The sequence below is a fragment of the Thermobia domestica genome, chromosome 1, assembly GCF_964235325.1.
Source record: "Thermobia domestica chromosome 1, izTheDome1.hap1.1, whole genome shotgun sequence".
In the NCBI taxonomy this organism is placed as follows: Eukaryota; Metazoa; Arthropoda; class Insecta; order Zygentoma; family Lepismatidae; genus Thermobia; species Thermobia domestica.
This window is the reverse complement of record NC_137454.1, coordinates 45253938-45326026: the sequence shown is the minus strand read 5'-3', so window position 1 is coordinate 45326026 and position 72089 is coordinate 45253938. Positions and strand designations below refer to the sequence as shown.

General features: G+C 36.5%; 1 long non-coding RNA gene across 1 annotated transcript; it reads right to left on the bottom strand.

Annotated features, from left to right (window-relative positions):
* Positions 1 to 42171: 42171 nt before the first annotated feature.
* LOC145666027 (uncharacterized) lies at positions 42172 to 69169 on the bottom strand. Its single transcript, XR_014127683.1, has 3 exons — positions 69068 to 69169; positions 65682 to 66035; positions 42172 to 42407 (listed from the first exon to the last, which is right to left on the bottom strand). It is a non-coding gene; the product is annotated as an uncharacterized LOC145666027 (long non-coding RNA).
* Between the last annotated feature and the right edge of the window lie 2920 nt (positions 69170 to 72089).

Sequence of the window (72089 nt, the reverse complement as noted above, 5' to 3'; positions counted from 1 at the left end):
TGCGTCCCCCTCCCCTCCCATTCCCCTAGGATCTACCGTGAAAGTGAAATTACAAAAATGTTTCCAGATCCGAACTTCATGTATCTTGAAAATTTGATTGAGGTCGGTCGGATAGTTCAAGAATTATTAAGTTACAAAAATAGTCACTTATGTAAATTGATATTTATACAGGGTTATTATAAGTGATGGACCCATTTTTAAAGATGTGTATTTATTAAAGTACAAATCCAAAATGAACAATCTTTATATCAATGGAAAGTGGAAGTTTTAAAGTTTTTTTTCGCAATACATTGTAAATGTTCAATGTGTCCATCTTCTGCTGCACGGCAAACATCTATTTGGTAGTTGAACTCGTCTCACACACGAGCAAGTGTATCTACTGTTACTGAGTGCACGGCAGCTGTGATACGGTTCCGCAGATCGTCCAGAGTTATTGGTAGAGGTGGGACGTAAACAGCTTCCTTAACATAACCGGATTTTGTACGAAATGCCCGCTGCACTACAATTTGTGACTCACTTCTTGCGAACTCAAGAACGCAGAAAACCTTGTGCTCCACGGTAGCCATCTCACTCACAACTGAGAGGGAAACGAATGGCGACCTATTACCGCGCGAACTCTACCGGCCGCTTCGGGAACCATCATTGCCCACCGAAACTTTCAACCTTCCTCTTTCGATTGGTAAAAAGATTGTTCATTTTGGATTTGTACTTTAATTACTACGAATTTTTAAAAATGGATCCATCATTTATAATAACCCTGTATATCTTCCTCTCCTTCTCCTCCTCTACGTTGCTCTGTCAAATTTAAATCATAAAAACGATCCCAGGCCTGAATCTCATTTATGTTGAAAATTTGATCAAGATCGGTCGAGTGGTTCAGGAGTTATTAAGTTCTATGTATTTTTATACCCCCTCCCCCAACCCTCAGTTCTACCATCAAAGTGAATAGCCTAAAATTAGCCCAGTTTCGAACCTCATCAATGTTACAAATTTGATCGAAGTCGGTCTGGCGGTTCAGGAGAGTTAGAGTAGTGCTCTCAAACGGGTCGGGTCAGGTCAACTCGGGTCGGGTTATCGGGTCGGGTCAGTCGGGTCAGCTCGGATCGGGTTGTCGGGTCAGGCTAATCGGGTCGGGTTGTCGGGTCGGGTCAGTCGGGTCAGTTCGGGTCCGGTTGTCGGGTCGGGTCAATCGGGTCAGCTCGGGTTGGGTTATCAGGTCGGGTTGTCGGATCGGGTCAGTCGGGTCAGTTCACTTTGGTCAACTGAGTTTAGGTTGAGTTTAAACTCGGCTGGAGTCGAAAGCTGTTGTTTTTCACTAGCTGCCTAATTAAAAATAGCAATTTTCAATTGATCTATTTTGAACACTTGCAGCTAGTGTTTTTATGATAAATGCTTATTTTTCTACTTGTGTGTACTTTAATTTTTAAATGTGGAAGATTGATTTTACCAATCGACTATAACATTAATATCTACGCCAATATGGTGTCTGGATTTAGAACAAAACTAGAAGTTGTTTAAGCAACGCCAAAAGAGATGTGCTTTGCTCGAATAATTTTTTTCTATCATTTGTGTGCGCCTTACAGGTACATATATACAGAAAGGGAAAGTAAAAGATGCCACCAAAAAATACAGAAAGTGCTTAAGTTCAAAAAGTAAACATAACAATACAGTGATGACGCCAGAGGGAGGCAAGGGGGCTAGCGCCCCCCTAGTAGCTACTTCTGCCCCCCTGAGTGCCACCTAGACTGCCCCCCCCCCAGACTCGTACAATTTTTAAACATTCTTCATGTAGTACTATATATCAGTATCATAACCAATCTCATTGACAAATTGTAGTCTACTTTCCATGAATTTACTATGTGGCAGATTAATCCTCAAGCTTTCTTCTTTGAGCGTCTGGGTCTGCACGCATATTTTTGTTTTCTAATTTAGCCCCTTTTGAGGTAAATTTTAGTTATACTTCTTTCTTATGATTTTTAATAATTGTGCCTATCGAACAATAGTAGATTTGGTCGACTTGTTTTCTTCTCATTGGATCAACTTCGATTGGAAACAAACGAAAGGTAAAACCAGTTACGTAACTTGTTTGTATTTGTCCAGGTTTGAAGTTTTCAGTTTCATATTTTGTTTTATATAAAACTTCTTTTTTCTGAAACATTATTCTCGGCTTCCAGTATTCAGAGGGTGTGCTTATAACAGCTTAGTTTGCAACTACCAGGGCTTAATTTTTTTAAGGAGATAAAAAGAGTTGTGTTTTCCCTTCCTGCAAATGATAATAATAAAATTATGGAATGAAATTGATTCCCAATAAAATGTATTATCAGAGTGCTGATCTTTAGTTAGTAATTGGTTTATACTAGTGCTCCTTTACTTATTTTGTTTCAAAGTACTGACGTGACGTCTAGGCCTACCATATTGACTAGGAACTGCTGAAAAATTCGTAGCCCAACCCAGAAGGAGTGCACGTGGATTGGTGAAGTTTTACTTCTTCTTCTCTTCCCCCGAGAGTCAATATACTACCTTGTACAGTGCTCCAGCTTTTGCAGAAAAGTTTAAAAAATCTAGATTTCCTCGCACCACTGTTCGTAGCACTACCCCTATCAGATCTAAAATGGCGTCTTTCAAGTGTTATTTAAGTTTGGGAAATAAGTACACGTAATAGTTAGACAGAGCTAAATCTGCGGAATAAGAATGATGATCTAGACATTGAAATCGTAGATTATGCAATGTCAGTTATGTTCGCAGGGGCTTGATGGACAGGTGTATTCTCCTGAAGGAACAGAATTCCTTTCTTTTCATTTTCCGCAGCGTTGAACTTTGAATTTTTCTTTCAGTTTTGTAAGTAATGTAGAGATTCTGGATTAAATATCTGACCATTGAGGAGGTAGTCTACCACTCCATACTTATACCAGAAGAATGTTCCAAACAGTTTCTCAACCTACTTCTGTGTCTTGAACTTCTTGGGACGATGGAGAAATGAGTGCTACTACTCCATTGACTGTTGTTCCGATTCAGGATCATAGTAGCACAACCATATTTCATCTATGGTTACTATTCGTCAGCGAAATTGATCAGCATTACGGTCAAATTGGAAGAATACTTCTCTTAATGCCGTTACCCTTTTATTCTCCTGACATATATTTTGGGAACCCATTATGCCGAGAACTTGCGCATACCCAAGCCATTCTGAATTATGCTACCGACGAGTTCCAAAGAAATGCCCAGAATCCCTGACACAAGTTTTGCTGAGAAGGTAAAAACTGATAAAGCGGGGTGCAGATCTCAGACTATAATTAATGTAAATAGCTTAAATTATTTTTGTCACACAAAAACTGGGGTGTCCTAGGCCCTCCGGCCCCGGGCTATATCCACCACTGGCTGAAATGCTGCAATTTTCAAGAATAATGTCACAAATTGCATCCATGATTCCAGGAAGAGTCATTGCTTTTAATCATCCTGGATGTAAAGCATAATTTGTTGAGAAATTGCTACGTTTATACTAAGCCACTTACTTCTTCACCACTATATATAACGGAGGAGAGTCCCGTGGTGTTTCACTGATTTCCTAATTAATTTACTTCGGTAACTTTCCTTGGTGGAACAAAAATGTTATAACAGTAAGGATCTGGATGTTCGTGAAATTATCTGTTTGGGCACACATAATCACTTCAGAGGCCTGAGAAACAATAAGAATTTCATTATTAATATGAAAATTTATATTTGTACATACAGAGATATGTTTTTCTAAACTATGGTTTCATTTTTCTACCTAGTACCTACACTCCTTCTGGATTGGACTACGACATTTTCAGCAGCTTCTCGTAAATTCTCTCTCTGGCTCTCTCTCTCTACATATATATATATATATATATATATATATATATATATATATATATATATATATATATATATATATATATATATATAGAGAGAGAGAGAGAGAGAGAGAGAGAGAGAGAGAGAGCGAGAGCGAGAGATACGTAGCATATAGACGAATGTGTTACTTGTAGCATACGTGAAAGTAATTCAATTTAATGTTTAGGCTTCAAAAGTTTCATTGAAAAATACTTCATGTGCAGACGTTACTTATTTGTTAGTTACAAATTTTATTTGAAATAAGTTTAATTTATAATCATATAGATCTAACATAAAAACAGCAACGAAATACACAATGTAATGTAAAATAAGTCAAACGTAATAAATATGTCATTTTTGGTATGGCAAATAGCCGCCCCCCGGAAATGTATCTGCCCCTCCTTTGCCCCCCTAAGAACTTAAAGCTGGCGTCGTCACTGTAACAATATAGTATGGAGTTCTTGCATACTATTCATTGTTGGCGGAAAAATTTCTTCTTTTACTTTCTTTTCTCCACATCAAAGGATTACACCGAAAAGTTTACAGAAATGAAAATAAGCTTTTCATTGTTGCATTGTTATGTTCTCAATGATTTTGCATTGTAAATATTAGCTTTAAAAAATATTAACACAGTATGTTAAACTTTCAGTTAAAGAGAATTTTCCAAGAATTGTGCTATATATTTTAAATTATGCTTTATGCTTTATTTTCTAAAATTATGCTTTTAAAACTAGCTTCCCAATGTGAGTGCATTTTGGCGTTCACCCAGTGTCGTGACCATAGTGCTCTCAAACTGGTCGGGTTGACCCTACCCGACCCGTGACCCGACCCGACCCGACTCGGATCGGGTCAGTTCGGGTCGGGTTACGGGTCGGGTCAACTGGGGTGGGGTAAGTCGGGTCAGCTCGGGTCGGGTTGTCGGGTCGGGTCAATCAGATCGGATCACGGTTTGGGTCAGTAGGGTCGGGTCGGGTCATCGGGTCAGGTCAGTCAATTCGGGTCACGGGTCGGGTCAGTCAATTCGGGTCACGGGTCGGGTCGGGTCGGTCTTCAACCCGACCCGACCCGTTGAGAGCACTAATTTAGAGTCACAAACAGTGATTTTCAATTTCATATATATAGGTTAATAAAGCAGTATATGTTTTCTAAAAAGTGTCTCATTTTTCCATTCCAAGGTTCTTTTGGTTAGATTTAATACACGTAATTTAATAGCATGATTAATTATACTTGTGTTAATGAAAAATATTATAAAACATGTTAGTTTTCAATAGTATTTTAAGTATTACAGTAAACAATTGTGCGATAACCTAAAAAAAGATGGTTTTTAGGTAAGAAATTTCAAAATATTTATTCTGTGTTTAGGCACCGTATCTTTGATGGGTAGTCATCTTAAAGCTTGTCCGTATTTTGAATCAAAAACTATGGCAACCCTACCCTTAAGTGGATCTACATATCGCAAAGACACTTACTTCTGTGCCCTACTGTACAAGGAAGACCTTTGAAACAAATGTATAATTCAACAGTACTTTGATTGTATTAGAGTACCTATTTTCTCAAACGAATGGGGTCACTAGAAAGGACTCTAAATTATTACTATCAGTGTGTATAATCATTTACCGGGCATTGGGCCAGATTGTTTGATCGTGTTTGATCGATAACAATTATCGTTTGATTGCCACGCGTATTGACGGACTACAAATAAATTTATGTAAGGGGGGGGCTACAGGTTAACCTGTTAGCTCCGGTGTGGAACCAAATTTGACCAAATTTGAACTAACGTACTATATTTAATTTTGCAAATTAAACTGTTAGCCCTCCCCTTGTGCAAACAATCTTGATCGCAATTGGCATAGATCGTTTGATTATTGTTTCATCGCCTGCATGGGAGTTCTCCTTCCATCTCATTGACGTCATACACATATTTTTGTAATGCAGCTCGCCTGTTTACATCCTATACCCTGAACAGAAACGCAATTATGGTCGGTCATTTGATTGTCACGTGCAGTATATCGTAAACTTAATTTTGTAAATGCTAATTTCTAACTTGGTTGTCGTCTCCACATCAATCTATTATATACCTCAATTGAGTAAGGTCATTTTATCTGATCACGCAGGGTGGCTGGGATTAACACTTTAATATAAACATTTAAAGTTAGATTGTTGTAAGTTACGTTAAGAGAAATAAAAAGATTTAAACACAGAAAACAGATCTATATAAATCAATCTATTAAAAGAAAATTTGAAGTAAATCACAGCTTCATTAAATATCGTCTAAATAATTGACTTTGGTCATATACATGGTTTTAATCCAATTCAATTTAATTCTTTACATTAAATTTGGATCCAAGTTACATCATTAAAATGGTACAATTACATTTTTATTCCAGAATTTATTGCAGTACATTTTTCTTTATATTATGGAAAACCGTTATAACTTTAATCCGTTCATAAATCAACCACTTCCTTAAAGTATTTTTCTTGCATTTTGTTAAGGGACAGTAAATTTTTTTTAGTTGTTGTTTTGATCTTCTTTATGAACTGTTATGTACGAAGAACTGTTTGGAAATAAATGCTGCAAAAGGTACCTACACATGTCAGAGTGAAAATATGTTAAAGTGTTGTTATCGTCACTTTTATCAAACATTTTACTACGTCAGTTTATACTACATCGGAGAGCCCAGATTATAGGTTAACTGTCTCAGCAATCAACAGTGTCTTGACTGACTTTTAACTTCTTTCAGTCGTAGTAAGATTCCACCTAACACTGATACAACCAAATACGCATACGAATCGTTACTTCCTTTGTGATTTTTACTTTCATATTCCACTGTGGAGATTTGATAATAGCGTTAAAATATTCCAAAGAAGGCAAGAATTTCAGGAACAATAAGATGTCACCTGGTAATGTTGATAGCAATTAAGTGCATCAGGATAAATCGCATCAACTGAAGTTGTAGCGAAGTATTTAGTAGCACGCCTTATTAATCAAGGTGCATTTAAATTTTAGTCTGAAAGGAATAACCAAAAAAATAATACACTAGACTCTCGCTAGTCCGGCCCCCAGTAGTCCGGGCTCTCAGTCATTCGGCGCACATCCAACCAAAAACACTTGCACAATGAATTATCGTGCGCATGCGCAACAATGCTTAGTTAAACAGTGCTTTATATACTGTACGCATTCGAAATTCATAAATCAAATATATACTCAATAATCCGGTACTTCCTCTAATCCGGCACCCATATGTGCCATGAATGGCCGGATTAGCGAGAGTCTAGTGTATTGCTTCGAAAAACGAAAACAAAAATTAATATTGCTTACAAGTAATCAAAATAAAACGAAAACGAAATACTTTTTGTAAAATAAAAAAAAATATCCAAAACAACAAATTTCGAAAAACAGAGAACGAAAAATTATCGAGAAACGAAAAATGAAAAATGTTTCTAAAAGCGGATTTTAAAAAAGAAAGAAAAGCGATGTTTCTGAAAATCGAGAAACATGTGTTTTGGAAAAGGCTATCACTTACTGCAAGTCCTAGGGACAGTTCTGTCCGCTCATTGAAAGAACATATCTTCATACTAGACTGCTATAAAAACGTAATTTACTGTTCTTGTTTTGTAATTTGAAAAGATCACTAAGAAAAGTACATATTGCAATTGCATTATATAAAGGGGAAGCAACATAGACAATGTGTCGCCGTGCGGCAAAATAAAATAAGCGCATGATATAAGCTGAAAACACGTAAACAAACAAACCGCAGAGCAGTGGAGAGATAATGTGTCAAATAAAACAGTTTCCATCCGCATTAGCACATTAAAAGTTTGTGTTTGGAAATCATACAATACCAACACTAATATGACGAAAGAATGCGTGTGCGCTTGTGAACACACATATATATAACACACCTTTAAAGCGTTTTTAAAATATGTTTTTAATTCTCCAAATTCTCCTCCGGCAATGTGCAATTAGTTCATTCAACAAGTACTTTGAAGTACACAGTATATTTGATTGTGACAAGTACATGTCAAATCCATGTGGGATAGTCTGTTAATAAGGGAACTGGGCTATGCTTCAGATATCAAAATGCGTGGTCACGACCAGCAAAAGGTTTTAAAATTAAACTCGGTGACTGGAAATTGTGTGGTTCAAGGTCACTCTGCACTACTACAACGTTGCCACAAAGGATAGCCATTTCCCATTGCGTTTGTAGGAGCAGACAGAGAAGAAACCTAGATACGTGGAAAAGCATGGGCGGCAAAATTATCCGAACTTAGAGAAGAGGCAAACAAAAAGGAACTGAGCTTATTGCGTGATCCTGAACCACATTTTAGTGAGAGAGTGTTGCTAACTTAGCTATTTAGTGCATAAATCTAGTCATTTTAACAGAGAAATTCTCTAATAAAAATATACCTTAGCAAGTTTTGTCAATTCTGCACTCATAGTTGCCAGTTTCTACCTATTTATGCTTGGTAGTAATTAAATATATTTCCCAATAAAAACTTCTCTGTAATCCTAAATTTAAAAGGCATTTCGTAATTTGAAAAATAGAAGAAAATATTGGGAGTTAGAAGAGAAAGCTGAAGATCGAGAAACTTCGAAAAAACATTTCCAGGCTCAAACATAAAATTAAAAAAAACTCATTAGTCCCAGGACCTTCCAAAAGGCAGAATCAATAATAATAATAATAATAATAATAATAATAATAATAATAATAATAATAATAATAATAATAATAATGTGTTTTTTAACGCGTGCTTTACGCAAATTGTTAATAGTGGTAGGGCATAATATTCTTGCTCACCTCAACCATAGGTTGGTGGGCAACATGGAAATTTTAAAACTTTTTCTCTCGCTTAGGAGAGCTGTTTTTTTTTTTTTTTTTTACTTTGATAAGGTATATTCTTCGTAACTGCATCTAGATATTCTATCCTTGGTCTTCCTCTTCCTCCTTTTCCTGGTTTTCCTTCTGTTTTTCAATCTATCATCACAATGATCGAATCGGAGTGCCGTATAAGATGGCCAAGCATGCTGTTTCTGCTTTTTCCTATTATCTTCATGATCCTTCATTAGCTTCCTTTAGTAGGTCTTCATTCAGTTTCCTTTCGATCCATAATATGTGCGGCATATTGCGCCAACACCACATTTCAAATGGTTTCGGCTTGAATATTTCAGCTTTTCTCAATGTCCATCTCTCTGGTCTGTAAAGAGGCACGCTCCAAACCAAAGTCCTAATATATCGTTTTCGAACGTCCAACGACAAATTTCCTGATGTTAGCAGTCCTCTTTTCCTATTAAATGCATGTTTAGCCTGCGCTATTCTGGAATTTGCGTCTTTTTCACTTCCTCCGTCCGAGGATATTAGACTTCCTAAATAGGGGAATGTCTTAACGTCTTCGATTTTCTCTCCATCTAGCCATACGTTTGCCCCCTTCTGTCCTGCTCTTGTGCACTTTATCATTTTGGTTCTCTTCTTATCTTCATTTTGCATGTTTTTCCAGTTGGTTGTTCAATTTCATTCTTCGCTATGGGTGCTATGTTATCAGTAAAACTTACTTGCCATTTACTTTTACGTCTTTCTCGTTTTATCAAAGAATTCTTTCATAGCCTCTTCTATATAGATGTTGAACAGGAGAGGTGAAAGTCCACATCCTTGCCTCACTCCTTTACTTATTCTTGGTGTCTTCTGATCTCTTCCTATAACAGCTGCCTGGTTCCTATAAAGTTGGTGTATTATTCTGCTGTCTCTGTAATCCATTTTAAGATTCTTCAACACTCTTTACATGATATTCCAATCTACGTTGTCAAAAGCTTTTTCTATATCTACAAATGCTGTCACAATTGGTTTGTTTATTCTGATGTGCTGTTCCATGATCAACCGTAGAATCAGCGTTGCTTACTTTGTTCCCCTTTTTCTCCTGAATCAAAACTGGTCCTTCGATAGTCGTTCTTCGATTTTCCCTTCTATTCGTTGTGTGATAATTTTGCACAGTATTTTGATTCATAGAAAATGAAACTTAACGTTCTGTGTGCTTCGCATTTCCGCGAGCCTTTTCTCTTCGGAATAGGGACCAATATCTTTTTCTCGAGATGTGCATTTCATTAATAAGATTAAATAGTTTATTCTTCGTTGCTATTCCGAGATTCTTAAACACTTCTGTTGGTATTTGATCTATTCCTGGGGCTTTACCATGTTCCGTTTTCTCCAAAGCATTCTCAAATTTGCACTGTAAAATTGATGGTCCTAATTCATTTTCATCGACGTCTTTTTCTTTCTCTATCTTTCCCTTGCTCACTGCTTCCTTTGTAGAGTTCTTCAATGTATTCCTTCCATCTTCTTGTTATCTGCTCCTCTTCTATTAGCGTTATCCCGTCCTTGTCTATGATCATGTCTGTGTGTTTCTTTTTCTCACCGAACTGTTTTCTAACGTTTCTATATGTCGTGTCTGTATTGCCTTTGACAAAATTTTCCTAAATTTCTTTGCACAAGTTGTTTTTCCAGTTTTCTCTAGCTTTCTTTACTTCTCTGTTATGTTATTTCTGCACCTTCTATATTCCTCTTATTTGTTTGTTATCTTGAACTGTATTCTTTGCTCCATCATTTCCAATATTTCTGCTGTAATCCAGGGTTTATATTGGATTCTTGTTTCTCTTCTTATGTACTTGTCGGCTGCTTTTGTTAATTCCTGCTTTCATGGCTTCCTATCATCAAAAATGTCTTTGTCTGTCACAGTTGCATATTCCCTTTTCCTATTTTCGTCTCTCCTTAGCTTGATTTTTCTCAATTTTTTGTTTAGTGCTACCACTCTTTTTCTTCTTTAGTCTGAGTTCGCTCTTCATCAAAACTAAATTTTGGTCTGAGTCAACGTCTGCACCTGGGTAACACTTCCTGTTCTTCACTTGATTTCTAAATGCTTGTCGGACCAGTGTATAGTCCATTTAGTATCTTTCTTCGTCTGGTCGCTACGTGCGGTGTATGTCTTCCTGACACCAATAGATGTCACTAGTGTGCAGACAATTTGCCGATTTAAAATTATCATGACGATTTGATTACAGCTTTAAAACTCATTTTTTAGTTTAATTGTTTAATAATTAGAGAAAGCGGTTTTTCAAAAATATCTTTACTAACTTCATACACGCAAGACACATCTTTAAAACGTTATTTAAAAAAGAGAGAGAGAGGGAGACAATCCAAAACTTTTAGAACAAAGAAACGCGATTTTCTGAAAGCTAAAATTAAGGAACTTGAAGATAATAGTAAAAATAAAAACATCCGGGACATGTATAAGGGGATCAACGAATTTAAGAAAGGCTATCAACCTCGTGCTTATATATTAAAGAAATCTGACGGTATAGTTCTCACTGATACGGATAGCATCTTAAATAGATGGAAAGATTTCTTTGACGATTTGCTTAACATGCAACCAAAAACTAGTGTGAGTGGAGAAAAGGCGATACCCACACGTCTGTGAAGTTGCCCCTCCCACCTAACGAATTTTTCTTTTTTTTATCTACATCGTTAGTTTATGTTAGTTTTGCTAAAATTATCGTTAGTTTTGCAAAAATAACGATTTTATTCGAGAAATAAATGGGCAGGCCAACTTCACGGTTCCCCGCCCACAAATAAATTTCAAAACTTTTTCCTATCATATCGTTAGTTTATCGTTAGTTTACGTTAGTTTTGCTAAAACCATCGTTAGTTTCGCAAAAATAATGATTTTATTCGAGAAATAAAGTTTCCCGCCAACTGTGAATTAGCCAATCCATATTGAATTCCCTTAAACTTCCTACTCATATCGTTAGTTTAACGTTAGTTTACATTAGTTTTGCTAAAATTAACGTTTGTTTTGGAAAAATAACGATTTTATTCGACAAATAAAAGTTCCCGCCAAATGTAAAACCTAACAGCACATGTACATAACAGGCATATGTAAGAAGTATATAAGGCAGATACTGGACACATTCTCATGTATTGTACCTGAAGGAGCATGATAGGCGTATGCCTGCTATGTAATTATGTTTACATTTGGCGGGAACTTTTATTTCTCGAATAAAATCGTTATTTTTGCAAAAACGTTAATTTTAAAAAACCTAACGTAAACTAACGATAAACTAACGATATGAGTTGGAAGTTTATGAGAATTCAATATGAGCGGGATAATTCACAGTTGGCGGGAAACTTTATTTCTCGAATAAAATCGTTATTTTTGCGAAACTAACGATAGTTTTAGCAAAACTAAGGTAAACTAACGATAAACTAACGATGTGATATGAAAAACTTTTGAAATTCGTTTGTAGGCGGGGAACCGTGAAGTTGGCCTGCCCATTTATTTCTCGAATAAAATCGTTATTTTTTTGCAAAACTAACGATAGTTTTAGTAAAACTAACATAAACTAACGATAAACTAACGATGTGAGTTGGAATTTTATGAGAATTCAATATGGGCGGGCTAATTCACAGTTGGCGGGAAACATTATTTCTTGAATAAAATCGTTGTTTTTGCGAAACTTACGATAGTTTTAGTAAAACTAACGTAAACTAACGATAAACTAACGATGTGATATGAAAAACTTTTGAAATTCGTTTGTGGGCGAGAACCGTGAAGTTGTCCTGCCCATTTATTTCTCGAATAAAATCGTTATTTTTGCAAAACTAACGATAATTTTAGCAAAACTAACGTAAACTAACGATAAACTAACGATGTAGATAAGAAAAAGAAAAATTAATTAGGTGGGCGGGACAACTTCACAGACGTGATACCCACTGAAGAACCGTATATTCCAGAACCCAACCGAATAGAAGTAGAAACCGCTATAAAGAAATTAAAGAAACACAAATCTCCAGGTGTAGATGAAATTCCGGCTGAGTTAATTTTAGCTGGAGACGAAAAATTGTGGAACAAGATACACAAATTCATTCTCCTTATCTGGACCAAGGAAGAATTGCCACAAGAGTGTAAATAATATATCATTGTTCCAATACACATATGCAGATGAAATTATTGGAGATTTATCAGTGCGGATTTAGACGAAATCGATCAACTATCGACCAAATATTTACCATTCGTCAAATACGCGGAAAAAAAAGTGGGAATACAATACCCAGGTACATCAACTATTTATTGATTTTAGAAAGGCGTACAACTCGGTTAGGAGAGAAACATTATACAACGTTCTTAAAGAACTTGGAATACCGAAAAAGCTAATTAGATTAATTAAGATATGTTTAAATGAATATCAAAGTACAGTCCAGGTAGGAAAATTTTTGTCCAGGAGCTTTCACGTTTAAAATGGCCTGAAACAAGGAGATGCATTGTCTCCATTATTATTTAACTTCATTCTGGAATACGCTATAAGAAAAATCAAAGATAGCAATCAGGGCCTACAGTTGAACGGTATTCACCAGGGTATGACATATGCTGATGATATAAATTTAATAGGGGATGGTAGGAGAACATTAGAAAGAAATGCAGAGATCTTATTAAACGCTTGCAGGGTCATGGGTTTAGAAGTAAATGCAGAGAAAACTAAATACATGGAAGTGCGTCGGAACCGGAATACAGCAAATTATGGATGCATTAAAATATTAAATAGTACTTTTGATAAAGTGGATAGTTTCAAATATTTAGGATCAATATTAACAGAGGAAAATCATATTCACGAAGAAATTAAATGTCGAATAAAAGCAGGGAATTCGTGTTACTATTCGGTTCAAAATCTCTTGGCGTCAGGGGCCGCGGTGGCCCAGTGGTAGAGCGTTCACCTCTGGTGCTTGAGGTCCCGGGTTCGATCCCAGCCTCCGCCAAGTGAACTTTGTGGTGGACACACACTGTGTGCGTGGGTTTTCTCGGGATTCTCCCGTTTCCTCCAACTTCCTTCATTCCACCATTTTCATTCATTATTCATCATCACCGTCTCCTTTAGCCTAACCGGCATATTCATAGGACGTAAAACTCAAAGATTTCATTTCATTTTTTCTCTTGTCGTCGCGAATTCTGTCAAGGAATTTGAATCTTAAAATATACAAAACGATAATCATGCCTGTTGTTCTGTATGGTTGCGAAACTTGGTCACTTACTCGGAGGGAAGAACATAGACTGACAGTATTTGAGAACAAGATCCTGAGAGGAATATTCGGACCCAAGAGGAACGGGAATGGAGAATGGCGGAAACTTCATAACGAGGAACTACATAATTTATACGGTTTATCCAACATTGTTAGGGTCGTCAAGTCTAGGAGGCTTAGGTGGGCGGGTCATGTAGCTAGAATGGAAGAATGTAGAAACGCTTTCAAAGTCTTAATTGGAAGACCAATCGGAATACGACCATTAGGAAGACCTACGCGCAGATGGAAGGACAATATTAAGATGGATCTCGCAGAGATTGGCATACAAAGTAGAAACTGGATGCAGTTAGCTAAGGATAGAAGTCAGTGGAGAACTTTTGTGAACGTGGCATTGAACCTCCGGGTTCCATAGGCCATAGAGTTAGTTAGTTAGTTTTTAGTATTGTAAAACATTGATGTACAACCCCTGTGCTGTTATGCAACCATAACCGCAATAAAGAATGTATGGTTGCCTACAAGCATGTTTCTTGTCCGTAAATAACGCAGCATCAGTTGAGGTGTTTCACAGTCTAGCTCCAAAGATTGGCATCAGATTCTAAGGAAATTTATACCGGACTACGGGGAAGGGACAGTCTTTCAAGAAAAGACAAGAAGAAGAATCAAAATCGGTGCACCTATTGCGAAGTTGGTGCACCTATGCACCTACGTGAACATATCCATGTATGCATATAAATATAAACGTGTTGAATTGAAAACCTTGTCCTGTTTTAAAGTCGGTTAAAAACAGGACAAGAGCACTCACCATATTTAGATATTAATATTTGTATGTTTAATTGCAACTTAATTGTGATTTAATTGTACTGTTTCAACTACAATAATATATTTTGACGATTTAATTGCAACTTGATTGTGATTTAATTGTATTGTTTTAACTACAGTGACATATTGTGATGATTTACGTGCACCGTAAAATATTTTTTCAACTTTATAATTTCGAGATGTGCAGTGATGATACTGAACATGATTGAGCTTTGCTGTTTATTAGGACCCCATATTAATTGGTAGACAAGCTTTAAAAAATCTTAAATATAAATAATTAAATCTTCTAATAAAGACCTCTAACCTATAGTGTACGGCTGAAGGTTTAAGTGGAAAATCTAGTTTTAAACAAACAAAATAAATTGCTATTTTGCACATCTCTCTTCTTGCACTATAATACTCGCGCCGAGTCGTGAAGCTTGGGCTCTAAACCAATCATAGAAATATTTTGCTTGAGCTCCAACACATCGGAAAACTTCGGTACAATCCGTGGAGCAGCTTCCCGAGCGCACACTTGGGGAAACGTCAAACAGCTGAAATTCATCAACAATGTTGCCAAACTTTGAAGACATAGTAAACGAGTATATAAAAAAGCATTTAAAAATTACCACTAATAACACTGCACAACAATAACTACTGTAACAACTATTCTAAAATGGTAACAATAGCACAAATAGTAACAACGAAAAACGCAACAAAAAACAACTAACAAAACGGAACTTGACGCCAATCGGACAACAGTGTACTCTCGGGAGATGTTTTCCGTGCAGCGCGAGAGAAGACACTGACAAAATTTGATGGGTGGGGGTTGACTTCTGGAACACACCCTCGCGTTCTATTGGGTGGTGAAATCGGTAGATCTAGGTCAAGCTTCACGACTCGGCGCGACTACTATAGTACATGGCAGCGCTGAGCCGAATGACACATTTCAAAATTGAATATTGAGTAGACGCGATAGCTTAGACTGGGTTGCGTGTGAGGGACAGGAAGCGGATAGGATGCCATTTCATAAGAATACAGTAACAGTTACAATGAGCTTTCGAAGCAAAGTCAGCTAACAATGAAATGTTGTATCAACAATCGCTGCATTGAATAGCAAACTTCGTTTCATAATAAGTACGAACAGAAAACACGTTGTTCAACCCTCCAACGACGTCCATGATAAATATTATGTTATTCTTATGAAATGGCATTTGTCACTTGCAACTAAGTCCAAACTATCGCGTCTGCGCAATATTCAACTTTGAAGTGTGTCAGTCGGCTCCACGCCACTCTGTACGAACTGAGGTAACACTTTGTTCTATGCTCCAATGTTCCATTGCGACTGACCACATAACGTGGCGTTCCTTTCTCTTTCGGTTTCTATTCCGCCAACAAATATAAGCTATTATGCTTGCGCCAAGTTTGAAATGTGTCAGTCGGCTCCACGCTACCCTGTACGAACTGAGGTAACACTTTGTTCTATGCTCCAATGTTCCATTGCGACTGACCACATAACGTGGCGTTCCTTTCTCTTTCGGTTTCTATTCCACCAACAAATATAAGCTATTATGCTTGCGCCAAGTTTGAAATGTGTCAGTCGGCTCCACGCTACCCTGTACGAACTGAGGTAACACTTTGTTCTATGCTCCAATGTTCCATTGCGACTGACCACATAACGTGGCGTTCCTTTCTCTTTCGGTTTCTATTCCACCAACAAATATAAGCTATTATGCTTGCGCCAAGTTTGAAATGTGTCAGTCGGCTCCACGCTACCCTGTACGAACTGAGGTAACACTTTGTTCTATGCTCCAATGTTCCATTGCGACTGACCACATAACGTGGCGTTCCTTTCTCTTTCGGTTTCTATTCCACCAACAAATATAAGCTATTATGCTTGCGCCAAGTTTGAAATGTGTCAGTCGGCTCCACGCTACCCTGTACGAACTGAGGTAACACTTTGTTCTATGCTCCAATGTTCCATTGCGACTGACCACATAACGTGGCGTTCCTTTCTCTTTCGGTTTCTGTTCCACCAACAAATATAAGCTATTATGCTTGCGCCAAGTTTGAAATGTGTCAGTCGGCTCCACGCTACCCTGTACGAACTGAGGTAACATAATGTTCTATGCTCCAATGTTCCATTGCGACTGACCACATAACGCGGCGTTCCTTTCTCTTTCGGTTTCTATTCCACCAACAAATATAAGCTATTATGCTTGCGCCAAGTTTGAAATGTGTCAGTCGGCTCCACGCTACCCTGTACGAACTGAGGTAACATGATGTTCTATGCTCCAATGTTCCATTGCGACTGACCACATAACGTGGCGTTCCTTTCTCTTTTGGTTTCTATTCCACCAACAAATATAAGCTAATATGCTTGCGCCAAGTTTGAAATGTGTCAGTCGGCTCCACGCTACCCTGTACGAACTGAGGTAACATAATGTTCTATGCTCCAATGTTCCATTGCGACTGACCACATAACGTGGCGTTCCTTTCTCTTTTGGTTTCTATTCCGCCAACAAATATAAGCTAATATGCTTGCGCCAAGTTTGAAATGTGTCAGTCGGCTCCACGCTACCCTGTACGAACTGAGGTAACATAATGTTCTATGCTCCAATGTTCCATTGCGACTGACCACATAACGTGGCGTTCCTTTCTCTTTCGGTTTCTGTTCCACCAACAAATATAAGCTAATATGCTTGCGCCAAGTTTGAAATGTGTCAGTCGGCTCCACGCTACCCTGTACGAACTGAGGTAACATAATGTTCTATGCTCCAATGTTCCATTGCGACTGACCACATAACGCGGCGTTCCTTTCTCTTTCGGTTTCTATTCCACCAACAAATATAAGCTATTATGCTTGCGCCAAGTTTGAAATGTGTCAGTCGGCTCCACGCTACCCTGTACGAACTGAGGTAACATGATGTTCTATGCTCCAATGTTCCATTGCGACTGACCACATGACGTGGCGTTCCTTTCTCTTTCGGTTTCTATTCCGCCAACAAATATAAGCTAATATGCTTGCGCCAAGTTTGAAATATTTCAGTCGGCTCCACGCTACCCTGTACGAACTGAGGTAACATGATGTTCTATGCTCCAATGTTCCATTGCGACTGACCACATAACGTGGCGTTCCTTTCTCTTTCGGTTTCTATTCCGCCAACAAATATAAGCTATTATGCTTGCGCCAAGTTTGAAATGTGTCAGTCGGCTCCACGCTACCCTGTACGAACTGAGGTAACATGATGTTCTATGCTCCAATGTTCCATTGCGACTGACCACATAACGTGGCGTTCCTTTCTCTTTCGGTTTCTATTCCACCAACAAATATAAGCTATTATGCTTGCGCCAAGTTTGAAATGTGTCAGTCGGCTCCACGCTACCCTGTACGAACTGAGGTAACATGATGTTCTATGCTCCAATGTTCCATTGCGACTGACCACATAACGTGGCGTTCCTTTCTCTTTCGGTTTCTATTCCACCAACAAATATAAGCTATTATGCTTGCGCCAAGTTTGAAATGTGTCAGTCGGCTCCACGCTACCCTGTACGAACTGAGGTAACACTTTGTTCTATGCTCCAATGTTCCATTGCGACTGACCACATAACGTGGCGTTCCTTTCTCTTTCGGTTTCTATTCCACCAACAAATATAAGCTATTATGCTTGCGCCAAGTTTGAAATGTGTCAGTCGGCTCCACGCTACCCTGTACGAACTGAGGTAACACTTTGTTCTATGCTCCAATGTTCCATTGCGACTGACCACATAACGTGGCGTTCCTTTCTCTTTCGGTTTCTATTCCGCCAACAAATATAAGCTAATATGCTTGCGCCAAGTTTGAAATATTTTAGTCGGCTCCACGCTACCCTGTACGAACTGAGGTAACATGATGTTCTATGCTCCAATGTTCCATTGCGACTGACCACATAACGTGGCGTTCCTTTCTCTTTCGGTTTCTATTCCGCCAACAAATATAAGCTATTATGCTTGCGCCAAGTTTGAAATGTGTCAGTCGGCTCCACGCTACCCTGTACGAACTGAGGTAACACTTTGTTCTATGCTCCAATGTTCCATTGCGACTGACCACATAACGTGGCGTTCCTTTCTCTTTCGGTTTCTGTTCCACCAACAAATATAAGCTATTATGCTTGCGCCAAGTTTGAAATGTGTCAGTCGGCTCCACGCTACCCTGTACGAACTGAGGTAACATAATGTTCTATGCTCCAATGTTCCATTGCGACTGACCACATAACGTGGCGTTCCTTTCTCTTTCGGTTTCTGTTCCACCAACAAATATAAGCTATTATGCTTGCGCCAAGTTTGAAATGTGTCATTCGGCTCCACGCTACCCTGTACGAACTGAGGTAACATGATGTTCTATGCTCCAATGTTCCATTGCGACTGACCACATAACGTGGCGTTCCTTTCTCTTTTGGTTTCTATTCCGCCAACAAATATAAGCTATTATGCTTGCGCCAAGTTTGAAATGTGACAGTCGGTTCGGCTTTACCCTGTACTCCCATTGGCACATCAGGATCTATCTTACATTTTGTATTGTGTTATCCAAAACCAAATAAGCGCCATTTTCATAGTTTTTAAGAGAACAACTAAATGTAAAATTTCATGTCCAACTATATATTTAATCATCAACTGAAGTATAATTATGTCTTTTACGAATAGATATTGATATTTTCTGCTCATTATGTTTACGCATAACATTCTAATATGCATCAGGAACCTGAAGTCCCATTTATCTTCAGCTTCTAATTTTAGTGCTTATTTCGTTTTTGCATAATATAATATCTACATACTTTATGTTTTTCTCGTTTGTTAGCACTATGTCACGGCAAACCAGAAATATGGAAATTCCTTCTTCCCGTAATAATTTCAATCCGAATGAGGAAAAATCCTTTACCCTATGGCTATCGTATGTATAACTTTGATGCGGGAGACCGGATTTGATTCCCGGTGGGACCGCGGTGGCTCAGTGGTAGAGCGTTTCCCTCTGGTACCTGAGGTCCTTGGTTTGATCCCAGCTCGCGCCACTTGAACTTTGTGGTGGACAAACACCGTGTACGTGGGTTTTCTCGTAGTTCTCCCGTTTCCTCTCACTTTCTTCACTACATCATTTCATTCATTTATTTCATCATCACCGTCTCCTTTAGTCTAACCGGGATCACCGTGGTATTTCATTTCATTTTTCGATTCCCGGTGGGAGCTCATATGGTCTGAGCCTCGCATTAAGCAGAGCCAGATGCTGAACAGAAAGCTAAACCCCAAACCAAGCTATTCTAACTATACAGTATATTTGGCATAGATTAGGAACATCTACTGTTGCGTTAGATCAATAGTGCCATCAATACATATCCAACATTATCACAAAAATAGAGACAAAGAAAAAGAGTTGAACGGGTGAGTTAATCTATTTCCAATATTTGGCTTTTTATTTTCAAAAGTGTTTCTTCTATAAAAGAAATATTTATTTTTATTATTTCATGTTGAGCTCCCTCGTGGCTAAGCGGTTAGCGTACTCGCCTTTGGCGTGGGAGACGCGGGTTCGATTCCCGGCGCGAGCTCATGTGGTTCGGATTCCACGTTAATCAGTAGGTCCACTCTCATATAGCCTCGCTGCTGAACGGGACGCTAAACTAAAATCAATCAATCAAATATTATTTCATGTTCACATAAGCAGGGAAATAAACAATAATCTCCATTGCCTTTGCTGACAAAAATGCAACACAAAAAATGTTCCGCAAATTGTTATGCAAAATGTGAATTCTAATAAGAACGCTGGTATACATAAGGTGTCTGGTATTTAACCGGAGAAAGAACCACACGCTGAGAATTAGTGGAACATGTGTAGAACCAGACAGACCAGCTACGTAACGTTCTACTCGTACTCCCAGTAGTGTATACATGGAACTTCCTTTCCACCGTGAAACTAGCAGATTTCACTAATGATAGAAGGGCGGAAGGGAGGACCGACATACCTGGAAAGCACTCCAAATATCTCTTGGCCAAATATCTCTAACTTCATTTATCAAACATGACAGGACACAATAAGCCAAGGCTCTCATTCTCCAGAAGCCGACTTGTGTCTAGGCAAGACACTGTCCAGAATCACATGCAGGTATAGAGGGTGCTAAGAATTCCCGGAGTTATGGACTAGATTGCTATTTAAGACTGATGATGGCTAGATATAATGAAAGATCTCCCGCGTCAGAAACAAGATTCCAAAAGTTGGAAGAAAAGTTACAGAAGATCAGTTGGGACGTCGTCGGATTAAGTGAAGTAAGAAAGAAAAAAGAAGAATTAAAATAAATGAAAAATGGACACTTATTCTATTACAGAGGAGCAGAATGTGGAGAGCCTAGTAGTGCTGGAATTCTTATCAACGAAAAACCGAAAACCAGTGTCCTGGAGATAAATAGTACCTCTAGTAGAGTAGGAAAGCTTGTTATCAAACTCTCTCAGAGCAAACACTACAAGTGTTTGGAGCATATGTTCTCACAACAAGCCATTCAGAAGAGGTAATTAAAGAATTGTACGAAGAAATTAGAAAGTTTAATAACAGACGAAATAGTTACGTAAAAGATGCCATGATGGCACTGCTAAACAAAAAAGAACACAAATAAGATATACTCAATTATAGATCTGTTAATCGCAAGATGCAAGTTGCTAAATATTTACGAAAATATTCACCCTCAGAATATTGAAAAAAGTTAGACTTTGCCGAATGAATAGAACAGGCTGGATTTAGAAGTGCTTACCGCATAGTAAAACATATTCAAGTAGTGCTAATAGAAAAGTCATACGAATATGAACTACACTTACGTGCTTCGTTAATGGACTAGGAGAAAACTTTCGATTTGATGAAGATTTTGGCGGTTATTAATGGTCTTAAATTAATGGGTGTCGAAGACTTTTATATGAAAGTTATAGATAACACCTATAAACAAGCTATTTGCAGGAAATAACATTAAAGAGAGCGCATACCATAGCAGGCTGAAAATGTTAAGATATAGTCCGTGGAACTGCAATAAACATAAAGATGTTATAAAATAGAGGATCTGCCCATATGTATCTTCATCCTATTAACTCCATGAAGCCAAAAAAACAACCGAGCATCGGAATGTCTGATTGGCTACTCTCATTTCCGCCATGAATATTGTCTCAACACACTGAAATCTAACGGGTGTAGCGGACAGAGTGTGAGTGGCGAAACTTTGACGTATGGCTTCACGATTTTACTGTATAGGCAGAATCTCTACTTTATAACATCCTTGGATAAACATGACAGATTCCAGATATGAAGATTAACAAAAAGAGATCCAAGATTAAATGTATATGTCAGGGGACATACAGCATAAAGAATTCAGATTATATTAATTATATAGATTACCAAGATAATAATATTAAGGAGTAAGAATTAAGGGAAAAGTCAAAGTAAAAATAATAGTTTGTGATTTATAATGACATACGTTACCCTTACAAGTGGAGAAATATTCAATAAAAAGTTATTAAGATATAACCACAACTTTTCTGAAACCCTTACAAAATCTTATTTTATCTATAAGTAATACAAGCCGCAAATACTAGCTGTTTGTACGTACAAAGACCATAAAAATAAAGAAGAGCGTACTACAGGATGATACCATTTCTCTCAATCTTTAAAGGAATCAACAAACATGGAGTACACCTGACTCACTTTCATTTTGCTTATCACGTCGTTCTATTCGCAAATAGCAATACGTAGTTGCAAGATATAATATAAGAATCAGTACCGGCGGAAGGGCCGGGCGAGCCGGGCAACCGCCCGGGGCGCCAAATTTTAGGGGAGTTTGGGGGGCGCCAAAATCCTTGCTAAATTTATATTATTGTAAACGGTGAACTAACAATTAACTTTTTCATAAATTGTGTAGCAACATTGGTTAGTACCTCATGCCATAGGTCTCACTCTTTATAACAACACCGGTTTCTTCTTGAATCTCCTATAAAGGAAATACCTTCATCCCTTCACCTTATTTGTCTATAAAAAAAATCTCCGCTGACAAAGCTAAAGGCTATTGTTGAGGGTTAGGAGTTTTGAGCAACAATAACACGCTCTGACACTTACAACCACCGCGGTGCCGACAATTGCACTCCTTGCGACAAAGCTATGTCGGCCGCTCTAACAATACACACAAACAATATTGAGTTATCGGCAACCAAAAAGAAATTAGTCCTGTTTGTGCTGTCAAATGTCTCCTGAAAGAAAATTATAAATCAGAAGTCATGTACATGTAGTGCAGGTTTCATGGTGTGCGTGTTCTTCTTTTGTCCCCTGAATTTCGACTCTTAGTAGAAGAATCGTTGCGTTAATGTGTTCTTTATCAACATGTCGGAAAAAAAGAAGCCTTCTGGAAATGTATACAGAAAAAGAAGAGGACAATTAGCGGCTGAAAATGAGAAACAGGCAGCAGCATTAAAGAAATTCTTTCGTACTCCTGAAACAGACAATAATGGAAATGAAAACGTAGAACCAGAGAATGAGGAAACCAGCAAGAAATCAACAAATATTCCAGAAGATAACAACACAGTACAGGTAAGTAGGCCTACATTACGTAACGTATTTTCGTTTTATTACGTTTAATAGAGAAGAGGTGTTTACACACGTAGCGTCTTAGCAGGCTGGGGTGGGTAGGGTGGCGGCCTCTCAGATAGGCGGCGAACTTCAGGCTCAAAGAAAGTTCTTTCCTCGTTGATATAAGTAGCAATAATTACATTCTATACCAACACTGATGCTTGATACTTGTACCAAAGCGATAAGACTTTTACTCGTTAGATCTGTATTAACCAACTTTAGCTGTATTTCAAGCATTCATCTATTAATTAAGTAGAGGGCCTCCATAGTCTAGAGCAGCGTTTCCCAACCTTTTTCACCTTGCGGCACACTACAGGTGTAACTTGAATTCTTGCGGCACACTCATATAGATATTATTATTATTATTATTATTATTATTATTATTATTATTATTATTATTATTTGTAAATATAAAATACAGTAGTATTTTTTTCTCTTTGTTTACTGATCTCCTCACAGAGAAAAATGCTCGATCACTAATTTTCCCACGTGATAAATCATTATGCATATTTTCCATTCTAATTTAAAACTTGACAACAACTGCAATGAAATATAGGACTCAGGTTTCTAAAAATACAATTCTTTTTTCGAAAACTGTATCCAACCTTTCACAAAGAAGGAAGATCACTAAATAATGAATGAACAAACAAATCTCTTTTACTTTTAAAACACAAATGTAGGTAATTTGTATGCACATTTGCTTTGTCGAAAGGATTGAATGATATTTTAAAATTTCAAGTTACGAAATTGTCTGCAACAATAAAGAAGCAATGATGGTCATAACAATGATAACAAATACTTTTTTCAACATTAAAAATGTACAGAAGAGCAAGTCAGTATGAAATTTAAAATTGTAAATTCATAGTAGAGATTCATAGTAATGTGAAATACAAATATACATTTTTCCCTATGTCTTTCAATTTGATTGCTATAGAATTAATAATTTTGTTTCAATTTCCTCGCGGCACACCAGCGGCCCTCTCGCGGCACACCAGTGTGCCGCGGCACACTGGTTGGGAAACGCTGGTCTAGAGGTTAAAGCGTTGGACTCATGTCTACGTGCTCCTGGGTTCAATCCCCGGACTTTCCGCTTTTCAACGGCAGGAAAACTGGGGAGTCACATAAATAAAGCTTTGACGGTCACTTGGCCTGCAAAGCTCCTAATACGCCTGTTGGCGGGTAGTGACAGTACCGGCTGACCCGCGTTCTGTTACCCAGGTGGATGAATTTTTACCACTTGCTATCAGATGGCGTTGGAGCAGGCCCAGGATCTATTGGCCTGCCGTGCCAGTGATTATTATTATTACTATTACTATTATTATTATTATTATTATTATTAGTAGTAGTAGTAGTAGTAGTATTGTAGTAGTAGTAGTAGTAGTAGTAGTAGTAGTAGTAGTATCGTTTACTAACTAGAATTCTGAAGAGTTAAAATGTATGATTGTTACCGTTAACAGATCCCCGTGGAGTTTCGCTATCACAAATTTTGCAATAGATCCATTATTTCATAAACATATCGTAAATAAGTAACATGTACCAGTGTAAGACTATATAGATTATGTTTCTATCCAATACGATTAACGTGACTTATAAAAAAGTGTTCGGGCTTCGGAGCTAATTTGAATGCATTCGCATCTATTTTATGAATGCGCTGATTCTTGATGATTTTCACAACACAAAGTTGTTAATGAATACAGAGAGAATTTAATTTTTATGTACAGTTAGCAAAAGAAAAAATGAGGCCATTCTTACCTAGATTCTGTAAGAATCGCCCCATTTTTTGTTTTCCTAACTGTACATTTTCACAATGAACACGGAATATGTAGATTCAATATTTATACGCAGTTATTTTATCATTTATGCATTTTCTTCACCTTTAGAATACAAATTAAATATATTTTTTCTTTTAAGAAAAGAAACTTTATTTGTAACGTATTAGTTCTTTTCCTTTCCACAGATGGATCGATCGATTACGAGCATTTCGCAGGAGGAAGAAGAACAATTGAAATCTGGAACAATTGATATACGAAACGAAGATGGGTCAGCATTTCCACAGGAAATTGTAATAGACGTAAGTTAAACATTTTGCTATTTGAATAAACATAGAATTGCATGTTGGTTAAATATCACGCAATTACAGCATTGTGTAAAATATAAGAGGAAATGCAGTGAAACATAATTACTTTTATTATTAGAGTATATTGCAATTCGACAGACATAAATTATAAATTCGACAGACCGACAATTGTTTCTAAATATCTTGTACCAATATGTTCATGACGGCCTAGCTTCTATATATATATATTTAGTTAGCTAGTGGGATTAAACTAAGTATGTTTCACTTACTTTCCATGAAGCATATACAATATTATTGATTTTCTTTAGTTTCATTTGACGGGTGTTGTAGATGAATGGGTCATTTCGACCTGAACTCGGGATATAAATCGAATTATTATTTTTGTAACAAATAAGCAAGCAGTAGAACTGATTAGAGACTTTTCACTAACTGACATTTTTTTAAAAAAATCTTTTAACAGAATATAGTTTGGCCACATACATTTTACTGTAATTTTTTTAATCTGTTGGAAAAATGAAAATACTGAGGTTCAAACTGTATATGCTTTTGTACTGCAATATAAGAAAGCTCATAATTTGCCTGCTATTAGTAATTAATTTATGATGATGATTGGTGTTCTTCCCGGAGGCATGTGTTTGACCCCGAAGGTCTTCCAACAAGGTGAAACCATGGTGGCTTTGCATTGCTTTCCATGGGATGATGATGACGTTCTAAGGGCGGGATCCGAACCACTTGTGTCCTCACCGAGAATTGAACCCGAGCTCCCTTAGTTATAAGGCGATGAGCTTAACCAGTCGTTCTGCGGAGACACCAATTAACTTATAACATGCCAAATATATAAACAATCAATCAAAAACATCTTTAGGGTCACACTTACTCAATTTTTGGAATTCATTTCTTGTGTCTAGGTGCATAATATCACTGTATTCAGTTCAAGTTGCTTTGACGGAAGACATATGGGATAACATTTTTTTTAAAATAATAATATATAATATTTATTGCCTTAGTGGTTGAGTGACTAGCAGACTCACATTTGATGCAAGAGTTAGCGGATCCTATCCCCAAAGGCTTTTTATAATGAGCATCGCAAGGAAATCGCAAAGCTTTTCAAATAATATAAAGTACCAAACTCTAATCCAGAAAGCCCCAAAACATTACGATGCAAGTCAACTAACTTATCATATATCAACCCACCACATTTAAAGAGAAAGAAAAAAAGGACACAGTCAGTGGTGTTTCGGAGCTTAAAAAACAGAGCTTAGTTTTAATTAGTGTATAATAATGTGCATATTTTAAAGAAAATACAGATAGTAAGAAATATAAACTTGCTAAGAATAATGTTCAAAGAAATGTTTTCAAAGTTGCATATTTCTTAGGTTAAGTCAGCCACGAACATGTTTGTATCCCGGTTGATCTGGTCGTTCATTACTGATTCAACTTCGTAAGAGGCATTTGTGGAGCCAATCAGGGTCAAGGCGTTTAACCACATTACAGCACTTCAATGCTGAAACCGAGAATCCTGGGTAGGGCTTCAAAAATCCTGGGCATATTCTCCTATGTATACAAAAGAACATGACATGGACGTCTTATATTCGTACGAAACCTGTATTTATTTATTTATTTATTTATTTATTTATTTACTTCAATTATTATTAAAGTTTTCCTCTCCCCCTCTTTATTTATTTATATCTCACATCTATCGGAGGCTTATTGGTCATGCGCCATTCTAAGTTTTGTGTTTATCCCCGGATGATCTAGCTGCTTGAATATCCCCCACCCCCACCCCACCCATCTTCGGTGCAAGCCTACCATCTTTAAAAATTATGAACACAATTTTAAAAATTCCATTCAAGTTTTAGTCACTTATTCTTTGTTAGAAGACAATGTTTAAAATAAATTTAACATTATTTTCTACTGACTTTTTTTTTTTTTTTTTTGCAGGTATTGGAATCACAATCAATCGATCTTGATGATCCAGGAAATTGGCCAGAACATATTACGGACAGAATGCGTCAGATACTTGTTAGACGAGGTCCAGTTCAAGTCTCCAAACGAGAGTTCCCAGTAAACAGCGAGGGTCGGCGATTTACTACAAGTAACTACAAAAGACGTCTGCACAATGGAGAAAAAGTTGCTCGTAGTTGGCTTATTTATTCAGTGACTAAGGATGCAATATTTTGTTTCTGTTGCCGTCTTTTTGGTGGTACTACAATGTCACTTTCTTCTCGTGAAGGTTTTTCGGATTAGAAGCATATGTCCGGACTGTTATCAGATCATGATAGATCTTTGACTCACATGAAGGCTTTCCAATCATGGTTTGAACTTGCAAACCGATTACAGTCAGGTAAAACAGTTGACGCTGAAAACCAAGCAATTATTCGCAATGAAACTGAGCGTTGGAAAGAGGTTCTCAAACGACTGCTGTGTATAATTCAGTTTCTTGCTTCCCAGAACTTGGCATTTCGTGGTCAAAATGACACTATTTAATCAAGAAACGACGGCAATTTTCTCAAACTAGTTGAGTGTATTGCACAGTTTGGCTGAGCATTTGTTGAGTGTATTGTTACTATGGCTGAGCATTTGCGACGAATAACATGTAAAGAGACACATGTACATTATTTGAGCAAGGACATTCAAAATGAAATAATTGAACTCCTTGGGTAAAAAATAAAGGATAAAATTTTGACTGATCTAATGAAAGCGACATATTATTCCGTAATATTAGATTGTACGTAAGTCATACAGAGCAAATGACACTAAATGTTCGTTTCGTGAAGGTAGAACTGGGTAAGAAACCATCCATTGAAGAACATTTTTGGGATTTTTGTGCATAAATGATTCTTCAGGAGAAGGACTAACTACCACTATTTTGGAAGAATTAGAAAAACTGAAAATTCCTCTCTCAAACATGCGTGGCCAAGGGTATGATAACAGTGCCAATATGAAAGGAAAGCACTCAGGCGTTCAAAACAATATTAGATCTAAATAGTCGAGCATTTTTTGTCCCTTGTAGCTCTCATTCATTGAATTTGGTTGTGAATGATTCTGCAATGTGCTGTAGTGAGCCTGTAATTTTTTTTTTTTTTTTGCTTTATTGCAAGAAGTATACAATTATTTTTCTAGTTCCACATATCGTTGGTCTGTTCTGCAAAAATATATATCCAATTTCACTTTGAAACCTCTTAGTGATACTAGATGTGAGAGTTGTATTGATGCTGTCAAATCGTTTCGCTACCAGTTAGGAGAAATTTACGATGCTCATTTCGAAGCATCAAAGGACTCAAAGATAGACGTTATGGGCAAAAATAAGGCTTGTTCCCTGGCTAGCAAGCTCCTGAATTTTAAGTTCGTTTGTGTTGTGGTGTTTTGCTATGAAGTTCTTTCTTGTGTTAATGTGGTTAGCCATGTTTTCCAACAAGAATCAGTGGACATTCAGCAAGCAGTTGATCTGCTTAAGAAAACCAAGTGTCGCCTTGAGAACAGGCGAAGTGATGAAGGTTTCCAGAATATTTTTGGTTGATGCCAAAGTAATTGCTGAAGAGCTCGACATTCAACCACAATTTGAGAATGAATCAAAACTCCCACCTAGAAAAGTCAAACGACAATTTTTGTATGAATCTGAAGACGAACCGATTAATGATCCATACAGTGCGTTTAAATGTAACTTCTATTTTTGCACATTAGACACAATTATCTGTTCCTTGAATGAAAGATTTCAACAACTGAAGCAGCACAGCGAAATATTTGGATTTTTGTATGACATCCATCCAATAACGAACAAAGAGTATTTACTAAAGTGTTGCAAGGACTTACAACTATCTTTAACAGACAAAGATCACTGTGGTATTGACGGATTTCAGTTATATCAAGAGGCTCTTACTTTTACCTTCATTTCTCGGTTCTGAAAGTGGGAGCAAACCGTTGCAAGTACTTACATTTATTTGCAAGAACTCCCTTATTGGGTTATTTCCAAATGCAACTCTTGCTCTAAGAATCTTACTAACTATTCCTGTAAGTGTAGCTTCAGCAGAAAGAAGTTTCTCCAAGTTGAAACATATAAAGAACTACCTACGATCAAAGATGACGCAAGAGCGTCTTGTAGGCCTTTCTATGATGTCTATTGAATGTGATGTTCTGTGTGAGCTTGACACTGATACTTTAATTAGAGACTTTGCAGAGAAAAAGGAACGAAAAGTTAACTTTACTTAGCATTGTAAACAAGTCAAAGGAGAGTTTGCATTAAAACTGTATAAAGATATAAAATTATATTACTGGTTGTATTATTTGTAATGCGAAATCTTTGTACAATGCTGTTACAAAATATATTTGTATGTTCTTTTGTTCATATATGTGTTCTCTTTCGCAGTTAACAAGGTTATTTATGTATATATGTGTAAATAAATGCTGTATCGCATCATCAATCTTAATTTTATATAAATCGTTGTTTCTTGAATCGTTCTGTAAATTTCTAATCAGTGACGTAGAATATTTTGCATGCTCATGTGTAAATAATTGTTTCGTATATCGTTACCCAAAACTTACTCTGTGTATTTAACTGACAAAAGTTAAGATCTTACTCAGTTTGATAATTGATTCTTATAGTTATAGTTATAGAGTTCAAGGAGTTATCCTTTAAAAGCAGCTATCTGCAAGGTAGCATAGCAAATTTAAACTCAGTAATACCAATGGGTTGTAGGGGGCGCCATATAGATTCTTTGCCCGGGTGATATTTTCCCCTTCCGCCGGCCCTGATAAGAATTGAATATCAAGAACAAAGAAATCGGGTTAAGAATGAATATGAAAAAGACGAAGGTTATGTTCAACAACTTCACAAGGAAATCTAGGATTGCAGTTGAAAAGCACGGAATTAGAAGTGAATACCTAAGTCTATATGGGACAAAAGCTATCCATGAATGGCAATATTAAAGAATGAATTAACTGGCGTATTAAGTTAGGTTAAAGCGTATTCGGCAGGAACAATTTCATATCAAAAGCCAAACGCCAATATATATCAAGCCTAAAATTTTCAGTGTATTCTGTCAGTTTTGACATATGGATCGGACATGTGGACACTAACAAAGTTGGACATTCATCGTCTGCAGATCACACATCGAAGTATGAATACATACTGTTAGGAATCACCTGAAGAAATAGGGAAAAATCATATATATCGGAAAGATGACATGAGTGATGGAAATTGTTATGAAAATAAAGGCACTGACTGGCAGTGGGTTGGACGTATTAGAAGCAGAAACGATAATTGATAGATAATTGTAATTCTTCACTGGATAGAAAGAGATCAGAAATGACCTAGAAAACGTCCTTATACAAGACGGTGTGACGAAATCAAGAAGCACTGCTGCGGAGTAAAGTGGAAAAAATTGCTAAAGATAGATAGTTTTGGGGATATCTTCATCTAGCAGTGGATTGACAATGATTAACAAGGCTTCAAGCGAACACTTTTCACTCTCCAAGTACGATTTATAAAGATACACGTACTTTAAAAGAGTTTAGATGTTTTTTTTTTCCTTCACTGTAATTCATACAGCTTGCCTACGTATCATCACAAGAAATGAAAACGTGAACGCTTCAACCTTCCAAATGGTGGTAATTGCGATTCCATATCAATCAAATGACAGCTTGCAAGCATGCGAAAAAAAGCCACATAAATAAACATATATAGAAAGTACGATAGACAGATTGAGTGAGTTATGTGTGTCTCTCTCTCCTTTCAAATTTTATTTCTTCCATCTAAATGATTAAACATCGTGGAAACTATGCATGTTCCTTGTTGAATACAAATATGTCACACAGTTTCGTATATATATATATATATATATATATATATATATATATATATATATATATATATGCAACTGTAACTGTGTGTATATATATCCTGTTCAAGCAATTGAAATTTGAGAGAGTTACATTTCTCGCTCTCTTCTCGAGCTCTGTCGCTTGGAATTTCAACTGAGACTGTTGCTCAATGTGTGAGCAATAGATAAAGTGTGTCGCTTGTGGTAGAGAAGTAATTACTCAAAGACTGCTTTCATAAAGGACACTTCCCTCCCCCTCCGCCACTGACGCGTATATTTTAACGCCAACAACGTTCTTGCTTCTCTTTCTCTCATACAAACGCTGCAAGGCGAAAGTTTTGGGAGACGTCTTTCATCCAAAATCAATAAGACTTGGTTGGCCTTCATATATTCCAAATGGGAGAACCTCGTTTTCCATCATTCTCTAGCTTGCTACGCATCAGTGTCTGCAAACACACAAACAAACAAAACGCACTATTCGGTCAGAGACATTGACGATCCCTAAAGGATATCGATATTTCACACTTCGTATATACATAGCATGAAACACAAAGATTTTCTTATTATTCGACATCAAAAAAAGGAGAAGGTTTTCAATTCGACCCCTTTATAGTATACAACACACATAACTTGGATACAGTTGAACCGATTTTGATTATACAGTAAAGCTCCGATTATCCGTTGAATTGGACGACAAGGCACAGCAGATAGCAAAAATCGTGGATAACCTGGAAAAGTACCACCAATGAGGTGCAAACACGAACAATATTTCAGCATAAAAACTATGTTTTATTGTACAAAAACATAATAAAACTTTAAAAATACCTTTGCTGTACGTCTAAATCACTACAATAAAGAACAGTAAACAAAAAGCAATACTGTACTGTAAACCTATCAGTAATTTTCGACCTTCGCAATGTAAAGACTTGTATTTTCCCGGTTGTTGGCTTGGATCCTTTTTTCGAAATTAACCCTCCAGTTATCGTCCACAGACTCTCACCCCGCAGTAAACAATGAATGTTATTTACTACCACGCAAATCACTCTTCCCAATTCCCGTTTCCCTTACAACAATCGACTTCTGCTTATCACTGTAGAGTTGCACTTCGAAACGTGCATACTTGTTGCAAGACCGTGATATATTTCAACTAATGACCATGCATACTCCAAACTGATAGTTTATATTTATATTTATATTTATATAGATAGATAGATAGATCTGTCGTACCGCAATATCAGAAGTTGTCTCTTTTGAGCTTGATCGAGCCAAGGGGAAAGACACTGATTTTAAGGTGAGTTATGAACAAATCGTATTCATGAATGTACCACTCTACAGTTTGGAACCACACATCAGTACTCCTAATCAAGGATTGTGAGACTATTTCAATTTGTCTCTGTCATTTAATTTTAAAATCATAGAGTATTCGAACTCTTCCAGGAACGTATGAGCCGTTTCGGGCTGTCCACCGAATCGTGGGGAATCTAATATCTTTAGGCTTTAAAGTGATCTCAGTTGCATTTGTGTCATTACACCTCACGACGTGACGTCGCAACTAAGTACACGAACATTATCCGTAAGATGGTCCAGATCAATCTCTCCCATCGTTAGTAGGTAACGATGAATACTCTCAGTCAAGTTTGTTCGAGATTCAGACTCCATTTAAGCAGTAAATTGTGGATCAAGTATTCGATTATACAGCACATAACTTACTACAGAACACGAATTATCGCACGCTTTTATAATAGTTGCAGACACTGCCGTGATACCACGACATTGCTCAGAACTAAGGATCAGTATCTACATTGCTTTTATCTTTTGAGAACTCTATGTCCAATGTCAGTCTACGATTCTTATTCTCTAAATGTACAAATTTATTTTCACTGTAAGTTTACTTAACATATTATTAGTAAATTTACTTTCTGTTTTCATTTCCGAAACCTCATGAACTATTTGATCCGATTTGACGTGAGATTTACCAATATTTTCTTGAGAATCTCATTGCCCTCATTCCGTCTCGTAACGTTATCCTGGATTTCCGCCACCTACTCATCCATCACAGCCTTTTCCTTGTTTACCTCCGATTTCCATTCTTCCCGAATGGTTTTGAATCCTGTTTGCATTTGGTTACGCATATTCTTCATCTCCTCTCGAAAATTCTTCTGCTTCTCTTACAGGTTTGCAAAGTTTAGCTAGAATCACGTGAGGGGTAGGCTCAATGTCTGACCATATCTGAGTTTAAAATTCTTCATTGATTTAGTGAGTTAATTTTTGATATACGTAGTTGAATGCACTATTGTCACACCACATTCTCTCAGCTCAGCACTGTTTGTCAGATCAGCTCCTATGATTTTAGTTACGTTCTCGGCTTCACTCTTAAGAGATTGCCAATCTATTTCATTGGCGCTAAGTTTTCATCCCCTTTACTTGAACTGTAAACACAATCCACATGAAAATAGTTTCCACATGAGAGGCCTTTAACACTTTTGTCTACGTTACGTTAGTGATGGCCAACTTCTTTAAACTAAGGAGACGCTTCATAGAAATTTCTATGCGTTGAGGACCCCAACTTCATATGATATTCTGCGTTTATAGTGTACATTCATGACAAGCCAGCCTAGAAATCGTCAAATTTAAGGGTATCTATTTAAACATCGACAATCAAAACACAGATACTGAAACATCGACATACTGAAAATCATATTTCTAAGACAGTTTAAACTTAGAAATATTTTTGACGTGTCAGGACTTTGTGTTTCGGTGTTTCATTACTTTATTTTCATTGCCAGTGTGTTGAACGTAACCCCAAATTTACACAATTCAAGAGTTTTTCTATGAGTTGAAAAAAGATAAGATTTATTCCGCAAAATAACGCATAATAATATTGTTTTGTTACAATAATTGCCGCTGTTTTCTGCAAACATGAAATATCGTTGTATATATACGGTCATCAGCCAAAACATTATGACCATCCGTTACCTTTTTGGACAAAGTCATTGGTTTGACTTACGAGACAAGAAGCACAGCAGAGCCGCTTGCCAGATGGCGTAGAATGGAGAAGATCTAAGCTGTATCAGACCAGATCGGTTGGGGTCAGATTGCGACGGCCAGACGGTTGGGAACGAATATTTCTGAAATACCAAGATTTATCGGGCGTTCGTAAGCTGCAGTGGTTAGTGACTTGCAAAGTTGGGAAAAGGATGGTAAAAGAAGTGTAAACCACAAGGCGTAGGCCAGTAATATCTGAAAAATGTCGGACGTCATTGACTGCCGAGATTGATAAAACTAAACAGGAAGGAAACTGTGGCTCACAAGTCAGTTAACAGCAGCCTTTAACAGTGGACAGAATATGAGTGTGTCTCAGCCCACAGTTCACCGTAGATGTGGGAATCCTCAATCGAAGTCCCATACGGCATAGTCTACTACGACTGGAGTGGATAAGTGCCTATCGTCATTGGACTACCGAACAATGACACAACGTTGCATGGTCCGATGAATTACGCTACTGCCTTCAACACTTGGATCGGCAGATCAGAATACATTGTCTTCCATGGAATAGTTGCTTGCGAGGGGACAGTAAAAAGATAACTGAGCACAGTATTTTAGCGTGCCCACTAATATCGTTGTATTATACAACTTAAAAACTTATCTGTTTGCTCTATAGTTCTAATCGCTATTGTTAGTACTTTGTTTGATAGTTTTTTTTTTTTTAGTATTTTTCGCTGCTTCTATTATATGCATTGTTCTGTACTCTTTTCTTTCCGGAAACCATATTGCAAGTTGACATTTTAATTTTTTTTATTTCTTTATATATTGACCGGTAAACCTTCGGAATGCCACTTTTTTATTGTTTTTTAAAATTGTTTTTTTTTTTTTTTTCATCTATTCGGAATTTGTCGTTTCTCAAAACAATGTTAAAATGTTTTGATAAATATGGTGCCATTTTTCTGCTTGTTTCTAAAAAGATTTCAGATTTGACCCCGGATAGAAGCGTGATTTTTTAATTTTTAGTAGCTTAATATAACTAATTATTTCTTCGTTATCTATTTCTTCCATTTTATTATCTTCCATTGGTTATATTTTGATATTACTTCTTAGTTGTATCTGTGCATCATTTTCATCATTTGCATTATCTTGAAATAGTAAAGATTCCATTAAGTAGTTAATTGTTTCCTACGAACGTTTAGTACATGTGCCATCTTACTTCTATAATGTTCTTAGAGTTGTTGGTAATTTTATTCTCTGGCTTGTTTTATTTTATAAGGTTCTCTATACGGATCAAGATTTCAGTTGTCCTCCATGTATGTTTATTATGTGTTGTTTCATGTATCTTTAAATTTCCTCTGGTGTGGTTGATTTGAATTTTAGTATTTGTTCAATCTTCTTTGCTCTAAATTATCTTCTAGTGTATTGTATATTGGTATAGTTTTCCTGCTCTTGTAGTACGTCGCTTGAGATTGTGAAGTACGCTAGTCCATAAGGTATTCCCTTGTTTTTTTGTGATTTTTTTTTCGTTTTCACATTTAAATTGTTTCTATTATTGCTTTTTCTACTTCCTAGACTAATTCGTTTTTCGTTCTTTTTTTTGTTCAATCTCTAAAAGCTTTATTGCCAGAATCTTTCAAGTTATTTTATTTGGATTATAAATTGAAAGTTAATTTTGACTTTCTCCATTTTCTGCTATTTTTATATTATAAGCTACCATGACGTCAAAAATTATTGCATTGTGCTCGCTGACTGTAGTAGCATCTATTAATTTCGTAAATTACCCCATACCGTGTGTCAGTGCACCACTAATGGGCAACTAGCGAAATCTCGTCAAAAATTGGTTGCCCTGCAGAGAGAATTCGCGCTTGACCCACTTCCGTTTTGAAAATTATACCACCAGTGGCTCAAAAATGGCAGAGACACGATGAAACGCCAATAAACCAGAAAATTACTCTCTCAAAATGTGTTCAATCGCGTATATGCGTGATTTCTTTACATTAAGGTCAGTGTAAAACCCACTAAATTACATTACCCCGGGGTAGGCGCAAACCACTAACATTTCGATTACTAGCCGCGTGTTTTTCCGATTTTGCCACGGTAGCAATGAAAAAATTTTCCTTTTAGAGGGATAAATCGTTGAGATTTTTTTTTTCAGTCAGAGTGCTCCTTTAACCGTGTATATTCGAAGATAATCATTTGGGATCAGGTAAACCGTTCGTCATGTAATAACAAAATGATGGGTGTCTATTTACTTTATTTCATAATTCTCCCGTATTCACTTTCTAATGATCGGCGATAGTTACCATTTAAATTCATACAATTGTACGCATTCATCTCAAGATTTTTCACTTCATTATGTAGAGACAGGGATTACTCTTGACTCCTGGAGCTCACTTTAGGAACATTCGTAAAGCAAATATAATAGTAACCAATATAATAATAACCGCAAGCATATGACTGGTGATAGTTCGTGCTGGTCCCTTCGCGATTCTCCGCGACGAATCGAAGGAGCACAGACCAAAATAAAGTCTTTGCTGCTATGCGGTAATAACTTCAACATCCCGACTCTAGATACCTGTTTCGACTCGACGAAACCCTGAAACCAGTGGCAATCCTTCGACGCGTATCGACGATCCACATTTACCGGCAAGTGAGCCAATAAATGTCGGCGACGTTTACGGCATGGGGGTATAGCTTAGTTTCATTTATTTAAAACCTAAAATAAATCTTTAAGAGTGGGAACATAGAAAAGAAAATTATATTTGTCAGCGAATTACATTATGGTTTTGTCTACATTGCCCTAGATAATAGTCTATAATCATACATATTATATAAGTACAACTTAGAAATATGAAACAAAACCTATAATAATGCAAATGTAGAACAGAAAAACTATTTCGTCACCGAACAACGATATGATTTTGTCTGTGTTCATTTTTATTTATTTATATTATTTATTTTATTAATTATGACACGATATAAAAAAAATTGTCCCATGCGTATTTGATTTTGCTTTCAGTGGTTTCCCTGTCTCTCTTTCCCGTTCTCTCTCTCTCTCTCTCTCGGTTGATATTACATTTGTACTGGTATATAAAATATTGATTTTCTACGTTTACTATTTACGATTTCACCATTAATTGTTTTAATTGCCCACGCTTCTGACGTTCAAGCAATCAGTGGCAATTTTTTTTTTTCGAAATGATTGGTTGCAATATTTTATTTCATATGCGTACGATCTACTTACATGTGAACTGAAAGAAAATGAAAAAAAATACTGACTAAGCAGCAAATCATTTTAATGCAATATTTGGCACAATTGTCACTGAAAAAGCATTCATAATTCGGCGAGACCATCAAAATGATTACAAAATAGTTATACTTTTCACAAATTTGACATACTATTTTAATGATACAATAACCTAAGTTGACACCAGTCAGATTGCATTTCATTATTTTAACTACTGTAAAACTACAATTATCGAACTACAGTACGCGAGTTTGGCGTCAAAGACTCGGGTTCGATTCCCACTGGAAGTACATGTGGTTCGGATCCCATGTTAAGTTGTAGATTCACGTCTAACATAGATCGTAACTGAATGGGATGCTTAATTCCTATTCAACCAACCCAATATAACTTCAGTCATCCGGATCGCCAAATATGTAGATTGATATCATAAAATAAGAAAAATTAAATTTAAAAAAAACATACTCAAAATCAAATTTCATGTATTTGTTCGTAGATATATAATTTCTTATTTAATTCAACGTTAAAATGTTTATTCAATTGGAATTTTGTGCACATTTTCGTTGTTTGTGATAAAAGTAATATATTTTTAACCTACATTAGGCTCAATAGCGTGTGCAAAGAAAAGTTTTCCGGGTTTTAATCCTCCTCGTGAGCAAGATATGGTAGAATAGGCATTTAGTTCTTAAGGCATGTATACAAACAATACTCGTGTCATGCGACGATATGAGAGTGGCTGCTTAAACCACACTCCTTTGATAAAATTATGTGTACTCCACTGATTAGGCGTACCCTTTTGTTAAACGAAGCCATTTTTGAGATTTTTTTGACAACATAATATTTTTCCGTTGCGTGGCTTTCCCTCTTCGTGGAGATTCCCCTTCGTTTCTCGTCTTTAATGATTATCTGATTGTAGCTATTTCCTTGAAGTCATGAGTCAGAGAAAATGAAGCCATCCTTAGTTCTATCTAATTCGGAACAAGAACAACAAAAGATGGCAAATTATTTGAATTTATTTTCTCTTAATCTTCAATTGAAACAAAATGATACTCTATAATCGATGTATAACATATATTTGCTAAAACATTATATAGTTTAGATGTGTGACGTTAGAAAAAAATACTCTTTTTAACACTCCTATAATTTTAAATTAGTTTCCTGATATCTGAATATTGTCAAATGAATGCAGGTCGGTATGATAAAGACATATACAAATACTCTTTTTTGTGTGTCTATGAACGTAACTGTCTTTTTACCCTTTCTCTTCATGTTATTCTCCCGTGGTTGCAGAAGGTCCTCCATGAAGGTTTTTCTGATCATTCAGAATGTTTCATGTCAGTTTCAATTACTGTCTTGTACTATTCTGTACATGATTACTACTTTTATTAATATTATACATAATTTTCACTTATGAAATTTTTTTTGTAAATTTTGACACAAAAAATTCTGATTTTGTTGATAAGTGTGCACAACTGTGACGAAATGAGTAATTCTGTGTCAGTTTGTTCACATTAGCAAGTTGCTCGAATTTAGCTAATTTTAGTCAATATATTACTAGAAAGAAAAGAATAATGTTAAATTTTAACTTTGAAGAACCATTGGAAATCAAGTACTAAAACGCTGTTAGGAAGACTAAATACGAGGAAGTATCAAAAACTTCGTATAGTCATCTAGAAGGTGACGAACTGCGACCCCTCTTGGACATGGATTTTATAGTCAGGTCCTTGTATGTTAATCATGCAAATTCTGGATTCGTTAGAATAAGTCTTTCTTTCTTTTTCTTGCAGGTAAATCGCTGAAGGTGCGATGATTGACACGGGCATTATTCTGTACCTGATAAGTAATTGTCAAAGACTTTCATCTATATTTTCAGTGAAAAAGGATAGAACTAGATGGTTTTTATAAGAGAAAGAGAACAAATGAAGTGTAAAGTCAAATGTTCATGATACATCAATCATTTCCCTCATATACGAGTAGCTATAGCTTTATTAAGAAACTACGTTGGGTTAGGAAGATTTTTAGGGGGGTAAGGATCCAGTGGACCACCCGTAGGTGCGTCCCTGGTTCCAAGTGGGTTTCAAACCCCAAAAGGTGTTTTTGCTGATGGTATATACTTGGGGTGATCCATCATATCTTACTCCATGTAGGTGCAAATAGTAGGTGCGCATCCACAATTACAAGGCACTACGTCTACATAGTATTAAACTTATTGGTGTTATTTAAAGCCTGAGGAGGTGATAAGTATAAATAATGGTTAGGAACTTCTACTTATATTCTCAGAAAAATTGATACAAGTTAGATTGTTTTTATAAGAAAAATACAGATGAAGTGTAAGATCATGCCTTAAGCTGCAATACTCATTTCTCTGCTAAACAAGAATAGTTTTATTAAGAAATTGTATAAGCGTGTGTTGAATTACGGAGTTTTGACTGTATCCGGACACAGTGGACCCCCGCGTGTGTGTGTGCTCCTGAGCGAAACCATCACTGTGGATCGTTCGTTGCGCTCTATGAACTGCACCACAAGCACGTGCTCAAGCACTCAGCAATGGACAACACACATGGGTGTCCTCATGTTGAACGCTGACGCCCGTCAACTTATCGCTCAAAGGATGACGCAAACTCTGCGTGATTTACATCAGTGGTGTATTTACGATTTTGTTTCAGGCAGGGCTTTGCTGACTTTAGTCCCGGGAATGTGAAAATTCTGCAAGATATGTCATTTACTTTAATATAGTAAATAAAATTTCCGAGGGGCTTAAGCCCCCCTCTAAATACGCTACTGTTTTACAGTATGAAACCCCTCCTCACTCACTGTATTCTAGAGACACATCTAGTGATGCCAACCTGCAACTTAAAAAAAAAAAAAAACATCTCGGAAGGAAAAATTATCTTTTGCTCTTAAATTTAGCACGCACTATAATAATTACAAAATTTTCAAAATTTACAAAATATGAAAATTGGAACTACCGGTACTCTATGCGACTTCCTCTTTTCAACATTTGAGTGAATTATTAGGAAATTTTGATTTTCTAAACTCTTAATAAGTGTTTTCCTTAATTAGAAGGGATTATTGAAATTGTTGATGAAAACATGTAATTATTTTTTTTTTAAATCTGAATTTAGTATTTCCATTATGCTTTTGAGCCATTATCTTCTACTGAATGTAGGGAAACTAGACAAACCTCATTCTTTAGTTACTTCCTGTGGGACATCTTAGAAATTGTCTGTTTGTCGTTTGGTCATCTATTTCCCCGTTCATAATTTTCTTTTAATACTCCAGAGTACGACTGACGTTCCTTGGTGTCTATTTTCTTGGGATTCGCAAGTTCCTGTATAAATCACTTTCACACTGGCATTCACGTTTCAACAACAAACTTCATAATTAGCACTGATTTTACATTTTGTTCAGGCGTGCTTAACCTACTTTCCGCTCTATTGAATTTTATTGCCGTCAATAAATTAAATATATGAAAAACCCCATATATGCTGCCCCTATTTTGACGAAAATTCTCTTTATTTGAAAAATTAATGTCAAAAAAATTCACAAAATTGGATTTTTTCCCACGGGTTGCCATCACTGACTCCCACCGAACATCCTCTTCCCACATTTCGATCACTTCTTGGAAACGTAGGACTTTCCTGATGACCAGATGATGTAATCTACGGTTGAGGTATTAGCATTGGAAACTCCAACTCCTGTCTTCTTTCGTCATGAAATCCAACCGTTGACTGAACGACGTGAAAATTGTGTGGATTTCCTTCGTTATGAAATCCAATCGTTCACTGAGCAATGTCAAATTTGTGTGGATTTCCTTCGTCATGAAATCCAACTGTTGACTGAGCGATGTGAAAATTGTGTGGACTTCTATCATGGAATCCAACCGTTGACTGAACGTTGTGAAAATTGTGTGGATTTCCTTCATTATGAAATCCAATCGTTCACTGAGCAATGTCAAATTTGTGTGGATTTCCTTCGTCATGATATCCAACTATTGACTGAGCTATGTGAAAATTGTGTGGACTTCTGTCATGGAATCCAACCGTTGACTGAACGACGTGAAAATTGTGTGGATTTCCTTCGTTATGAAATCCAATCGTTCACTGAGCAATGTCAAATTTGTGTGGATTTCCTTCGTCATGAAATCCAACTGTTGACTGAGCGATGTGAAAATTGTGTGGACTTCTGTCATGGAATCCAACCGTTGACTGAACGTTGTGAAAATTGTGTGGATTTCCTTCATTATGAAATCCAATCGTTCACTGAGCAATGTCAAATTTGTGTGGATTTCCTTCGTCATGAAATCCAACTGTTGACTGAGCGATGTGAAAATTGTGTGGACTTCTGTCATGGAATCCAACCGTTGACTGAACGTTGTGAAAATTGTGTGGATTTCCTTCGTTATGAAATCCAATCGTTCACTGAGCAATGTCAAATTTGTGTGGATTTCCTTCGTCATGAAATCCAACTGTTGACTGAGCGATGTGAAAATTGTGTGGCTGCAGCTAGCGAACACTTTGACTAATCAGGTTATTGTAATTACCTTTTTTTCCTTTCATTAAAAAATGACGCACATCAGTCAGACATTTTAATCACAATAACCCATGATTCATTAATTTCGAAATTTTAATTCAAAACTTTAATCGTCCAATTAAAAAACAAATTAAGTGTTAATTACAGGAAAGTAATCGATTTGAGGAAATTACAGCAATCAGATAAATAGTAAATAAATGTAACAAATTATACCTAGGTATTGGTACAGCAATTTTGATGATCACACAGTTATTTATAAGTTTATTTGTCTTCTACTTTATCATTATTACACTTATTTAGACGTTTTGATAACATATTTCACATTTTAATTTTTAATTTTAATTCTTCCTTCGTGCCTCACAAGGTGAAAATACAACAAGAACAACAACAATCACACATGGATGGGAATCTGTAAACAGAGGTACATTACATAATTAAATTAATTAATTAAAATATTATTGTATGCACCCCATCATTGAACGTTATGTATCTAACACACTCGTAGAAAAGGGAATGTTAATTTGCAGTATATATACTGCATTCTCCATATAACATTTACTTGCTACGTAACTACATGTTAATATAAACAAAAGTGAATAAAGTTTAGTCTTTGGTGTATACAAATAAATAAATAAAACTAATGGTTTCTTTACCAGTGCGTCAATGAAAGACACGAGGAAATATGTACGACTACATTAGAATCTAGGCCCCATCAGGCATGCATCTACAATTTTGGCGGGGAGGAGGCAAAGTCTAAAGCTTGGAAGGTCCTGTGAGTGCACCCTTGGTGAAGACAAAACACAATTATATTTCTTGAAAACAGTTATGAAGGTTTGAGGGAGTTCGGACCTAGTATACAACCCCCCGACGATACACTCCCGAGCCCCCATATGTATGATTTGCATCAGTTTCCATTTGATTTCCATTTTAGTTTACGAATTAGTATACAGTAGAGCGTCGATTATCCGAACGTCGGTCAACCGAACGACCGCTTTACCGAACTGTGTATTTCCCACAGTAGTCGCCGCACTGAGCCACCGCTGGCGGAACATTGCTTCTAATGGGGCCTTCATAAGGCGCTGCTGACCGGCCAAGCCGCCAGCAAAATGCGTATGTAATATGTACATATTTTTGTTTAATAAACTGTATCACATACTATATATTCCTACTAAAGTTGCCTTTGTACGTTACTTTGTAATACTTAAAGAGATGCCTGTTTTTATGAATAAATTTACTGTACAGTACTTCTTTTTGGTAAATAAACATGTACAGTTCGATTATCCCAACAAACCAGTTTTCCAAACACCCATGTCCCCCAATTACTTCGGATAATCGACGCTCTACTGTACCTGCTATAACTGCTTCTTACAATCTTTCGATTGCGTGGAGATACGCATATCCACAATAGTCCACACAGGAACAACAAATGACAAAAGGCTGTTACTCATATAACTATTTTCAGAAAAAAATTATCGTGAAAGGTTATCGAAATTTGGTACAAATGTCAAATACATCGTATAAAGCTTTGTTTATAGCGAAAAATGTAACTTATTGCAGAAAATTAACTAAGTGGCGGGTTTAGCCCTGGGTCGTGAGGCCTAGGTCCCCCACTTTTTGAATATCAAAAATAATTTAAGGTGGATCATTAGGTGTTCCCAGGCCTATGCTAAATGGTGCTTGAATAGTGGGGCGTTGCCAGATAGTGTCGAGTGTTTACTCATGCCAGATAATAAAGGAAGTAATCATGGAATGCTGCTTGGATACTCACTAGAGAAATTAGTTTTCGACCCTTATCGCAATTCCGCTCCTCGAACTGCAACGCTAGGATCCAGGAATTTTCTTATTATGACTACTACAGTAAACGTACAAATTTGGCAACAACGCATTATGGCATTCTCAAGTTTCGTCTCAAAATTTATTTCCTTAAATGTAAATTAATATTTAAATAAAATATGAAACATAACACGAAAAACGGTCAAACAATATATCTATTTCGTAATAAAATCGTTACTTTAAAATACTTTAAACATAGAAGTAAACATTTCGTAGAACTGAACACTTCTAGTAAGATCTTACAGCAAGTGCCATCTTGTGTGCTCATTGTAAAACGAATCAAACATTTTCTTTTATTTGTTAGATTTTTCGATATCACGAGGCACAACCAAATGAATCTGTTGAGTCCAAATGAGTCTTGTGATGTAGCTGAAACATTACTCTAACTTATAGTACAATATTTAAAATATGTAACGTTTCATTGTGCAGTAGTTAAGGAAATGAGCTAAAATATGTACTGACTTCCGGGTGGTGATCCACCTTAAGATGTTATTTATATATATTCAAAGTTTAGAGTAAACTTATGATATACCTATCATACTTTGGGTTCAGGCTGCCCCCACGTTTACCTTCTATATCTGCCTGTGCTAATACAAATTCCCACGGTCAGAGTTACCAGATACTAGTATTCCTAGGAAGACGAGAGACTTGCTGATGAAATAACACACTAATAGTGGTGGACAAGATTAATTCTTTCAACACTTTTTTTTTTTTTTTTTGTTAGCTGTGTATCCAAAATAGTGTTAGTTTTCCAACATTGTATAAGTTTTCTTCCCTTAGTTGTTTGAAGTTATGAAATTTTATTTTTTGATAATCTGATTTCCACTGGTCCACCACTGGTGTCAGTGTAGCTCTCTCACCCTGGATAAAATTTTCTGGGAGAGAGCCTGTCCTTTGATATATATTTGATATATAAATAAGTTTTCTTTTATATATATTAGAATGGTCCTTATTTTTACACTTCGGAATTTTTTCCTCTCTAGTTTTATCCCCTAAAATGATTCCAGGCAGGCCCGTATCCAGGAGGGGTCTAGAGGGCCGGGTTCCCCTAAATTTTTGCTGGCCGCCCTAAAATTTCACGGTAGGATTGCAAATGAGCTATAATATGGTTGGATCGGGCCCCTCTACATTTTTGGGCTGGCTACGGGCCTGATTCCAGGTCAGACCAAACTAATTTATTGATTTTAAGTGGTGACCGAGGCGATCTCAAGTTTTTAATGCACTTGCAGCAGCATACAATATGAGTCAAAAGTAACTTGTAAGTTTGAAAAGAGAATTAATAGTTCATAAACAAATTTATTAAGGCAATAACTATAACCATTAAATGATTGAAGATAAGATGAAAAGAACGTCAGATGTATGTTTGTAGTGGGAAACTATCCCTAAACAATATATCATGCGACGCCTTCCTTTAAAATTTTTGGTGCCACTCGGTCGAAAAAGTGTAAAAAGCTTTTTCAGGCCACCCACCCTGAATGAGGTTTTCCTCATTTACGCCAGGCAAATTCGGGGTGGTACCTAACTTATAGGTCCTAGGCCGCTTTCTTCCCTTTCCCCAGATTGTGTGCTCGCCGAGGGACGTCATCCTTCAAAACGTGAAGGGCTAAATGACCTTAGATGCCGAAAGCCCAGAAATCTCAAATCCTAATTCTAATCCTTTAAAATTTTTAATCTGAATACAAGAAGGCAGATTTCAAGATGGCTGCCATTATAGTACTATACGTCTATACATAGCTTCATTTCTACTTCCATTACCCTATCCAAAATATCGTATCACTCCTTCTAACTGTTCGCAAGTTACAAGGTACAGTTACTTCATAGTGTATACTGTAAATATATTCAAAACTTGAAGACGCTTGGGGCACTTTTTAAGTATTATTCAGTTGAGCTAATATTTCTTTACTTATATATGAAACCTTTTAAGGGGTGAGATTTATAACAAAAACTCGGATGTGGAAGTTCTATGAAACCACGAATGTGTATAACAGGATAGGATTGGGCCCCCCGGGGCTCCGGCTGAAGGAGCAGTTTAGGAGCCCCACGGTAGGAGTCTTATATATGTACAACCCGTAAAATACGGAATCACCCCTTTCTCGGAGTTCTGTCCCGGCGTCCCCAAAACGTTTACTTGTATGCTAAAATGTCCCGAGTTCTGATAATGGAATACAAACTGCAGAGTCAATAGTTGTTAATCACGTCAGTCAATAAAAAACTAACACGATAGCTCATTGTTTCTCCCACAATGTCATTTAATTTCTACTCCTTTCAAGTGACGCACAGACAATACTGAGAATAACTATTTTAGATCAACAAATTTAGCGCTAAGTTGTAGTAGCAACATAAATAACCGAAATATTCATTTTACGTAAAAAGAAATCTTTGAATACGTATTTACATAAATGCAATATGCAAAATGTATAATTATCCTAACCCTAACTAACTAACTATCCCGGAGGTTTAATGCAGCTTTCACAAAAGCTCTAAATTGACTTCTATCCTTAGCCAACTGAATCCAGTTTCTACTTTGTATTCCTATTTCTGGACATCCATCTTAATATTGTCCTTCCATCTACACCTAGGTCTTCCTAATGGTCGTTTTCCGATTGGTCTTCCAATTAAGACTTTGAAAACGTTCCTACTCTCTTCCTATATAACTTGTCCACCTGACCCTTCTAGACTTATGACCCTAACCCTCGCTATGAAGTTCCCGCCATTCTCCATTCCCGTTCCTCTTGGATCCGAATATTCGTCTTAGGATCTTGTTCTCAAATACTTTCAGACTATGTTCTTCTCTCAGAGTAAGCGACCATGTTCCGCAACCATACAGAACAACAGGCATGATTATCGTTTTATATATTTTAAGCTTTAAACTCCTCGACAAAATTCGCGACGACAAGAGATTTTGAACTTAATAATAACATGAATTTCCTGCTTTTAGTCGACGTTTAATTTCTTCGTGAATATGGTTTTTGTTTAAATAGATCCTAGATACTTGAAAGTATCCACTTTATCAAAAGTATTATTCGATATTTTAACGCATCTGTAATTTGCCCTATTCCGATCCCGACGAACTTCCATGTATTTAGTTTTCTCTGCATTTACTTCTAAACTCATGTCCCTGTAAGCGTTTAATAAGACCTCTGCATTTCTTTCTATTGTTCTCCTATCATCCCCTATTAAATTTACAACATAATTAATCATACGCCATAACCTGGTGAATACCATTCAACTCTAGGCCCTGATTGCTATCTTTGATTTTCCTTACAGTGTAGTCCAGAACAAAGTTGAATAATAATAGTGACAACACATCTGTTTGTTTCAGACAGTTCTCGACGTGAGAGCTCGTGGACAAAAATTTTCTTATCCGAACTTTACTTTGGAATTCATTTAAACATATCCTAATTAATCTAATTAGCTTTTTCGGTATTCCAAATTCTGTAAGAATATTGCACAACGCTTCTCTCCTAACCATGTCGCAAGCCTTTCTAAAATCAGTAAGTAGTTGATGTACCGGGGGAATTGTATTCCCACTTCTTTTCGAGTGTTTGGCGAATGGTAAATATTTGGTTCATAGTTGATCGATTTCGTCCAAATCCATACTAATGTATATATTAAAATGACAGGTTTATATGTTTGTCCGCAATCTTTTGACAACGAAAACCAGAAGTGCTAGAAACGTGTCCTTTTCATTGGTCGATTTCAAATTTTGTGTAGATTCTCCAATTCTCATTGAAATTTTCAAAAACCGTGTCTTTATTACTCTATTCAACATTTTAGGGGAAGTTTTGAGCCAATAAGATTAACATTGTTGCAGGTCGAAACTACGGTGTTCAGGTAACCAGTAGAGAAGTTACGTATAGCGGGTTAAAAGACATTGCAAGCGCTTTGCTTAAAGCTGAATAGCAATACCTATTGTATGCTGACAACTTCAAAGGCCTCAAGAGGCGCAATGAGGCGTACTCAGACGGATATGGATTTATTAGAAAAAAATATTTCCACTTGATATCGTATTACTTCTACAAATTTGTTACAAACTCACTCCAACACCTACATATAGTAATTCACTTCCTTTGTGAGTCTCCTATCCTTCACGTGTATGAGTAAGGAGACGTGCACAGTAGGAAGAAAATTCATGGTCATAACAGAACGATGCACTGAGTAGACAGCGCAGATTCAGCTAGTAATCTTCAATAATTTCATCTGCGTATGGGGTCAATCTTGTTAATAGAATGTTTGAAAAGATCTTATAGGATGTTGACAGAAGAGAAACGCCTCGATAATTATTGCAGTCAGTTTTGTCGCCTTTCTTGTGAATTGGAACAATTGCACTCTTGAGGCAATTCTTCCTTGTTCCAGATAAGAAGAATGAAACGTCGCAAGACATAACAGTATACCTGGCTGCTAGCCCGAGAAGACCTGTTCACAATGAGAATGAGTTTGTGTATCACGTTTCACAATTTTTCCTCTCCAGCTAAAATTAACTCAGACGAAATTTCGTCTACACTCGGAAATTTGTGTTTTCTTTCTTTCTGTGGAACATACAGTTCTGCGGTGTGTATTTCCCTTTCTCCACGCACATTAGGTTTTATCTGCGTGTTAAGCAAATCGTCAAAGAAATCTTTCCATCTATTTAAGATGCTATCTGTATCAGTGAGAACTGTTCCGTCAGCTTTCTTTAATATATAAATTATCCTAGCCCTACTGATAACAAATTCAATTACTGTAATGTAGAAAAGGGGCCCCATTCTTTTTGATCTATTGTAAATTCAAGCTATAATGATTATCATAATTGGACGAGAAATGACGGATGTGCTATTTCTGTTATACATCGTAGTTACCTTCAGGAAGGAGCCCGTAAGGTATTGGGAACCCTCTGGGCCTAGTAAGATCTACAGTTATTTGTCTGATGTCTGTGGTAATATACTCAGTGACGTGCATCTGATGAAATCCCGAATTTAGTGGTTCTTTTTGTTATGTTGTAGATACCTACATAAGGATTAACAATATATATATATATATATATATATATATATATATATATATATATATATATATATATATATATATATATATATATATATATATAACTAAGTTAAGGGTGATACCCCGGCTGCGATTCCGGTATTCCAGTCCTCGCTAGTCCGAGATTATTTATAATACAGGAACGCTATTTACAAAAAGCATCCCTGTATTTAAAATGGATATATATATAATGCAGGACGCTTTTTGTAAATCCGAGGACTGTCTCCCTTAAATCTTTTTGTTCGCTTCACACAATGTTAAGTCCTATTGTACTATGATAGATGAAGGATTCCATTCTGAAGCCAAAGTTAACAAACAATATAATAGTATTACATATTAAGTGGAAAATTGACAACAACTTCAGTTTCATTTTGTTGATTTAACGTCGGTTCCCTCAAGAAGCTCACAAACAGTATGTTGTGATTTCAAAGGATGATAGATTTCATTTGGATTTTACTGACTGTTCAAATTGTACAACTCCGGCCATCTATGAACGTTTTCTTGAACTACGTGATCATTTCTAAGGTCTTTCCTACGAGTAAATTCACAGATTTTTGCTTCATCATAGTTTTACAAATTCACTCTGCTGCAAAACAAGAATAAGGAAGCAACGATCTAATGACTACAAACAGAGTTCTTTTGTATATAAAACTTAAACCGACAGAATTACATAATTATGCAAATAACAATACTAGAACAAATTATCAAATGTCTTGAATCCCTATCATAATGCTTGGTGCTGGTTATAGAATTAAAACCGAACATTATTCTTCCAAGAAAGACCCAGTGGGAGCTCATGTGGTTCGGATTTCACGTTAAGCTGTAGGTCTACGTCTCATGTAGTCTCGCTGCTGAAAGGAACGCTAAACTAAAAATCAAATCAAATCAATCTTCCAAGAATGCTTTTTTCTTTTTATTCTTAACGTATCATCCTGAAAGTTCAATTGCAATCATTAACATACACCAATACGTAGGTGAACAAATTATGAAACCACTTAGCCTGACAAGCAAATAGAGTTTATTGTATACTCAGAGGCGGATTGGTCCAGCCTGCTATGTTGCAAATGCAGGATTGGTCTACCTCACTCACTAGCGCATCCAGAAATGTTTGGAAAGGGCAGATCCCCCATCTGGATGTTTAATTAAGCTTTGAAATACCGAGTTTTACATCAAATCACAATAAAGTAATGTGATATTTAATATAATAGACCTATAAAAATATAGCATTTGGGGAGCAATTGCCCCACAGTCCTCCTGGATCCCCCCAGTGCTCCAATTTTAGATGGAAGTAAGCCTCATTCAGGGTGGTAACTTGCAGGGGGCAGGGGGCAACTGCCTCCCAAGGAACTTCCTGCCGTTCGAGGGGGCCCACTTTAAGACAAAATTTTCTTTTTCCATATAATACGAACACGAAATCATAAATGAAGCATCAAACAGGTTCACAACATTACATAAAAAAACAGCACACAAAAGGTAAATAAAACAAAAATGAATCGTAGGCCCATTTTGATATATATTAGGGGCCGTAGAAATAATATTTATTCGTATGGCTTTAAGATTTGTCAATATTGTTTCCTTAATTAATTTGTCATGTATGGAACGGTCCCAGGGGAGTAACTAACAGCCCCGCAGATCTTGCAGTGCGGAAGGGCCCACAGGCTCCGGGGACCCTTAAAGAGTAGGAGAAAGATGGAAAAAAGGGGCCCAAGAATTAGGAAAAAATTTCTAGGGGCCTGAAATATGCGTATTAATGGTTGCCCCCAGAAAAATCTAAGTTACGGCACTGGCCCCACTACACCTCAGAGAGCAGAATAGCATGTAAAAAATCCTAGCTAATGTATATCCCGTTCACTTGTCTTTGCATTCAAATAAATAAATAAACTTAAATAATCAAAACAGAACTTTTTTCTTTATGTTTATGGCCATCAAAAGGTTACGTAGACGATCAGGGCCTCGAATCAATGTTGCCAAAACGTTAGGACAAAATGTCGCTGAATGGGAAATAAAATCACTCCAAGTTTGGGTGAAAAGTCGCTAAAAAATAATTCATTAATGTGTTATCAATTGCAAGTCATAGTCTTATGCAGAAACATATAATCGAATGAATCATATGATACTAACAATAATACATATGTCATTAGATTATAGTGTCTTAACAATAATTTTCTTTTTGGTACAATTTATATTTGCTGTTTTCCCTAATAGCAGAGACAACTTGCAAACCGCTTGCTGTAAGCCTGCATTGGAAGTTGGCAAGCTTGCATCCAGCTTGATTGGAAAGCATTTAGGTATGCCGCAAGGTGGATTCCAATAACGAAGTTACATGGGGGCAACCTTGCATTTAGTGTTCCATTCAAGCTTGAAACAAGTGTTTTACGCTGGCGGTAAGTAAACGGCCAGTGAACTGCAAGTGATGCTATTACGTTCTGCGAAGGCTCTAAAGTATCGCTTGCAAATACAACAAAAGGCAGCACGCGCTGAAAAAGCAAAAGTAGAAAGCCAAAAACCAAGCAAATGCCAACTGGCCGAATGCTTTCTTGCTACTTGGGTTAGGATCGTGTCACTTTGATGAAATCAAAAATGAGTTTAGAAAGAAATCATAAAAAGTTGGAACGCTACAAACAACGCTTCTACAGATAATTGGCTTGTTATCCGTAAGGTGTGTCTCTCAACGGAAGTTTGGCAAACTAAAGTGAATTTAAGTTTTGAATTGTTCATCGTTAAAAGGGCAAGGGGGAACAGAAAACAAAGCAGGTTGATGCTTGCCAACCAGGTCGATGCTTGCGCTCATTTATTGTTTTGAAAACCTTTTTTCAAAGGTTCTCAAAACAATAAAAAAAATACATGTATCAAAGCTGCTTCCACCTAACGGAGCATCATTATGAAATTACAAGTTGTTCATAGCATAAAAGTTGCTCAGGTTGTAAGTTGGTAAATCATAATTTAATCCGCGATCAGTTGCGCCTTATGGAGTAACGCCAAAGGTCACGTGTATAGATTTTTTCTAACGCACCATTTTTATCTTTAATATACCAAGATACTTATTAATTCCTGGCACGCACTTTTCAGTATTTCTCAAATATTTCAGAGATGCCCTGTTGTTTTCCTCTAGAGCTCTAGTAGTAGGGGCCCGCGTTGGCACGAATGACTCATCCTCACTCTCTTTTATGACCGGGGTGAAAGGTCAATGACCTGGCCAGGGGTCAATGACCTAGGGGTACATAGGACCACCCCCTCTAAATTTTGGCAGGGGAACCATGGCCCACCCCCTAAATTTTGGCAGGGGTACATAGGACCACCCCCCTTAAATTTCGGAAATTGCCAAATCTAAAAATTTGGTATGGTAGCGTAGTACCATAGTATGTACCTCTATCCGTATTGGGGGTCTATGTCGTTCCCTTTCATGGGTAAAAAATTGCCAAAAATTCAAATTTCGGGGTTTTTTGACCTAATTTATCCCCTTGGATGAGGTGTTAATACCTTATATAGTTATATGGGCGTATACAGGGGTCCATTCCCTTTCATAAGACATGGGTATATTAATGCACCCTTTGAAAAATTTGGGAGGGGTACCTTGGCCCACCCCTTCAATTTTGGAAATTGCCCAATTTCAACATTGGGTATTATAGTACAGGACCCTAATATGTATCATGATAAATTTGGGTGGTCCACCTCGTCCCTTTTTAGGGGTACAAAATTGCCAAAAATATAAACGTAAGCAATACGTTATACCACGTGTTTGGTTTTCGGCCTAATTTATCTCCTTGGATGAGGTCCTATTACCTTATATAGTTATATGGGCGTATACAGGGGTCCATTCCCTTTCATAAGACATAGGTATATTAATGCACCCCTTGAAAAATTTGGGAGGTGTACCTTGGCCCACCCCTTAAATTTTGGAAATTGCCAAATCTAAAAATTTGGTGTGGTAGCCTAGGACCATAGTATGTACCTCTATCAGTATTGGGTGTCTATGTCGTTCCCTTTCATGGGTAAAAAATTGCCAAAAATTCAAATTTCGGGGTTTTTTGACCTAATTTATCCCCTTGGATGAGGTGTTATTACCTTATCTAGTTATATGGGCGTATACAGGGGTCCATTACCTTTCATAAGATATGGGTATATTTGTGCACTCCTTGAAAAATTTGGGAGGGGTACCTTGGCCCACCCCTTAAATTTTGGAAATTGACCAATTTAAACATTGGGTATTATAGCACAGGACCCTAATATGTATCGTGATAAATTTGGGCGGTCCACCTCATTCCCTTCTAGGGTACAAAATTGCCAAAATATAAACGTAAGCAATACGTTATACCACGTGTTTGGTTTTTGGTCGATTTTATTCCCTTTGATGAGGTGTTATTATCCTATATAGTTATATGGTCATGTATAGGGGTCCATTACCTTTCATAAGATATGGGTATATTTGTGCACTCCTTTAAAAATTTGGGAGGGGTACTTTGGCCCACCCCTTAAATTTTGGAAATTGCCCAATTTCAACATTTGGTATTATAGTACCGGATCCTAACATGTATTATGATAAATTTGGATGGTCCACCTCGTTTCCTTCTAGGGGTACAAAATTGTCAAAATATAAACGTAAGCAATACGTTGTACCACGTGTTTGGTCTTTTGGCCCAATTTATCCTCTTGGATGAGGTTCTATTACCTTATATGGTTATATGGTTATGTATAGGGGTCTATTCCCTATCATAAGACATAGGTACATTTGTGCACTCCTTTAAAAATTTGGGAGGGGTACTTTGGCCCACCCCTTAAATTTTAGAAATTGCTCATTTTATATATTTGGTATTATAGTACTGGACCCTAACATGTATTATGATAAATTTGGGTGGTCCACCTCGTTCCCTTTTAGGGGTACAAATTGCCAAAATATAAACGTAAGCAATACGTTGTACCACGTGTTTGGTTTGACCTAAGTTATCCCCTTGGATGAGGTTCTATTACCTTATATGGTTATGTGGTTATGTATAGGGGTCTATTCCCTATCATAAGACATAGGTACATTTGTGCACTCCTTTAAAAATTTGGGAGGGGTACTTTGGCCCACCCCTTTAATTTTGGAAATTGCCCCCTTTTACATGTTTGGTATTATAGTATAGAACCCTAATATATATTACTATAAATTTGGGTGGTTCACCACGTTTCCTTTGATGGGTACGAAATTGCCAAATTTTAGTACAACCACGTGTTTGGTTTTGGCTCAATTTATCCCCTTGGATGAGGTCCTATTACCTTATATGGTTATATGATCATGTATAGGGGTCCATTCCATATCCCCTTAAATTTTGGAAATTTTCCAATTTAAGCATTCGGTATCATAGTACATGACCTCAACATGTATCATGATAAATTTGGGTGGTCCATCTTGTTCCCTTTCATGGGTAAAAATTACTAAAATATAAACATAAGCAATATGTTGTACCATGCGTTTGGTTTTTGGCCCAATTTCTTCCCTTTGATGGGGTTCTATTACCTTATATGGTTATATGGTCATGTATATGGGTTCATTTCCTATCATAAGACATGGGTACATTGACGCACCCCTTGAAAAATTTGGGAGGGGTATCTTGGCTCATCCACTCGGTTTTAGAAATTGTTTTAATATAAGCATTTGGTATCATAGTACAGGACTTCAATATGTACCACTATAAATTTGGATGGTCCACATCGTTCCCTTTCATGGGTAAAGAACTACCAAAAATCGAATTTCGGAGGTTATTGACACCTATTTAGCACGTTATTTGGTTTATTACCTTTATATGTTTATGTTCCCTTTTAAATTTGGGAATTATCAAATAACAAAATTCGGTAAACGTTTTCTAGGACCCATTGGTGTTCCTCTTATGGCCAAATATTCAAAATTTAAATGTTATTGACCGGCTTTATTATTGAATAAGTACAGGATTTATTACTTTTTTCATAAGACACAGGTGTATTTGTGTACCAATCTTAAATTTTGGGAGGGGGTACATTTCTTATTGTCATATCAATAATTGGTAATTGTTCTTTGGGTAAATCATTGTGATCACGTGATCAGTTATTGACCTATGATGGGATTAGGAGTCCAAGACATTGGTACATTGAAACTTTGTAGGATAATTTGAGAATGCGTCATTGGTATTGATTATTACAGCCAAATATAAACGTAAGCAAGACGTTGTACCACGTGATTGACCTTGATGAGGTAGTGTACAGGGATACATAGCTAACCTTATTGAAACTTATGACTCATAGTCTTAAGGGAATACATGCTACAACACTGGCAAAGTTATTGTTAATGCAATTTGATTGGCTGATCACTATCTTTCGTGCAATCTGATTGGTTGATCACTATCTTTCGTGCAATCTGATTGGTTGATGAGTTTTAAATCTTTGCTGTATTCAGTTTTTAAGTTTTGTTTTACATTTAAAAATCTTGTTTTTGTTCAACATTTTGCACTCAATGATAAATATGATCAAAACCGTTTATTTGTTAATCGAATAGTTAAAAACCGGATAAAGTTTGACGGTTAACCGTGAAACGTAAAAATTTTTTAGTTTGAAATTTTTTTTTTGCTTGAAACATTTTGTTTGAAAATTCTTGCTTTCAAATTTTTTGTTTGAATTTTTTGTTTGAGAATTTTGTTTGAAATTTTTTTTGACAACTTTTGTTTCAAAATTTTTTGTTTAAAATTTTTTTGTTTGAAATTTTTTTCGTTTCAAAATTTTGTTTAAAATTTTTGTTTGAAATTTTTTCGTTTCCAAATTTTTTGTTTGAAAAAATTTTTGTTTGAAATTTTTTTTTGTTTTGAAATTTTTCGTTTCCAAATTTTTTTTGTTTAAATTTTTTTAAGTTTGTGCACTCATTAGTGAAGAACCGAAACTGCTTAAAAGAAAATTTTGTTTGAATGTTTTTTCGTTTCAAAATTTTGTTTCAAAGATTTTTGTTTGAAATTTTTTGTTTCAAAGTTTGGTTTGACATTTTTAAAGTTTGTGCACTCATTAGTAAAGAACCGGAACTGTTTAGAACAAAAACCTCTGGCAACATTATGGGGCAATAGTACACGTCAGAACATGGTGCAATAGTACACGTCAGAACATGATAACGCAACGTCATCAATTTTTGCATCATATATAAGTATCGTTCGCGTTAGTATTCATGATAACGTCATCATGGCTACTTGTCTGCAGTTTCTAAACACACGTGATGTGATGAAATCATTTACCAAGATTACTGATTTACAACAGAATGTACCTTATAGAATCTTAGCTAGCCAAATGATCCCTACAGAGTTTGGATTAAGAATCGTAGTGAAGCTTGAAAATGATAAGAATATAATTTTACCAGCAAGATATTTTCCCATGGAGGCATCAAAACAAGAAGAACTGCTGCGTTTCTTAAATACTGGATCTGTATCTTTATGCTATAAAAGACTCTTGGGTCGAAGTCATCAATTTGAATTTAGTACACAGCCGGATTCGTCAGTAATTGTGATGAAATCATGAATTCAAACATCAACACGTCAGACGTAGTTGTATGAATGTGGTTGGTCGGCATGACGTTAGTAACTGTGATGAAATCATGAATTCAAATGTCAGCACATTCCTTTCCAATGACGTCAGTCGTAGTTCTATAAATCAACCAATACAGTGAAATCATTTGAGCAAGTGCTTTTCAGGAGGAAAGATGTGTACTTCTAACGATAAAGAGTTCATCTTCGCAAGCTATTATCCAATAAATATATTTCAAACAAAACATGTGATGATTGGTATCAGTGCTAGAACATTTGAACCAGTGATTCGATTGGGCAAAGCAGAACAATTTGGTGTACAACTGACCTGTGAAGAATGGCAAATATTATGTTCACGAATCGACCAAATGAACGATTATTTTCATGATGAGCTAAATGTGACCATAATCAAATCATTAGGCTCAAATCATGAAGTGGTGCTGCGTACAGTCCTCGAAGAGAAGATGGTGCTGTTACGTAAAAAGAGTACATTTCATGTCCCTCGCAATATGGTGTATCTAACGGAAACAGAATGGAACAAATTCATCAGCGTATTTCAGTGTGTGAAACATGCAGTGGAAGTGTGCAATAAAACAAGTATATTCCTGAAAAAGTACTATTTTGAAAAATGTGTTATGCATATTGTACAACATGTATCTAGATATTGTGATGGTTGTCAACATCGTTCGTGGGTGCATACCTGTATTGATAAACAGTTTATTTGTGATCAAATGGACATTGAGTTTCCACCAATTGATATTGCATTAGACCTTAAAAGACTTCAACTGGAATTAAAATTATACGCTAAAGACAAACTAGTGCAAGAAGTTCAAAATACACTGTATCAACAATATCCAGAACCACTATCTGGTATGGATGTATGTGGAGTGTAATAAAATGATCCATTTCAATGAGTTGTGTTTTTTCATTTCAAGTACAACCCCAGGTTCTGACGTGTACTATTGCACCATAATGTTGCCAGAGGTTTTTGTTCTAAACAGTTCCGGTTCTTTACTAATGAGTGCACAAACTTTAAAAATGTCAAACCAAACTTTGAAACAAAAAATTTCAAACAAAAATCTTTGAAACAAAATTTTGAAACGAAAAAACATTCAAACAAAATTTTCTTTTAAGCAGTTTCGGTTCTTCACTAATGAGTGCACAAACTTAAAAAAATTTAAACAAAAAAAAATTTGGAAACGAAAAATTTCAAAACAAAAAAAATTTCAAACAAAAATTTTTTCAAACAAAAAATTTGGAAACGAAAAAATTTCAAATAAAAATTTTAAACAAAATTTTGAAACGAAAAAAATTTCAAACAAAAAAATTTTAAACAAAAAATTTTGAAACAAAAGTTGTCAAAAAAAAATTCAAACAAAATTCTCAAACAAAAAATTCAAACAAAAAATTTGAAAGCAAGAATTTTCAAACAAAATGTTTCAAGCAAAAAAAAATTTCAAACTAAAAAATTTTTACGTTTCACGGTTAACCGTCAAACTTTATCCGGTTTTTAACTATTCGATTAACAAATAAACGGTTTTGATCATATTTATCATTGAGTGCAAAATGTTGAACAAAAACAAGATTTTTAAATGTAAAACAAAACTTAAAAACTGAATACAGCAAAGATTTAAAACTCATCAACCAATCAGATTGCACGAAAGATAGTGATCAACCAATCAGATTGCACGAAAGATAGTGATCAGCCAATCAAATTGCATTAACAATAACTTTGCCAGTGTTGTAGCATGTATTCCCTTAAGACTATGAGTCATAAGTTTCAATAAGGTTAGCTATGTATCCCTGTACACTACCTCATCAAGGTCAATCACGTGGTACAACGTCTTGCTTACGTTTATATTTGGCTGTAATAATCAATACCAATGACGCATTCTCAAATTATCCTACAAAGTTTCAATGTACCAATGTCCTGGACTCCTAATCCCATCATAGGTCAATAACTGATCACGTGATCACAATGATTTACCCAAAGAACAATTACCAATTATTGATATGACAATAAGAAATGTACCCCCTCCCAAAATTTAAGATTGGTACACAAATACACCTGTGTCTTATGAAAAAAGTAATAAATCCTGTACTTATTCAATAATAAAGCCGGTCAATAACATTTAAATTTTGAATATTTGGCCATAAGAGGAACACCAATGGGTCCTAGAAAACGTTTACCGAATTTTGTTATTTGATAATTCCCAAATTTAAAAGGGAACATAAACATATAAAGGTAATAAACCATATAACGTGCTAAATAGGTGTCAATAACCTCCGAAATTCGATTTTTGGTAGTTCTTTACCCATGAAAGGGAACGATGTGGACCATCCAAATTTATAGTGGTACATATTGAAGTCCTGTACTATGATACCAAATGCTTATATTAAAACAATTTCTAAAACCGAGTGGATGAGCCAAGATACCCCTCCCAAATTTTTCAAGGGGTGCGTCAATGTACCCATGTCTTATGATAGGAAATGAACCCATATACATGACCATATAACCATATAAGGTAATAGAACCCCATCAAAGGGAAGAAATTGGGCCAAAAACCAAACGCATGGTACAACATATTGCTTATGTTTATATTTTAGTAATTTTTACCCATGAAAGGGAACAAGATGGACCACCCAAATTTATCATGATACATGTTGAGGTCATGTACTATGATACCGAATGCTTAAATTGGAAAATTTCCAAAATTTAAGGGGATATGGAATGGACCCCTATACATGATCATATAACCATATAAGGTAATAGGACCTCATCCAAGGGGATAAATTGAGCCAAAACCAAACACGTGGTTGTACTAAAATTTGGCAATTTCGTACCCATCAAAGGAAACGTGGTGAACCACCCAAATTTATAGTAATATATATTAGGGTTCTATACTATAATACCAAACATGTAAAAGGGGCAATTTCCAAAATTAAAGGGGTGGGCCAAAGTACCCCTCCCAAATTTTTAAAGGAGTGCACAAATGTACCTATGTCTTATGATAGGGAATAGACCCCTATACATAACCATATAACCATATAAGGTAATAGAACCTCATCCAAGGGGATAACTTAGGTCAAACCAAACACGTGGTACAACGTATTGCTTACGTTTATATTTTGGCAATTTGTACCCCTAAAAGGGAACGAGGTGGACCACCCAAATTTATCATAATACATGTTAGGGTCCAGTACTATAATACCAAATATATAAAATGAGCAATTTCTAAAATTTAAGGGGTGGGCCAAAGTACCCCTCCCAAATTTTTAAAGGAGTGCACAAATGTACCTATGTCTTATGATAGGGAATAGACCCCTATACATAACCATATAACCATATAAGGTAATAGAACCTCATCCAAGGGGATAACTTAGGTCAAACCAAACACGTGGTACAACGTATTGCTTACGTTTATATTTTGGCAATTTGTACCCCTAAAAGGGAACGAGGTGGACCACCCAAATTTATCATAATACATATTAGGGTCCTGTACTATAATACCCAATGTTGAAATTGGGCAATTTCCAAAATTGAAGGGGTGGGCCAAGGTACCCCTCCCAAATTTTTCAAAGGGTGCATTAATATACCCATGTCTTATGAAAGGGAATGGACCCCTGTATACGCCCATATAACTATATAAGGTATTAACACCTCATCCAAGGGGATAAATTAGGTCAAAAAACCCCGAAATTTGAATTTTTGGCAATTTTTTACCCATGAAAGGGAACGACATAGACCCCCAATACGGATAGAGGTACATACTATGGTACTACGCTACCATACCAAATTTTTAGATTTGGCAATTTCCGAAATTTAAGGGGGGTGGTCCTATGTACCCCTGCCAAAATTTAGGGGGTGGGCCATGGTTCCCCTGCCAAAATTTAGAGGGGGTGGTCCTATGTACCCCTAGGTCATTGACCCCTGGCCAGGTCATTGACCTTTCACCCCGGTCATAAAAGAGAGTGAGGATGAGTCATTCGCGCCAACGCGGGCCCCTACTACTGCTCTTATTTTTCGATTTTAGGAAGAAAATTAGTAATGAAGTGCACTATATGTTTTTTTTATAATCTTAAATCTTATTTTTTTAGGCCAGTATCTAAAAAAATGAAACTGGTCCGGGCTGCTATTATCATTTTTGTATCTTCAATTTACTGTATTTTATATTTTCTGTGCCCATTGAGTGACAAGAGAATATATCTCGTGTGAATAACAATAACAAGTTGAAGTAATCTAACAAACTGGAAGATCTTATTTGTAAAAAAAGAAATCCATTCATGTTCAGCTACCCCGCCCCTACGTATTGCACCGAAAACAATGTAGGAATAAAGGAGATATTTTAGAAATTACTTCAGTGAAAAAAGAGAAGAAAAACGTTATAGCTAAAAAATGTATTATGGTTAGATTTTTCTAACTGTGGGACCGATCACGGGTTAAAAATCACAAAAAAATCGCCAATCGGAAATATAATTTATGTCGATATCCCGAAAGTCAAATCCTCTAGATTTAGCGACCGAAATTGACAACACTGCCTCGGACATTGGGGGGAGTTTGTGCCACAATAGCTGTTAACAATGAGTCAGTTAATATAGTTTTAAAATAAACATAGGCTCAATGTTTAAACTATTGCCTATTCTCATATTTAGGGGCCGACATTTCTTTCGAGTTATTGCTGTAGTAGAAAATTGGAGCTCTCTAGTTTATGTTCTAAGCCAGTGGTCGCCAAACTAATGAAGCTTCTGAGCTTCCGTACCATTTTTTAATCCTACTGTGAGCTACCGTACCATTTTTAAATCCTACTGTGAGCTACCGTACCATTTTTGAATCCTACTGTGAGCTACCGTACCATTTTTAAATCCTACTGTGAGCTACCGTACTATTTTTAAATCCTACTGTGAGCTACCGTACCATTTTTAAATCCTACTGTGAGCTACCGTACCATTTTTAAATCCTACTGTGAGCTACCAACCAAAAGAGCTACTAACTTTAAAAAAAAAACTTACATTTGTTTGTTTCCTATAAACTTAGGTAATCAAGGTTAGGCAATCAGAACGTTAATGCGATCTACCGAAAATGTCCCGCGAGCTACTAGTAGCTCGCGATCGACGGTTTGCCGATCACAGCTCTAAAAGCGAAAAGCGCGAAAAGAAGAGCGAAAAGAAGAATAGTGTTATTCAAGATTGTTGAGTCCAAATCGTAAAGAATTGCTGCCAATTTGCGCTTCTCTTGTTATGTCCTCATATTTGATTTCTTATCTCTTGTTACATCAAAGAGAAAAATTGAAATTCCGATAGCAACAAGACTATTATCGAAACAACAACAGATGCTTAAAAAAAAGACTCGTCCGTCGTCGGAAAATGCATCTAAAGACGCAACTTCTTGTACCTATTTTCATCATGGTTCTGTCAGTAGTAGTATGTGGGATACTTGATCAAACTTTTTCGCTCCCGGGCTGTAGCGCCCCGCAAGGGCACCGATTTCTTTGTAAATTTGGGGGGCGTCCATTCAGATGCAGACGGCATATATATGAGAATTTTAAGACAAATTGCATTCAAATTATGCCAAATATTGTATATTCACAAATCCAATGAGGGGGCCCACATGAGCTTTGGAGGTACCCGGGCCCCCTAGTCCCCCAGAATCGGTGCCCAGGCCAATGACCTAGGAGTACCTAGGACAACCCCCTCTAAATTTTGGCAGTGATACCTTGGCCCACCCCCTAAATTTTGGCAGGGGTACATAGGACTACCATCCTTAAATTTTGAAAATTGCCAAATCTGAAAATTGGGTATGGTAGCCTAGGACCAGGGTATGTACCTCTATAAGTTTGGGTGTCCATCTCGTTCCTTTTCATGGGTAAAAAATGCCAAAAATTCAAATTTCGGAATTTTTTATCTAATTTATCCTCTTTGATGAGATCTTATTACCTTATATGGTTATATGAGCATGTACAGGGACCCATTCCCTTTTATAAGACACATTTACATTGGTGCACCCTTTAAAAATTCGGGAGGATTACCTTGGCCCACCCCTTAAATTTCGGAAATTACCAAATTTAAAAATTCGTTATAATAGTATAGGCCCCTGCTATGTATCACTATAAAATTGGGCGATCCATCTTGTTCCCTTTCATGGGTAAAAAAAAGTGCCAAAATATAAAAGTAAGCAATACGTTGACCACGTGTTCGGTTTTTGAGCTAATTTATCTCCTTTGATGAAGTCCTATTACCTTATATGGTTATATGGGTATGTACAGGAGTCCATTCTCTATCATAAGACATGGATACATTGGTGCAGCGTTTTTAAAATCTGCGAGGGATATATTGGCCCATCTCTTAAATTTTGGAAATAGAACAATTTAAAAATTCTGTATACTAGTATAGGATCCTAATAAATACCACTATTAATTTGGATGGTCCATCTCCTTTCCTTTCATGGTTAAAAAACTGCCAAAAAATTCAAATTTCTGAGGTTATTGACCCAATTTGATGAGGTCTTATTATATTATATTATATTATTATATGGACATGTACAGGGGTCCACTCTCTTTTTTTAAGATATAGGTACATTGGTGCACCCCTTTGAAAATTTGGGAGAGGTACATTGGCTCGCCCCTTAAATTGGATATTGCCAAATTTAAAAATTTGGTATAATAGTATAGGACTCTAATATATATCATTGACCTGGGCGCCCGCGCGCCACAATTCGAGAGCGCAAAAGTTCGATCAAGTATCTCACCCCGGACAAGTAAGTATTGAAAACAAGATGCCTATTGGCTTAATACGTCTACAGTGTAAAGTAGTTCTTCCCTACACTATGTCAATAATTAAAATATAGTTTTCCCAGTATCAGACAAAATTATTTAAATATTTTGTGTGGCAATTTTACTGTTTCCATTTTCACTTAAAATCATAACAATAGTAGGCAATAAAACAAACCTGCGAATTGAACTCAGGGGACTCTCGATTCAGCCTTTCTGCTCTCATTTTCCCAGGATACTTTGCGGTTGGTGATGTCACGTGGAAGTGTCGCCAAGGATGTCATAAAATAGAGGATCTGCCCATACCAGAAAATCGTGAAGCCACACGTCTCACGGTCATACATACGTATCCTATGATTGGTGATTTCCTTACCTGTGAAAGGTTATGGTCCGGGTAATTCCTACTCATTCCTATTTGTACACCCATACGTGTAGCATGTAATCGGTGTGTAAATCTGAAGTAACAATTTAAACAAAATTAAACAACAGACACACTACATGTCAACATATGAAAATCGCAATGTTTTGAGCCAACAATCATGGCGGAAACGAAAGTAGCCAATCAGACGATGGTAGAAACGAGAGTAGCCAATCAGACATGCCAATGCTAGGTTGCATCTTTGGCTTCATTCAGTTAATAAAATGGAGATGCATATGAGCAGATCCTCTATTTTATAATATCCTTGGGTAAGGCAAGGATCGTTCAAGAGAAAATGAAATTCTGCATTCCCAATTACGCTAGTTGGTATCAAGGATGTTATAAATAAAGGATCTGCCCATATGTATCTTCATCCTATTAAATCGGTGAAGCCAAAAAGCAACCGAGCATCGGCACGTCTGATTGGCTACTCTCGTTTCTACCATCGTCTGATTGGCTACTTTCGTTTCCGCCATGATTGTTGGCTCAAAACATTGCGATCCTATTGGGCGAAGTGGGCAGAGTAGGGATGGCGAAACTGTGACGTATGGCTTCAAGATTTTGTTGTAAGGGCAGATCCTCTATTTTATAAGATCCCTGGTTGGTATACTGTTTCAGGATGGGCAAACTTCCCTCCACATGACGTCACGGACAGGGAGCCAATCAGAACACTAAACGTGAACTGGGGCTACCTGTTATTTTATATACCTTGAAATGAACTTTCTCTACTAAATAAAATAGTATTAACTATTTGTTTGTATATCTAAGGAAATAATATCCGATATGTCGTATACTTTATCGAATGTCCATTATTAAGGATCGTAGAGGCTTAAAATATGTGCAGCAACAGGATATTATCATGTTTCAGTGGAAATCGTCAATGCAAAATTAGTAATATGAAAATATGAAAGAACGAGGCTAGACTAAACTGGAGCTCATATTAGTGGATATTTCATTTTTACGTTAATTTTTAATTCAAGATTATCCACTCAAGCTGAAGCTTTAAGTATATGAAGATCCTATTGCTGCATATGATTTAAGCCTCTACGTTCCTTGATAATTGAGAAAATATCCGAAATATTGGATATTATTTCCTTAGAAATACAAAAAAATGATAGTAATGTTTTATTTGCTAGTACGTATTCCATTCGCTCTAAATAATGCAGAGAACAATATCATGTAGCCCTGAACATAATATCAACTGTACGAAACAAATGCAGTAACTTATCAAATATGTAGTAATTTGGGAGCAGATTTACTGTACGGATCCACAGATTTATAAAATTTACAGAACAAATTTGTAATAATATTCTCAAATATACAAGCAATGGATAGATATCGATATTACCTATAGCGTCTTTAATAAAGCACAAATACATAATTTAACACGTAAGGTGAAGTAATTTTATGCCATTTACAGTATTTTGTGCTATCCTCGTTTATGTGTTAAAAAACTGGTATGCAAACAATTCAAATATGTTGTGCTCTTACTTGTGAGATGTGAATCTACATAAAAAATACATTTATAAAAATCTAACCTGTTATCCACAGATTTGCCCATGAGGTAGCTACTAATCACAGTATGCAAAGTGAAGTCAATGTGCTAACTCATGATGCGCAACTATAGGAATGTCGGATAGTTAAAGATTTTCGCATAATTGTGAAATTTACGTTAGTAATGTGTTGTGTTACTTTGAAGTACAAATATAGAAGCAATGGAAACATATCGATATTACCTATAGCATCTTTAGTAAAGTACAAATACATAATTTAACACGTAAGGTAAGTAATTTTATACCATATAAGTGTTTTGTGTTATCCTCGTTTACATGTTTACCCACCTTTTCTGACGCGCCTGCTCCCTACGAAGGCACCCTTCTGCTACTGCTGGGACCTCCTGCTCTGACTCGGTTAGATAGCATTCGTGCTTTTTAGTGACCACGTACACAAGATGCTTAGTGTCTTTTGCACAATAGTTTGTATCGTGTACGTACACTGAAACCCTCTAAAGTCAATCTGTACAGGGAAATGCAAGTCCACACCCCAAAAATGATTGTTTTGGAGATACAAAAAAGTCAATTTACTGATGGACCCGTACAATAGATCTGCATCGTAATTTCTTTGCTCACCTTGGACAGCAATAGCTTTCCTTTTTCAAAAAACAAACACTGTTCATCTTATTTTTAAGGATGACTATAACAAATCCAGGTAGCTTCCATTTCTACGTCGACAAGCCTGAGAAGCCAGCCGAGCATGTACAAAGTGCCTTGCGAGACATAGCCAAACCCTATCTCCATCACCATTAGCGCAGTTCGTATTCCCAATAGCATATAACTGATCGCCTTTTCAATGGTAATCACCACAGCAGCCATTAGCATAAGAGTACTCATCAACGTGGCGACTGTCAACATCTCCACCAAATGCACGGCCACCACCATTGTTACTTGGTTGTCTGTTACCTAGGACTAACTCCAACGAAATAACTGCAATAAATACAATCAAAGAAATTGCATTAGCAAACAGACAAAGACGATGTAACGATAGTCATCTGTGCTTTTTCGATGAAAAGAAAGTATGAAAATTAACTCCTCTCTCACTGAACTCAATGCAAACAATGCGAAACTGAAAGATGAAACAAGAGAAGTCGTATGACGACATCGTAGTACAACCGCAAAGGACACTAGCCGTTTAAACGTTGAGGTGATTTTGTCCAGCACTTGTTCAAACTCAGTACTTATAATAAATAGCCTTGTTCTGATTATTTTTCTTTAAAAATTTAGAAATATCCTATTTATTGTTTATTTTAAAAAGACTCCTGGACACATTTTCCAGGTGGAAAAAACAGAACATGTTCAAAGGAAAAGAGAAAGTTGGTAGATCTGACTATCGTTCTTTCCTCTCAATGTTTTCTTAATAATTTCTCATAGAACTTCCGTTTCATCGAACTAATTTTGTCCATTCTTCTCCATATTTACATTTTGAACGTCTTCTCTATCATTTTGCATCCATTTTAAGTAATGACCACATTTTTAGTCAACATAATAGTACGATGATACGTTTTATGATAATAGTATTAAGAAACGTTTCATGGCATTTTTTTCGTAACTTCTTGTTCAACAATTCACAAAATTGGTAAATTTCATTCTAGAGATTTTAAATTCATTCAATAATTCTTATCATCTTTTTGGTAAATGTCGAGAGATTTTAAATTCAATAACTTAACCTTACTCATACAGTGAGTAAACCATAGTTAAGTCACTGTACATTTGAGTGAGATCAATGAAATCGAATTTTCACACGTCTTATCTTACTAAAACCAAGACAGAATATTTATATTGTCCTTTTAGGAAAAATGTAATCGAAAGTACAAGAATATGACTGGACGAAGAAGAGGTGGCAATGACTAGAAAATTCAAGTAGTTGGAATCATAAGTGCACTAAAATACAGGAATAGAATATGTAAACAGTAGAATTAGCAGTGGTTGGACAAAATAGGGAGAATCAGCAAAAGAGTATTGTGTGACCGTAGTGTACCACTATGCCTTAAAAGGAAATTCACAAAACAGTAGTGTCACCTGCCATATTATATGGAGTGGAATGTTGGATAGCGAAGAGCAGAAGTTGCATGTTACGAAGACGAAGATGTTGCTGTGGATGTGTTGTCTGACGCAGGGCAAAATTAAGAATGAAATGATCCGATAAACAGTAAAGATGAGATCAATAGTGGAAAGACTGCAAAAAAGTAGATTGAGATGGTTTGGGATGTAAGAAGACCTTTCGAATACGCAGCTCACTGAGTGGACACTACAAAATTGAGTGGGAAATGAGTGCGAGGCCGGCAAAAGAAGAAGTGGGAAGAGTGTGTTAAGAACGATGTGGTGCAATGTGGTGTCACAGTGGATATGACACAAGATAGAAAGAAGTTGGGGTCAGCGATCCGAAAAGCTGACCCCAGCTAACTGGAAAAAGACGCCTTAGGAGAAGAATGACATTGTTATTAGTGATTTCTATTATGTTATTGCCTCTCACTACAGTGTCTTAGATCTGAGATTCGTTTTTTTTTTTTTATTTCTTTAATACTTTTAAACAATTTTGCGTAAGATGCATAGTGATGAACAATTTTGCGTAAGAGTACATGCGTCAGTAACCCAACAGCCAGTCAGCGTGCTTCAGTCAGTGATACCAACCTGTAAGGAAAACATCACTCCGTGAGTTTTTATTTGCAGTTAATTTTTCAGAAAGAGAACAAGGGAATGTTTGTCGAAATTTGCAACTTATATCGAATTTCTCTTATACATGTACCTAATAATTCACGCCAACAAAATGGGGGCCACGGTGGCTCAGTGGTAGAGCGTTCACCTCTAGTGCATGGGGTCCTTGGTTCGATTGCAGGTCGGGCCAAGTGAACTTTGTGGTGGACAAACACCGTGTGCGTGGATTTTCTCTGGGTTCTCCCACTTTCTTCATTCCACCATTTCATTCATTTTACATCATCGCCGTCTCCTTTAGCTTAGCCGGCATAACCGTGGGACGTAAAACTTAAACATTTCAGTTTTGTTATTCTCATGCCAAAAAAAAACATCTAAAGGCGGAAAGTAGACGCAATAAGCCATTAAAATGTTGTTTGTCCCATTCGGACTCGAAGTATCTACTTTGTTTTCTCGAAGTGCATACTAATGCGAAAGTGATTTCCCGAGTAATATAACCCCAAACGAGAAACAATAACTTCCAAAACGCTCCGTTCGAAATGTGTTGCGAATGGAGTTTTTCTAGTATCATATCGTTATACTCAGTACAGAATGATGGATAAAGACGTGATAGAAGATATTGCTCATGCATCTCTGGCAACAAAATATACTTGTTTTGCATTAAGGAAAACTTTTCACAAATTAGTTTATAAACATAGATGATTGAAATTTACGGATAGAAGATAGGGATAATTTACAGAGAAGATTGAAATTTACGGATAATTTACTCATATTTTATTATCTTCTAAATTTTGTAAATTTTATTATCTTCTAAACTAGTATAACATGGAAAATTCAAAACTAAAATAAGATAATTTGCCTCTCGAGAAGGAATTTTACAGCATTTATGGTTGGCATCACTGGTTTTAGTTACACATGGTTTAGTTTATTGTTGTTCAGAACCAAGATGGAACAGATAATAGATAATGTATTCTGGATTTGACCATGTACCGCTTGTTATGGTATTTTAACATTATTTTCCGATTCTTTGTCAGCATTAAGAGCTCCTTCGTGGCTAAGCGGTTAGCGTACTACGCGCCTTTGACGTGGGAGACCCGGGTTCGATTCCCAGCCAGAGCTCATGTGGTTCGGATCTCATGTTAATCAGTAGGTCCCGTCTCATATAGCCTCGCTGTTGATAGGGACGTTGTTAAACTCAAAATCAACTCAACTCTTTGTCAGCATTGAAGTCATCCTTTAAATCATGTTTAAACATTAAATAATATTCTTTAGCAATGATTATGCACTCCAATAGTAGTTGTACTTACTTTTCTCAGCATATAAACCAATACATAAAAAGATTATTCCACTACTTATATTTTTCTTTCCTTTACATGCTTAGTTTATTGCTCAGCGCCCTTCCAGAGATATACTGTTTATATTAAACAATTGTTTACCATGTCATTGTTAAATGAAATATAAATTAAAAACATGCTCCTATCTTGGTTGTCATAAGTCCTACTCAATGTCCATTCTTCTTGTTCACCTTCTATAGTATTTAAAAGGTCTTGTAATTTTTTAAGTTAATCAAAGATTCCAAAATTTCTATATAACTGAAGAATTGTAGGCCTACAATTTCAAAATCACAAGTAAATGCTCTAAATGAATTGGAAAGTTTCTCACTATTTCCAAAATTAGTCAGAAACTACTGCAAAAAATTTCCAAATGATTGAAAAGGAATCTAGAATTTAGAAATTATTCACATTCGTGAGACGGATACGAAGTATATAACTCCAAATTTATAGTTATTAGCCTTGTGTATTATTCTAGGTTTGCAGAATAACGGAAGTTTCCGTTAAGCTACAATGCATCATAATCCTGAAACGTAAAGCAAACAAACAAACGAGAAACCAGAATTAATACAGGTTGATATTCGGAAATGGTAATCCGGTTTATTCTAATTTCCGGCAGGGATTTCGGAGCGCATTTTCGAACTTACCGCCTTGGCGTGCCACTGTTTTCTGGAAATTTCATTTGTGTTTTGATGGCGCAGTAGTCAATAATCAATTGCGTCTTGTTTGCACCTGTTAATAGGCAATTCCTGCTTATTCCTTCTAATTGTATCATTTATTTAGAGTTTTCTTTTTTTTTTTAAAGAACTACATTTATTTTCGGATCAACCATCCAAAATCCGGCAATTTCGAAAATCTGGAAATCCTCAGTTTCGAAGGTTGTCGGTTTTTTGAATATCAACCTGTTGACACGTGGCTCTCTAGCCATATTATCCGTCCGGTCACCGAGCAGTCAAACCTATCGGGACTGAATAACCCAGTTGATACCTGTATACAGTGGCGTATTTAAGATTTTGTTTCGGGGGGGGGGGCTTTGCTAACTTTCGGGGGGGCTTTGCTTGAAAATGTGAAAATTCTGCAAGATATTTCATCTACTTTACTATACTAAGTAAGATTTCGGGGGGGGGCTTAAGCCCGGAAGCCACCCCCCTAAATACGTAACTACCTGTATATATTACATTTAGGATCTGGTCAAATCGATTGATACGACCGGGGCCATTAGTTGAGTGTTTGGCAGGTTCCGAGCAAAATACCTGGTTTCGGACCAACCATGATATGTACTATCGTTTATAAGAATCTGTTTTATCGAATATTAACCCACTAGTACGTTATGTTTTTCTAGCGGGAATGACCAACAGACAGGTTATAGTACCACTGGCCGACTAGTTTCCCAGTGACCAGCTCAGAGAGAGGGTAATTAAAAAAAAAACAGAATCCTTTGCGCTGTAGATCTCTTCTAGTCGACGAGATGACTTAGGAGTCGCTTGTATTATATCGACAGTGTAAACTAACGGGGAAGTGGTTTTTCCATGCTATAGTACTTTACAGAGTTATGGTCGTCCAGAAACTGGATAGCAACGGGACTCAACTATCCGACGTCTTCTACCGTCCGAAAGTTACGGACGCTTTGATTAACTAAAGTGCGGGCGAGCAATAGTTAGGCGTTCATATTATTGTGTACCACAATCAAACAAAATATTTAATGGAATTGGAAAATGTTTATAAAATAGGCAATGTATGAAGTGGAGGCAGTTTGAATATTCTTTAGGATTCATAATCCAATGGAAAATTTAGAGTGCCTTGACTTGTACATGCAAATGACTGGCTATGACTTCTAAAACTAGGAAGATGCACAAAGAATTTTGACATGACGGAAAAAATCATATAAATACTATTGGATTCTCTTCCGTGTATGGGAAGTTCTATTTTGACGTCGAAAATCTGTGAGTCAGATTATTCCGTCATTCTGCCCATCAGAGGTTCTGCTTATCACCGTTACCAAAAGTAAGTGATTGTGCATTGTCTTCTCTAGTCTTAAAGTCATATCAGTTCATACCATGCTCTGTGATTATTTAATTATTCAACATCAGATCATTAAATTATTGTTTTAAATTATTTCTGTTATCGAATTTTATCTTTGAATTTCTATTCCCATGTTTATAATCAATTCTGAGCTACGTTTTCTACGCCCCCAAGACGTGCATTAATTTAAATTTCTTTTCGGAGGAACTGGGTGGATGTCAAGACCATTCAATAATTTCATATATGAGAATGGTCTGGGGTTCGCAACCCAGACAAAAGATATCCATTTGACATATCTCCGGGAGGTTTCTAACTGCCTTTTACGTCACAAAACCAGTCACGTTTAAGGTAGATTGCAAACCTATTTTAGGTTTTAGCAATATACACTTGGCTAACGGAGGCAGGGCCAGCGCAGGTGGGGTGACCAGAGCAATTGCCCGGGAGCCGCGACCAGGGGGCGCCGGGACGACAAGCCAACAAAATTCAAGGAATTCGGGTTACGTTGGTAAATGATTTTTAAAAAAAAAAAATAAGTTAATTCAGAGATTTTAATAGTGATCAGGCCACGACTAACCGTAAGTAAAATTTACTTATTTATTTCATAAGGACAACACAATAGGTTTAATGCCCAGTTATATTGTCGCGTACATAATTATTTAACATACATTATTATACATACATTATTAACAATAGATTCAGAATATTTGTTATCAGAAATCAAAATTCGCGTCCCACATAGAGCAACGAGACCCCATAATGACATATTCCATCTCTCAGCGCAAAGGACTAATACATTAGATGTCAGAAAAATGTGTATATTGTATAATAACAAGTCACAAGAACACTCAGATATAGATATTTTTAGTTACAAACAAAATTTTCTTTCTACATAAATTTGTTGTGTCCTGTATTTCGTGCTATCTGTATTTTCACGTATATTTTGCTTTCATATTATTATTTTATTATATATGTATTT